The following is a 70,894-nucleotide window of genomic DNA, read 5'->3' as shown; positions in this document are numbered from 1 at the left end:
CCATTTCACGGATGAGAAGATTGAGGCTCACCATCTCAGCTAGTCCACAGCCAGTAAATGGCACCAGGGTACAAACTCACCTCTCTCCAGCTCCAGCGCCCTGTGTCCTCCTGGGAAGAGGCAAGGATAGTGGACCATTCACATGACAGGGTCTCGGCATCTCTGGTCTCAGCCTGGAGCTGCACACCAGCCCGAAGTCCATTTGAAGTTAAGGCCAAGACCCTAGAACTATGCCCCCCTCTCCCCACAGTTGTCTTGGCTGAATTGTGTCCCCCAGCACTAACTCCTGCCCATTTCACTCAAGTCTTCCATTTGAAGATGAGGTATTGAGCAGTGAGGATAAGAAAAGGCAGGGTAGCAGGCTTTGGGGGCTCCAAAGGCAGGTCAGTGGGACCTGTGGTGGGCACACCCCCCACTCCACTCCTGTCCCTCACATCTGCCCCTTAAGAGATTTCCAGTCTCTTATCTCCCACTACCCAGACTACAGGTCAGAGCCCCATCGTCACCCTTGTTTTAAATAACGTTATTAAAATATAACTTACACACCGCCAACTTACACTCGTTGTAAGTGTACAATTCAATGATTTATAATAAACGTATAGAGTTGTACAACCATCACCATGGTCCAGCTTTAGAACATTTCCATCATGAAAAGTTTCCCCCTGGGGCGCCTGGGTGGCGCAGTCGGTTAAGCGTCCGACTTCAGCCAGGTCACGATCTCACGGTCCCTGAGTTCGAGCCCCGCGTCGGGCTCTGGGCTGATGGCTCGGAGCCTGGAGCCTGTTTCCGATTCTGTGTCTCCCTCTCTCTGCCCCTCCCCCGTTCATGCTCTGTCTCTCTCTGTCCCAAAAATAAATAAACGTTGAAAAAAAAAAAAAAAGTTTCCCCCTGCTTGTGTGTTAGACCCCACTGCCACTGTTCTCCGTGGGCAGATGTGTTTTCAGTCTCTCTAGATTTCTAGATTTCTAGTCTCTCACTCATGATGTGCCACGGATCACTAGTTCATTCTTTTTTATTGTTAAATAGTATTCCACTGTGTGGACGTGCGAACTTTATCAGTCTCCTGTTGGTGGACATTTGGGTTATTTTCAGTTTGGGGCACTTATGAATAATGCTGCTGGGAGCAGTAGCCTAGATGGTTTGGGGTGCACTTAGATTGTCCTTTCTTTTGGGTAGATTGCTAAGAGTGCTGGTGACATCATCTCCCCCTTAAATTGCTGTGGAAGTCTTCTAGAACTGTCTCTTCTGACTCCAGTCTCACCTCTCTCCAATCCAAGCCCAACGTCTCTGAAAGGCACACTCAGTTATGTCTTTTCTCAGCATAAAGCCTTGCAAGAGCTCAGAACAAGGTCCAGAGTCCTGACCCTGAAATATATATACAGTGTTCTCCCTGGTGCCACCCCACTGCCCCCTCTCGAGTAGCCCTCTCACAGTGGGGCTCACGCCATCCCGGGGATGTCATTGTATCCACAATATTCAAGCCCACTTAGAAGGCGCCCAGTCAGTATTGTTGGATGAATCCATGGAGCTGGTAGCTGTGTGACCAGAGCTTTTCAAATACTGATACAACACCCAGGTATTGGGCCACCAGACCCTGGGACAGCTGCTAAAGAGGGTCAGATAAAAGCATGGACTAGGACTCAGGAGGCCTGGGTTGCTTTCCAGCATTGATTTTAGAAGTTTAAAGAGCCTTTCTCAAACATTCATGGCCAAATTCGGAAGGATGCTGTAAGATCTCTTTGCCTTTATATACACAGTTCTCCCAGAAACGTATTTTTCTTACTTGGAGCAGACTCCTCATCTGCTTGAAGAACTCCTATTCATCCTTCAAAAACATGGTCTGCCATCACCTCTTCTGTTGATACCTTGCCTGTTCCCTCCCACCCAGGTAGAATTATCATTCCCTTCCTCCTCTGTATGCTGCATTTTGTATACATTTTGATCTGGACATGTTTAAAATTTTTTTAATGTTTATTTATTTTTGAGAGAGAGAGAGAGACAGAGAGAGAGAATGGGGGAGGGGCAGAGAGAAGGAGACACAGCATCTGAAGCAGGCTCCAGGCTGCGAACTGTCAGCACCGAGCCCAACGCGGGGCTCAAACTCATGAACTGTGAGATCGTGACCTGAGCTGAAGTCAGACACTTAACCAACTGAGCCACCCAGGCACCAAGATCATGGCCTGGTTCACAAATTATTTGCTTGCAGGCCTGTATATGACACTAAGCTCCGTGTCACGGGATCTGGGGGAACTACTTCCCATTTGCCTCTTTATCCCAGGGTCTTGGCACACAGGAGCTCAATGCGGTTTATTCTTTAACTGAACACTCTCAAGCTTCTCCTTCCCCCGTTGTCAAAGGGGAATGACAACATTTGCACTCGCTGCCTGAAGGCATTTTTTAAATGAGAGTAAAAGGACCAATAAATAAAAATCCTTTGAAAACGAGCATGAGAGGCTCCATGAAGGCCGAGTCCAATAGATGCTGCTTGGCCAGAGCCTCTGGTTACTCACCTGGACACAAGTTGGCCTCACTTGGCTCAGGAAGTGCCTGGGGCTCTCCTAAGCCTTCAGGACCATCACTGTGACCATGGGTGTGGTTGAAGGGTCAGTTCAGAACTGTGATTAAGAGCTCATGACTGTCTAAAAATCTGTCCTCATCACCCTCCAGCCCCTTCCCCTGTCTTGTTTTTCTTCCTTGTCCTTATCACTCTGGGACATCATCCAATTTAGTGATTTGCTTGATGAATGTTATGCTGTGGCAACAGTGGCTGTTTGCCCACCCAGATCCTCTGGCCCATCCTCTTTGGTCTCTGGCCAGATCCCGCTCCCCAGCCCCTCTTGAGGTTGAATGTGGCCACGGGACTAAGTTTTGTTCACCGAAAAGAAAACAAAAATGACGGTTGCCTCTACCCCCAGACCTAGGCTTTAGCACGCTGGTGGTAGTCCCTCGGTGCTGCCTTCCACATTCCTGCCCACTACGCAGACATGGTAGCAGCCAAGCTCCCTCCAACCAGGTGAAGACAGCGTCCCAGGTGCTGAGCAGAGCAATGGCTTGGAAGGAACCTGGGTTGTCGCCAGTGACCATGAGGGGCAGGGCTGCCCCTCCCACCCCCCCCCCCCAATCTGGGAAACACGCCTTGAATTACTACTTGAGAGAGGAATCCACTTCTTTGTTCCTTGATTTAATGCATCTCCAGATCTCTTTGTTACAGCAACCCAGCCTTCCCCTAACTAATGCACGCTGATGCTCTGGGATAGCTGGGACTTTGTCTTTTTTTGTTGTTCACTGCAGTGTTTCCACTGTCTGGCCCATAGTAGATGTTCGAGCTCAAATTTGCTGTATAAATAAATGAAGCCAGATGTCCAAGTTTGAACCAGGGACAAGCCATGTTACCCTAACCCTGTGGACCTCAGTTTTCTCACCTGTAAAGTAGGGATAGTTATGGGACCCAACATTCGGATTATCAGCAAGATTAAGATAATATAGTTACAGCCCACAGAGCAGTGCTTAACATATAGCAAGCCCTCCATGTTAGATACCGTTATTATTAATTATTATTGTAAAGATGTCATGTTCTCGGCACCCTTTGAGGTCTTCAGTAATATTGAAAATGATTTCATGTCAAATGAGAAGAAATCTCAGGGAAAAAAATGAGCCAAAGCAGCTAGGAGAGCAGATGTGTCTACTTTTGCCAGTGGCTGGCACCAATGAAGTGTATTCACCCATTAATGGCTTGCTTCCTGAACTTGGGGAGTGATGGCTTTGGAAAATACATGCAGATTTATGCAAATCACATACAAATTCCCATAAAAATAGCCTCCGGTGTGCCCCCGCATTTACTAGAAAGAAGTCGGGTGGCTCTACACTATTTGTTCCCATCTGCCCTCTCAGAAATTCCGACACACCTGGAAGGAGAGAGGTGCGCACACGCACGTGGAGGTGTGCACGTGGGGCACGCGCAGGGCTGTGTGCGGTAAGGTGGGGGGAGGGCAGGAGAGGCTAGCGAGGACAGCTCAAATACTGCTGTGCAATCAGAGATGTGTGGCTCGTCCAAAATAAACTTTAAAATGCCAGGCTCCGAGGGCCTGCCTCCAATCAGTGCCTCCACTCTGCAGCCCCGCGCTCGTTACTACAGACCCCGCTTGAGGACACGGGAGCCACAAATGGAGCACAGGAGCCTCGTTCCTGGTTTGAAAGAGCTCGCCAGCTGTGCAAAGCTGAGCCCTCCGAGTCTTGGTTTCCGTTAAACGGACACAATGACCCCTGACCTGGTCACCCAAGTGCCTTAAGGACTATCTGCGATTATGGGTGGAAGGGGCTTTGCAGTCTGACAAGTGGTTCACGAGAGTGCTTGGGACCACCGTGCTTATTACTGTGAAGGAAGATGTAGGCAAGGGGCAGAAGCCACAGGGCCACGGAGCAGTCTGCAGGCCTTGTGGAGTTGAACAAATAATTCTGTGGCATCATTACAGAGACCCATACCTCTTGAACTTTGCTTTGTTTTATATAGATCTTTTTTTTATGCTTATTTATTTTTGAGAGAGACAGACAGACAGAGACAGAGTGTGAGCTGGGTAGGGGCAAAGAGAGAGGGAGACACAGAATCCGAAGCAGGCTCCAGACTCCGAGCGGTCAGCGCAGAGCCCGACGCGGGGCTCGAACTCACGAACCGCTCAAGCTTTGCTTCAAAGCTTTGGAAAGCTTCAAATACTTCCATATAGCAGAATCATTCATTCATACATATGGGCACTCATTGATTCATTCAGCAAAGACACTGGGCACCTGCCCCAGGCAGGGCCCTATGCTGGGTTCCAAGATTCAAAGATGGCAAAGACACGATCTTTGCTCACAAGGACGTTTCTCTGCTGTGTCCTTGCTCCCAAGGACCTCTTTCTTCTCACACCAGAGCTCACTAACCATCCAGCAGGGGAGACAAGTACGTCATCAATAACTGCCATGCCGCATACAAGAAACAATAATAGAAGCCTGGAGAGCAAGAGGTGGAAAATAGAGAAGATTTGGCTGCACCTGGGAAGGTCAAGGCCACCTGGAAAAATGCATGGCGTCTTCCAGGGTGAGCAGGAGTCTGCCAGGTGGGCCGGCAGAGGGAATGCTGTGCGCCAGGGTACAGAAGCATGAAGCTACATGGCCATGTGCTCCAAGATCTGATTTGGGAAATATGGCCAACAGTGTCAAGATGTGCCTTTCCCCACTCACGCCAGCCCGGGCATCCCTGACGCCTCCAAATGCCTGTGACACTTACGAACCCATGAGATTTGTGTGGTGGTTATATTATACAGCGAGTCCTTGAATGGCTTGCTGCCTGCTGCTCCCGTGTGTCCCGTCTCCTCAAGGGGACTGTGAGTCATCTGAGAAGAGAGGTTGTCTATTCCATCTTTGTCCCTCTGGGACCCAGGTCAGTGCCTTTCTTGTGACTATTAGGCAGGCAACAGACGTTTGTTGCGGGAAGTGTCCAAACGGACGACAGTGTCGGGACATTGCTACTTTTGAGATGTTGTGCCACATGCTGACTCGTACATTATCTCATTTAATCCTCCCAATAACCCTACGAAGTGGCTACTACGAGTCCCCATTGTACAGATGTAGCAACTGAGGCTTCGCGAGATTACTTGCAGACGAGATACAGATTCATCCTGGTGAACTAAGATTTGAATGCTGGGTGACTGGCCCAAGGACCAATGCTTTTAGCTCTGACTCTACCCAACTTTACTGCCCTTGTTCAGTGCTCTTAATAAAACAGTATGAATTGGAGTTTTACAGACGGGCATGTAGGTCCTAAGCTCTAACCAAATTGTGGTTATTTTTTCTCATGGCTGCTTCCTAAGCCATGGCTCCTAAAGCATGTGCCTGTTCTGTCTTTGTATCCCCACAACTAGCACGGCACCTATTCTCCCAGGATGGAGAATAAGGGGACCAGGGAATTGTCTGGGGCAATTCTGGAAGGACTCCCCGGAAGAGGCCAAGTTTCTTTGAGCCAAACTGGGAAGCTGGTTAGAGGCAAGACAGAAAGAAGGTGTGTGCGCAGGCTTGAAGGTGGGTGTGATAAAGCCATTTGCGGGTGCTGCGTGCTTTTGATGGAGTGGAGAGGAACTAGAAATGTATTTGGAGGAGCCCCCAAATCCCAGACTACTTTAGGGGTGTCACTGGAGCACTATGTGCTACACACCCAGTTGCCTTTCCCTCCATGAGACCAGAGCTGAGGCCAGTTTTGGAGGGATGACAGTCCTTGCTCCCCAGAAGAGGTGGATGGACATCTTCAGGTGAGACACCACTGGAAGCTATTGATAAACTGGTAGGCTAGTTGAGAAGCATCACCTGCAGGTAGCAATGAACTTGATTAAACATTTCTTCCGGGCCTATTATGCTCTGGGGCTGAGTCTAGGAACTGGGTCTACATAATGGCCCGGTATTCCATTTAGTGGCAGAAGGTAAGTAAAGTAACAAGCAAGCTAGGTAATGTCAGGTGGTAATAAAAGCTTGGAAGTAGGTGAAACAAGATGGTAGCATAGAGAGAAACTGGGGAGAGAGTGAGGCCAGTGAAAGCCAGTCCAAGGAGGTGACAGTTGAGCTGAGGAAGCCTGATGACCAAATGGCACCAGCCATGCTAAAAACCTGGGGTGTACAGATGAATTAGAAGCACAAAGGATCAGAGTGGCTAGAGGGTGGGGAGCCAGAGGGGGAGTGGTCCCCAAATGGCGCGGGAGAGGCATGTGGGGCCAGACTGCACAGGGTCTGGTAGGATTTTATGCCAAGTGCCACAGTGTATTAGCTAGCTATTGCTGTGTAACAAGTTACCCCAAGAAGTAGCACTTTAAAACAAAACACGCTTTATTTTTACCTCCCAGTTCCTGTGGGTCAGGAATCTGGGATGCCCTCACCGTGCCCTCTACTTCAGGGTCTCTTACAGTCAGCCATCAAACTGTTGGCTGGGCTCGTATGGTTGCTGCCCATGTGGTTGTTGGTAAGATTCAGTTCATCACAGGCTGCTGGTCTGGAACCATCCTCACTTCCTTACCATGCAGGCCACTCCAATGTAGCAATTTGCTTCATCAAAGCGCACAAGCCAAAGAGGCAGCAGAGAGAGAGAGTCTGCCAGCAAGACGGAAGTGACCATCTCTTGTAACCTAATCTTAGAAACGGCATCTGTCACCTTGGCCATATCCTACTCATCAGAAGTAAGTCATGGGCCTTGCCCCCAGTCAAAGAATATCAGCAGGGGGCATCACCGGGGAGGTCGTGTTAGAAGTCTGTTGGCCTCGGGGCACCTGGGTGGCTCAGTCGGTTGAGCGGCCGACTTCGGCTCAGGTCATGATCTCACGGTCCGTGAGCTCGAGCCCCGCGTCAGGCTCTGTGCTGACAGCTCAGAGCCTGAAGCCTGTTTCAGATTCTGTGTCTCCCTCTCTCTGACCCTCCCCCGTTCATGCTCTGTCTCTCTCTGTCTCAAAAATAAATAAACGTTAAAAAAAAAAAAAAAAAAGAAGTCTGTTGGCCACACACAGAAGGCCACTGGAGGTGTCTAAACAGGGAGATGACGTGATCTGATGTATATTTTCAAAGGATCACGTTGACTTTCTTGAGTGCGTGCAGTGTGGGCAGGGGTTGGGCAAGAACGGAAGCAGGGAGGCCAGTGGGGGCTTCTGTGTGAGATGATGCTGGTTTGGACTAAGGAGGTAACAGTGGAGAGGCAGAGAAGGACAGCCAAGGATGCCTCACCAACGGATAGGAGGGGCTGGGGACAAGCACAGAGGAACTGAGCATGACTCCTGAGCTTGCAGTCACATGGCAGCATGAGGGTGCCTTTGACTCCTGGGACGCACGCTCTGCGTTTCTTCTCCCCCTGGGAAAGAGAATCCTCATCCTCCTCTGGCCCTCCCCAAGGTCACACGTTCGCTGGACGGTTAGCCAGCATCAGGAGCACCGGCCGGGAGCACAGCACAGATGTCTCCTTGTGCCGGGCTGAGGGACTGACCCCCATGTCCTCGGTCTGATTAGTCCGCCCACGCTCAGACCAACCAAGCCAGCGAAGCGGGGGTGTGGTTGGAGAACCGCTCACCTGGAACTGCGCTGGCAAAGTCATTCAGCGCCCCCTGGTGCGTGCGTGCGTGTGCGTGCGCGTGCGCGTGCATGTGTGTGCGTGCGTGTAGGTCTCAGACGGTCCACGGTTGGAGTGGGGAATACGGTAGAGGCAAGGGAGAGTTCTGAAAACCCAGCGTCAAGTTTTAGGGCATCCCAAACAAATACGTTCCAGAGAGACAAACACATTCTTCACCTGAAGAACACCACCTCTGTCGGTGAAATGAGAGATGATTATGTGGCTGCCATTTGTTGTGATGGCCCCGTGGCCAAGCACTTGACAGATACCTCATTTCATCCCCATAACAACCCAGTGAAGCAGGCACCAGGATTACCCCATTTCACAGATGGGAAACTCGAGGCTTCGGGAAGTTAAGCAACTTGCCCAAGGTGACAGAGCCAATGAGTGGGAGAGCCAGGATTTGATCCAGGTCTGTCCGACTCCAAACCCGCGTTCGAAACCACTACCACCTTACTGCCTCTCATTTAGGCCGATTGAAGATTCGTTTCCTGGGGGCGCCTGGGTGGCGCAGTCGGTTAAGCGTCCGACTTCAGCCAGGTCACGATCTCGCGGTCCGTGAGTTCGAGCCCCGCGTCAGGCTCTGGGCTGATGGCTCAGAGCCTGGAGCCTGTTTCCGATTCTGTGTCTCCCTCTCTCTCTGCCCCTCCCCCGTTCATGCTCTGTCTCTCTCTGTCCCAAAAATAAAAATAAAATAAATAAAAATTAAAAAAAAAATAAAATAAAAGCTAGACTCTTTTATAAAAAAAAAAAAAGATTCGTTCCTGGCTCGAGGGATGAAACTAGGGGCAGGAGATCTTCTTCTAAGCGGGTCCAGGCTCATCAGAGCTCTCAGTCAGCCCTGACCTAGTGGTTAGGAGACGGAGCAGTCACCCCAAGAAAGGGTCCAGCCCTTACCAGCGCAGGCAGCGGATAGCCTGAGAAAGGGTGGCGGGGTGTGTGTGTGGGGGGGGGATATGGAAGAGATCGGTGTTGGCCAGTTAGTTGGGGGGACAGAGTCACAGCAGTGTCCATGGGGCAGGGAGCCGGCTCCATGGAGTCAGGCTGTCCCAGGCACAGGGCCAGGGTGTATCTCCTTTCCTGGGGCCCTTGGGGTGTCCTCACGCCTCCTTCCCAGGTCAGCCAGGCGCTCATCAGAGGCAACACCCACCAGTAACCCAAATGACATCACCAAACACCAGCCACACTCATCATTCAAACCTAGCATCCGCTCCTAAACTCAGACTCCTGCACATACCATACTGGCATCATCTTGCTTACAATTTAGGGCCTGGGATTTTGGCTCATTTAGAGGTCTGTCTGCCAACCAAAGGGAGAAAACCTCATGACTGGATTGTTTCTGTTTACGGGGAGCAGGCCCCCACATAGGAAATTTCCTGGGGGGAGGGCATTGTCCACATAGCTTCCCAAGACCCAACCTCACGGGGAGACAGATATGGGGCACTTATAAAACAAGGCGGGGAGGGCTCCGGGAGCACAGGAGGAGTGGGGAGCTCTGCTTGGCTAGTTGGGGAAGGCATGACATCAGGTTTTGAACACATCAGAATACCTTGGGTATTTGCCACCTCTTGAATAGGAATCACAAAGAAGGAGCTGGCTGACAGTCTCTGAAGGTCTGTCCCTGTCACCTGCAACATTTTCCCTCAGGTTGCAAGAGGCCCCCTTCCTGGGGCAGGAGCAGGGTGAGCAGAGCAGCTGGGGAGTCTGGATGCCTGTGTTCTATTTCCAGCAGCTATCACTGACTCACCGTGTGACCTTGCTGAGGTCACAGCTATGTTTTCTTTGCCTGGGGAAAATCAGAGGTGGCAAAGTTTGCATTTCCCCAAGGCATAGGAGTCCTGGGACATTAGGGGCCCCTCCCTGCTCCCCACAAACCCCAACAGAGTCTTCTCCCACTGACATTAATGAAAAAGGCTTAGATTTAGATTCGAGGGACTTTGGGGGAACACTCAAAGCAAGAAGCAAAGAGTTCCTGCCATAGTGAGACTTACGGCCACTTTTTAATGTAGCGTTCCTCTAAATACGCTTCAGATCACGTCCCCTCCCGGTATTTCCCCACGTGGGCCTTACATAGTCTGTGGAAGAGGAGAGGGAAATTATTTTCTCCCTGGTTTCACGATGAGGAAATCCAGGCCAGGAGGGGGTATTTCTCAACATTTTTCATTACCGGGAGCCCCTTTTGTTAGGTTACCTACCACCCTGCATCTCCGTTTTGCAAGCCCTTGCTAAGTAAATACTCTGCATTTATTAAGTAGGAATGCATCTCTGTTTTCGTTCATCAAAGTCATCCATGAGTGCCAGTTTCTGCTCTGCACAAAAGAACTAGGGCTACCGTCAAGTTCGTCACCAAGAATTCCAGCATTGGCTCCGGGTGACCTCTTCACAGGTAAAGGTCCAGTTCTCACCAGAGTTTTACAAAACTCTGAAAAGAGTTCACCATCAAGGGGCCCAAGGACCCCAGGCGAAGAAGTACTTCCCCAGAGACATCAAGGGGCCCGTGAAAGTTTCTGTGGCTCGTGGTGGGGCCAGGACCGGGGCCAGGAGCCTGACTCCCAGGCCAGGCTTCCAGCAACCACACTACTTTGGTAGGAATGGCTGGCACACACTGAGACACACTCGCAAGCTGGCCGCCACCAAATGCAGGTGTCCCAAAGCAAGGACGCTGAGGGCTCAACCCGGTGACAAACGGGTTCTCCTGGGGACTGCAGTGAGCAGCCGGAACCAAGCCTGAGACTGGAAAGGTGGAGGAGGTAACAGATCGGTGCAGGGTGTTCCCGGAGAGTTGCAACAAGGGGACCTGTCTATTCTGCCACCTGCCTGTGCTTTGTCTGACATTAAAATACTACCTCATTTATGCAGCCTGGGGTACTCTCACCCACTCTAGGAGGATTCGGATTATTTCTCCCTGCACCTGCCTCTTCAAGGGGATGATGCCAGAGCGGGGGCTGAACCCCTGCACCTGGGGATGATAAAGGCAAGCGGGGGACCCTGGAAAAGTAGGGGCACAGAGGATTCGGGAGGTCTGGAATGGTGGCCTGGAGTACAAGCAGAGAAAAGAGCTGCAGGGCCCCAAGAGCTGTTCCCTGGAACTCTTATCCATGACCGCTCCCCACCCCCCACCCCCACCCGCCACCACGCCCTGGTCTTCTGCAAACACTTGTCATCTGTTGAGCTGGTGGCTCAGCCCCAGAGGCTCAGGTTTTTGATCCATCGGAAGGCATCAAGACTGCATGTACCTTTGGAAAAAGGCTGAGGCTTAGCTCTTACGGTTTTAGAATCTGAGCCTCCGCCAGTCTGTGTCGGGCCAGGGACCAGGGCAGGGTCTCCGGGGGCCTGTTGCCCAACAGCTGTTCCCTGGGTTATTTTGGTTCAGTGGGAGCTTATCAATTCCAGCGTATTTGGATCAAGAGAGCCAACAGCAAGACAATCTCCAGGTGGTTCTCTGGGGACCTCTCCAACATTTCTGAAATGAGCGGGGGTGGGGGAAAGAGTTTGCTTGGGGAGTAGTTTCCCCAGGAGGGAAATCTCCTGCCAGTATCATACCTATCACCTTCTCCAATTTTACGCGGGGTCCAGAGAGGCGGAGGCACTGGAACTGAGGCCACACCCCTGGGGAGCCAGGTCTCTGACCCCAGGCCACAGTGCCTCTCCGCTGGGCCTCGGGCAGACCAGCAGCCAGGTCGGATCCTGCCAAGGGGGATTCCTGTTCCCGACAAGCTCCAGCCAGCATGGAAAGCGCTGACTGGCCCTGGCTTCCTTTTGGGCCACAGCGAGGGGGGAGGGGGGTGGGGCAGGCAGCTGCCCGCCTCACTGACCCCGAGTGCCTCCCTGAGATGGGTCGAGTGCGGGTGGGCGGAGTGAGGCAGGAAAACGAGCCACTCTGGAGCCCCGCCCAACCCTAGGTCAGCAGCTCCTGGCTTGGCCCCCCCAGAGCCCGCGGGGACTGCCCCCGGGGCGCAGAGCCAGAGGGGCCCAGGCCGCGTTCCCTCTGGCAACCGGGCTGGCGCCCGGGGAGCGCGCTTAGGCACCAGGCGGGCGCACGCCCCCCACACGCCCTCTGGAAATCGCCGGGGTGGGGGGCGCTCCGTAACCGAACTTAGTCGTCGAGCGCGCTCCTGGCAAGTCCCAGCGACAGGTCTTATTGCCGGGTCTCAGAAAACAAGCGGCCCCGGGTGGGGCCGCTTCGGCGAAGTCCCCTCGGCAACCTCTATCGCTCCCGCCTCTCCCTGGGATTTTCCAGCGGGTTAATTTCCTGTCCGGGTAAGTCCTTCGCGAGTCCTCGCCCCTCCCTCCCCGACTCTCCCCTGTGCGTCCCCGCCGCCCCGGACTCCCCCAGTCCGTCCGCGTCGCGCTCGGTCGCCCCCGCGCGCCCGGGCGCACGCCCTCCCCGCCCCGGCCGCCCTCCAGCTCCCAGCGCCCGGCCGCCCGGGGCCCCGCGCACCGCCCCGCGCCGGGAGGGCTCGCCCCGAGAGCCACGTCCGCGTAGCCGCGGCTCGCGCGGGTCCCCCCCGGCCATGCGCCCCCGCGCCGTCCCCCGCGCCCCCTCCGGCGCCCCCGCCGCCGCCGCCGCGCTCGGCGTCCGCAGCCTCCTCCTGCTGCTACTGCTCCGGCCCGGGCACGCGTGCCCCGCGGGCTGCGCCTGCACCGACCCGCACACCGTGGACTGCCGCGACCGCGGGCTGCCCAGCGTGCCCGACCCTTTCCCCCTGGACGTGCGCAAGCTGCTGGTGGCCGGCAACCGCATCCAGCACATCCCCGAGGACTTCTTCATTTTCTATGGCGACCTGGTCTACCTGGACTTCAGGAACAACTCGCTGCGCTCGCTGGAGGAGGGCACGTTCAGCGGCTCGGCCAAGCTGGCCTTCCTCGACCTCAGCTACAACAACCTGACCCAGCTGGGCGCCGGCGCCTTCCGCTCGGCCGGGAGGCTGGTCAAGCTGAGCCTGGCCAACAACAACCTGACGGGCGTGCACGAGGCCGCCTTCGAGACGCTGGAGTCGCTGCAGGTGCTGGAGCTCAACGACAACAACCTGCGCAGCCTCAACGTGGCCACCCTGGCCGCGCTGCCCGCGCTGCGCACCCTGCGTCTGGACGGCAACCCCTGGCTCTGCGACTGCGACTTCGCCCACCTCTTCTCCTGGATCCAGGAGAACGCGTCCAAGCTGCCCAAAGGTGAGCCTGCAGGGGGGACTGTACCCTGGGCGGGGGTGACGGGGAGGGAGCAGGCGGCCTCGGGTCCGGCCCGGACGAGGGGGGGGGGGGTGACTGGGTGCTTCAGAGCAACTGCCCCAGGAGTGTCGCGCAGGCAGGTTCCCAGCCTGAACGTTGCCCGGAGGTCTGCCGGGGACAGCAGGTGGGCCGTCTCACATCTGGACTCTCTGGGGTTTCTGGGCCCGGATGCCATGCTTCTACACCTGTTTCTCCAACAACTCACTTTCCAAAGTTAGGGACCTACCATCCCTCTGTTACCCACGTCCGAGATGGACTCATCGGGCTTTGGGTCCTAGTCCTGGTGGGTACAGATTATTTAGGGGCCCCTCCTAAGGGCAAAACGCCCTCCCGTGTGGGAAAGAGCTGAGTGCTGTCCTCGCTACGCTGAACGTGGAAGGATCCAGCCAATTCTGAGGGCACTCCGGCAGCCTCCAGAGCCTGAGCAGGTCTGTTTCTCAGCTCTGGTGTCTGAGTGGGATGAGAGGTCTTTCTGGTGAGGAGTGATGGCAGCCTGCTAACAGCCAGTGATGCAGTAAAGATTTGCAGTTCTGGGGCTTTGCAGCCCAGATGTGAAATAGCGGAACAAAAACCTTGCAGGCCGGTGCCCCCTTTCCTTTCCTGGCGTGCTTTTCCAGTGGCGACATGGACATACGGACCCCTCTGGCAGATGGGGACACAGCGGGCACAGAAGTTAAGGGGCCCTGCTAAGGCCAGCGGAAGGAAGCGAGGCAGAGCTGAGAAGAGGGGACCCCGGCATCCACAGAGATGAGCCCCAGGATGGGGAGCAGGCAGAATGTCCCTACCCTCAGTGGATTCCAGTGTTCCACTGGCGAGCATGTAAGCATCAGTCCTAGCAGTGACCTTGCGAAGCCTCCCACCTTGCCCCCAAGGCTTTGGCACAGTGGGACCCAGAGCTGTAAGTCACACGTTAGAATAGGTGACAGAGATGTGGGTTTCGCTTTGGTGTATCTTTTTTCCATGTCTTGCCATTTCAAGGTCGTTGCTCGTCTATGCCCTGAATTCCTGTGATCCCTTATTCACTCCAGACTTTCCTAAGCACAGCCCCCAGGCGTCGGGGGCAATCACTCCCCAGCAGACGCAGGCCCCTGAGCTGGCATTTTCAGCCTAGGCCGGCTCCGCCACGTGAGCAAGTCCTAAGCAGATCTGACCTGCCTTCACTCAGCTGCCTGGTTCTCCCCACCTCCCCACCTCCGGGAGACAGGAATGTCCAGATAAAAACGTCATTGTGGGATGGCGGTACGCCCTGCTTCTCACCGCTCCTGCCTTTGCTTTTGGGTGGAGTTGGCCTCCCTAAGCCCTGTTAGTAGTTGAGTTGGCATAATTGGTTCCACTTGCACGAGGGCAAGGTGTTATAGAGTTGGAGGCTCTAGATTTCAGTCTCACTTCTGCCACGGATGGCTGTGACCTCGCACAGGGCACGTACCCTGTCTGGGTTTCAGACTCCTCATCTCTAAAGGGCTTTGCTTGAGGGCCACCTGGGTGGCTCAGTCGGTTGAGTGTTCGACTTCGGCTCAGGTCATGATCTCGCAGTTTGTGGGTTTGAGCCCCACGTCGGGCTCTGTGCTGACAGCTCGGAGCCTGGAGCCTGCTTCAGATTCTGTGTCTCCCTCTCTCTCTCCTCCCTTCCCCTGCTCATGCTCTCATTCTCTGCGTCTCTCAAAAAATAAGTAAACATTGAAAGAAAGAAAGAAAGAAAGAAAGAAAGAAAGAAAGAAAGAAAGAGCTTTGATTGACCCCTGAGGTGTCTACAGAACTCTGGATGTAGAGTCAGAAGACACAGGTTTGAGTCCCGGTGTAAAAAACCGGGTGAGTCTGGCCAGGTCCCTTAACTTTTTTGAGCCCTGTCTTCCTCCCATGTGAAATTGGGACACGGGTAACGCAGGGTGGCCCATCTGACCGCGTGGTCGTCCGGATCAAAACCAGATAATGTGGGCGAAAGTAGAGAGCAGTGAGACTGCAAGGTGCTATTCCTCCCAGGGTCTGTGATAGAGGGAAGAAAAGGGACACCAGATGGGGATGTGTGGCCGGGGGAAAGGATGGACAGGTTCAGAGCAAGGAGCAGTGTCCGGGCCCTGGTTGACGGTCGGTCTGGTTCAGCGGGGAGAGGACAGAGGCAGCGAGGAGGGAGCGCGTGGTCTCCATGGGGGCTGCCGTGAGCGTGGCCAGAATGGCGTCCTGAGAACCGCGAACCACAGTGGGGTGCATGGCGAGGGAACTAGCCTGGGGCCTCGCCGCAAGAGAGCTGAGTTCCGATTTTGACTCACGTTTCTCTCTGAGCCTCAGTTTCCCTTGCCTCTGCCTTCAGAATGCAGTAAGAGTGTCCCCCGCGTCGTTTGCGGTGAGGTTTGAAGAAGGTCGGTTCTGGCGAGGGCGCGGCGGTGCTTAGCACAGCAAGGGTGCTCTCTGGAAGCCAGCCGCCCCGTCGCTCCTCCTCCCGCCTTGCGTCTTCGCAGAGGCTCAGGGCAGCGTGGCCGAGGAACCAGACTGGGCCCAAATCCTGCCTGGACTTCTTGCTAGTTGGGTGACCTTGGTTTCCTCCTCTGTGAAATGGACATGATGCCTAGCACCCACCTCCTAGGGTTATTGGGAGGATTAAAGAGGTTTGGTTTATGAAACACCAAGAACAGTGCCCGGCACCCAGCAATCCTGTGGAAGTGTTAGTGCTGTTGTTATTATCCTGTTTTAACAGGAAGGCCCGGAGAGGTGAGGACACAGAGAATTAACAACAGCTGGGGGGCACAGGGGCCCTCAAGGCTTCCAGCCCCCTGCCCCGATGTGGCCACCCACTTCCTGCCGAGGAAAATCGGGCTTCGTGGAGTCAGTCCAAGCTGCAGGGTTTTCTAGACAAGTGCCCTGCCTCCCCCAGGGGGAGGGGGTTCAAAGGCAGGAGCAAAGGGATCTTGTCCTCATTGCCTTTTCCTCGCCTCGCTGTCCCCTCCCCCAGAGAAGCAGAAAGGAGCAGAGCAAGTGACCTTGACAGGCTCAGACATTTACAAAAATACATTCATCCGCCAGGCGAACCTCTCGTGCGGCCGCTGTGCTGATGGGAGAGCTTCCCTCACAGACCACACCACAGCCAGGAGGAAGGGACGTGTTGGGGATGACGGGTCCCCTCCATCCAGGCTCCTTTGGGGTTTAGTCAGGGCTGGGGCTGGGACTTTAGGAGGGACTGCCGGGCTGGGGCTGGGCCTGAAGGAAGAGGAGACCGAATGCCTTCTGGAATGCCCATCAGCCAACTTAGCAACAAAACAAACAAAGCTGACAAACCTAAACAAACAACCAAGGGACACCTCCCCCAGGATGCCTAATTGACTCTGAACTTCAGATAAATAATGAATAATATTTTAGTATAAGTATGCCTCACGCAGCCTCCGGGATATACTTACACTCAAAGGTATTTGTTGTTTTCTGAAATTCAGCATAACTGAGCCACCCTGGCTCGACATAACTGGCCTGACCTTGCGGTGTGTGTCACTTTGTAGTTTATGAGTGCCACCCCCTTTAATACAACTGGGCCCCGCAGGAGCCTTTGCCCACAGTTTACCCAACAAGATGCAAGGAGGCGGTTTGTGGTCATGTGGTTAGTGGCTGAGATGAGTTTGTACTCAGGAGTGCCTGACCCTACACCTCATTCTTTCTGGTGGGCAGAGATCAGGGAGGAGGGTGAGAATTTCCCCAACCCCCTCTCCCCGCCCCCCCCCCCCCCCCGCCCCGGTCTCCGATTGCCCTGGGTGGTGACAGCTGGCCGGCCTTCCAGCCCCAGATCCTGCACCTGGTCTGGTGAGACAGTGGGTTCCGGGCAGGTTGGGACAGTGTGTTGCCAAGGGGACAGTGACCATCCCTCTTTAGGTAGAAAGGACTCCAGACCTGGAAGCAAGAGTCCTCGGCAACCACTCAGGCGAGCCGCGTGGTAGAGAGGCAGAGGGTGGGAGTGTCTGGAAAGAGGGGAGCAGCAAGGTAACACCCTTGAGCTTTAAAGCTTCATGCTGGCCCAGCACCTGGTCTCTTTAGCAGCCCAGCGAGATGGATTGGGAATGAAGACACAAGGGAGCTTGGTGGAAAAGGAGATTCTTGGGCCCCCAGGCCTGCTGAGTAGGCCGCTGCAGGTAGGGGCCCAAGGTCTGCATTTTTAACCCCCTGCCCTGGGGCTTTCGGTATACACGGAGGCCCCTGCAGGTGGGAGGAGCCCTGGAGGGCCTCTGCATCTCTAGAAACCCAAGGTCTTGTCTTGGGTCAGTAAGCAGCTCATTAGCTGTGTGCCAGTATCTCAGATTTTTCTTTTGTGAACAAAGGAGTGGATAGGAGGACTTTAAGGCTCCTTCCAACTCTAAAATTCGATGGTTGCAAGGAAGGGGAATCCTGGCCTCATCAAGGATCAGGAAGTTGAGGTGAGGGGAGGCCAGGTCCCTCTAGAGAGTCCTCTGCTGGAATCTAGGGGGCTGTGGTCTCTGTGTAGTAGGGTGGGGGCAGAGGACTCAGGACTCGGGGCTCCCAGGACGCCTCACCTGTCCCCAGCCTAGCTCTGGGAGCCACAGGGAGGAAAGGCTGCTGGGTTTGAGAAACCCTAGGGACAGGCAAGGGGCTGTGTCTGTGCTCCACTTTGGAGGTGCGTGGAGCCCGCGGACTGTCCACAACCCTCACCACGCCCCAGAGTGCGTCAAAGGCACATGCGGGTCCCAGGTGGAGGCCAAATTGCCTAGACACCTTCTTTCACCGTCTCTAACCACGGTGCACGTGGCCGGCAGGTCACAGCCCCCGGTCCCAGCGAAGAGATCTGAGCTTATCTTGTACCCCAAGGCCTTGACACAGGCAGCTATAGGGAGGGAAGGGCTGGGGGTGGGAAGGGGGACAGGGGGGCCACAGGTCACGCTTTGGGTCTGTAACCCTGGTCCCCTGCGTGGGCAGCCTCCTAGAGAAGGTCCACTATAGTGCCTGGAGTATCCAAGCGTTTGGGGGGCTCAGCTCCTGGGGGTCCCCGAGCCCTCTCTAGGAAGGAGTGTTGTGACAGGCAAGGTCCTGGACGAGTGACATGACTCACCCCTCCTTCCAGCCCCGACTCACTGCTCGCTGGGGGAGCTGCCCCCACTTGCCGGTAACCTACTTCCTTTTCTCATGTCAGACATAATGAGGGCCTGGCTTGGTCAGACGAGTGGGGACGTCTTGTCATACTGACAAAGTAAACAATGTTTCAGCGAAAGGGACGAAAACTGACGCTTTGCTGGAGGTAATTCGGGGCTGCAGGTGACTCCAAGGTGACTCTATTTCTTTTTCTTTAGAAATAAAAGCAGTTCTATTTTCCCAATTATAATATAACAGCCTCCTTGTATACGTGGGGAATATAGATGAGTATCGTGAAGGAAATAGAAACCACCCGAAATCCCACCACTACTAAAGTTTTGCTGTATTTTATTCCGGTCGTATTCTTATGCACATACATAGTTTTAAACAAATTGCTGTGGTATTATAGATCTTATTACTGATTTTTTTTTCTCTTATTGGGTTGTGAGAGTTTCCTGTCATTACAGTACTTTGACAATGTAACCTGGGGCACGTGGGTGGCTCGGTTAAGCATCTGAATTCAGCTCAGGTCATGATCTCATGGTTCGTGAGTTCAAGCCCTGCATCCGGCTCTGTGCTGACAGCTCAGAGCCTACCCACTTCAGATCCTCTCTCTCTGCCCCTCCCCTGCTCACGTTCTGCCTCTCAAAACTAAATAAACATGAAAAAAAAAAAAGATTTAGAAGATGTAACTTTTTTTTTAAGTTTACTTATTTTGAGAGAGAAAGAGACAGAGAGAGAGAGAGAGAGAAAGCGCACACAAGCTGGGGAGGGGCAGAGAGAGAGGATCCCAAGCAGGCCCTGCCCTGTCAGCACAGAGCCCGATGCGGGGCTTGAACTCACAAACCGTGAGATCATGACCTGAGCCAAAACCAAGAGTCGGATGTTTATTTATTTATTTTTTCAACGTTTATTTATTTTTGGGACAGAGAGAGACAGAGCATGAACGGGGGAGGGGCAGAGAGAGAGGGAGACACAGAATCGGAAACAGGCTCCAGGCTCTGAGCCATCAGCCCAGAGCCCAATGCGGGGCTCGAACTCACGGACCGCGAGATCGTGACCTGGCTGAAGTCGGACGCTTAACCGACTGCGCCACCCAGGCGCCCCAAGAGTCAAATGTTTAACTGACTGAACCACCCAGGTGCCCCGAAAATGTAACCCTTAATGGCCACGGAATACGTCATTTTATGGATCTATTCATTGAACCTGTCTCCTGTTGTCAGAAATGTGATTTATTTCTTTTTATCTTTTTTTTTTGTTTGTTTGGTATATAAACAGTGCTGATCTAAACATCCCACACATGTAAAGCTTGTGGATGCTTCTTGGTATTTCATTTCTTTGGTGCAAATTCTTTGAAGCAGAAATGCAGGGTGAAAGTCTGTGGTTGTTTTAACCATACGTTTTTTGGTTAAACCATACGTTTTTGGTCTGGATACGTTTTTTGCCTAATGGCACCCTAGGGAGGTGGCACCATTGGCAGGCAAGGAAGACCTGTCTTGCCACATCTTTCCCAGCGTGATGTGTTATTATTTTTAAACCTGTTTCCCAGCAGACAAAACAGGGACATCTTCTTTCTTTAATCTGACCATTCGAGCGGATGTTTTGGGTATGTTTATACACCTGAGAACCACGTTCCTGGCGGAGGTTGACTGAGATCTTCTTCCCTTTGGCAGGTGGTCTCCCTCGTGCCTTTGACGGGTCTGTGCACGTCCTGTGACCAGCGGGTGTATTCTTAACTCATCTCTTATTTAGAGTAGAGTCACGGGGTGACACCTCTCCCGTCACCACCGGCATCCAGGGCCGAGCGTCAGCTTTCACGGGCACCGGGGTCTGCAGTCCCGGTGGAGAGTGAGCCGAAAACGTGACACAAGGCCACCTCGCCCTGTCTTGTTGGCTCCCAGGAGAGCCCGGCCGAGGCCTGCTGCTCTGTCCCAAACACAGGATCTCTCTGGAAATGTCACATTGGTTGTGCCGTTCTGTCAGTTAACTCAAAGGGCAGCCTCATCGCTGGGCAACGTAGGACGGCGGACCTACCTTCTTGTCCAACTAGGGCAGCCCTGGGGGACACAGTTGGGGATTTTTTTCGGAGAGGCCCCGATTGCCGTTAGCTGGCTGCCAGCTGACTCACATACCCAAAGAGTGAGCCTTCCAGCCAGTGGCCCGTCCAGTTTCCGCTATCCCAGAATCTCGTGGTGTTGGATGTGGTGTGGAAGGGGGGGCTTGGCAGGCCTCGTCACCTTCGGGCTGGCTGTGTCAGTGATAGCACAGCAGGACCTCCACGGACCTGTGTGAGTTGTCGTGAGGACCCGGAAGGGACGCAATTTGCAGAATAGCACGTTTGTCCTGAACGTGGGCGTTACAGGCCCACCGCAGGGTGCATGACCCAGGTCCTGGGGAGCTGTCCTGGGCTCCTGCCCTCAGGGCTCTGCCGCAGCGGTCACAGGTCCCCAATCCTACCCTCCCGCCCTCCCTCCCCTCCCCCACCTTTACTTCTTTATGTCTCTGGTTCCTACTTAGCCTCGCAGCCTCCAGCTCTCTGGCCCCCGAGGCTGGGTTGGGAGCCTTTCCTGTGTGACCTCATTGGATCCTGTACTGTCTCTGTGACCACTGCTTGAGACTGCCAGGTCACAGGAGTGGCCTGTTCGGAGGACACGAGATGCGTCTTTTTCCTCCTTGAACCCCCAGAGGCTGGCACGGGATGTGGCATGTTTGGTCGACGGCTTCCCCTGCGCTTAGAACAAGCCAGCTCCCTCCCATGCCCCAGAAGACCTACCCCCACCCGCTCCCCCGTCCCTGCCCACCCCACCCCAGCCACACCGACCCCCAGCTGTCCCTGGAACACGCCAAGTGTCACTGTCCAACCGGGACCCTGAACTTACTGCTGTCTCTCCCGCTAGGACATTTCCTCCTCAGATGGCTGTGTCTCCCTCACCTTCAGGTCCCCAGTCGGACGCCCCCGCCTCCGAGACCTCCCCTGTCCCCCCTGCCTAGGTAGTCCCGCACCACCCCAGCCCAGCTCTGTTGCGTTTATGTCAGAGCACCCACGAGGTCCACGCTACCTTGTCCACGAGATGTCTCGTGTCCCTGCAGACACGCGAGCTCCCAGAGAACAGCATGCTCGCTGCTGTGTCCCCAGCACCTGGGGCCACGCCCAGCGTAGAAGGGGCTCGGTGGGGCCGTGGGCATATGCGAGCAGACGCGCCCAAGGCCTCTGTCACAGAGATCACTGGCCTTGGCTTCTGTCCTCAGCACATAGGCCTCTCCGACTGTGGTCAGCAAAGGCTATCCAGAGCATCTTTCAGCAAAGGCAGAGGCCTGGAAGGGAGGTTCTGCGGGTTCCTGTACCCGATCTGTGTGATCCCGGTCAGACCCCACCGGCCCCTGAGCTTCGGGCTCTCCACTGTGAAGGAGGAGGGGGGTGCAGCTGTGCCCGCCTCTCTGCTGGGGCACCGCTGGCAGGACGAAGGGGCGGCCATCTGGGGGTCCTGGGGCGACTAGTGCCCTGGTATTCTCTGCTGTGCAAGGTGCAGGTGAGCGGCCGGTGGGCAGAGTTTGTGTCACCAAGGCCATTGATCTCAGCTGAACCGGAAGCCGGTTCCATCTGGAGCAAACAGAAGGGGTTCTGGTGAGGATGTGGGGTGTCACCGGCAAGCCTGGGTCCCAGGCCGTCGGGCCCCAGGAAGTGCTGTGGCTGAGACCTGGGAGGCCACAGGGAGCACAGGGCCTCTGTCCCGCTCATCTCTGCCTCCCACACTTCCTTATTCTCCCCTACACGTGCTGACAGGCTCTCTCTACTTCCTCATCCACGTGGCAAAAGCAGACTGCTCCATTCAAGAGGCCAGCGGGGGGCGGGAGAGACTGGGCTCTGTCGGTCCCGATTTCCAGGTCCCCGTAGGAGGCTGTGTCTGGCTCCGTTTGGGAGCTGTCCCTCTCAGTCCAGTCGGCTGGGGGTACAGCCGCGGTGTACCCAGGGGCTGACAGGGCGTGGGGGGCTGGGCAGCCACCGTGAGGCATCTGTGACCGAGGCCGTGCTTCCCCTTAACTGTCTGATGGCAGATAAATCCCCTGATGCTCCTGGGTCCCAGTGTCCCCTCTGTCAAATACAGGTGATGGCATCTGCCCTTTGACCTCGAGTGACGTCATCTGAAGAAGCTCAAAGTGCAGTTTCCTTCACCACCACACATAGGAGCTATTTTTTTTTTTTCTTTATGCAGATCATAGAAATGCTGATGCACAGACCAGGTATGCACACAGCCTTACAAATCCCACTGGGTTTCAGCCTGGCTGGTCAAATCCCAAGTGTCTGGTGACCCACACAGGTGGACAGTGTGTTTTTACAGCACAGCCTCCCGGTGGCTCTCAGCCTGGCCTGTCTGTCCGCTCCAGAGGCTGCTGATCGAAGAGCCCCTGGTGCCCCATGACCCCCATCCTCTGGGCCGGTCGTGGCATAAATGCCAAGGGCAAGGGTCAGGACCTTGAGGGAGCATGAGACCCCTCGGGATTAAAGGGAAGATCCTTAGAGGTGAACCCAAACCAAAGAGGCAGGAATTAGGGTCCCGGTCCTGGCTGCATCTGTAGCTGTCAGTGGGACCCTAGATGGCCTCAGAGGCCCCTCGGGGTAGCAGGTGGGAGTCACTGAAGAAGGTGGGGCGGGAGCAGAACCAGAGAACACGTACATGAGAGATAATTTAGAACACCCGCTGGAACTCCCCAAACAAACTGGTGGCTGCGTTCCTCCGACTGACTTCCGGTCTTTGGCCCCCGGGCTAGATGGCAGTGAGGACTCCTTCTTGCTCTGATTCTGGCTGATTCTGTTCCCTCCTGAGTCAGCCTCCTCCAGGTCACAGGATGAGGGGTCCAAAGAGACCCCAGCTCCTAGCAAGAATCTCTGGGGTGGGTTCCCTTGCCACAGGTCCTACCCGCCAGCAGCTGTCTTTTAAATAAGGAGGTACAAGAGTATTTTCCCCTCTTCTCCCTCTCGATATCAAGAAAAGACCCCCCAAAGTTAGGGGCGCTTCGGTGCTGCGGTCGGTTAAGTGTCTGACTCTTGATTTCGGCTCAGGTCATGATCTCACGGTTTATGAGTTCGAGCCCCGTGTCGGGCTCTGCACTGACCGTGCAAAGCGTGCTTGGGATTCTCTGTCTCTGTCTCTGTCTCTCTCTCTCTCTCTCTGCTCCCCCCCACTTGTGCTCTCTTTCCCAAAAATAAATAAAAATTTTTAAAAAGACCCCCCCCCCAAAGTTATCAGGATAGCGTTGCTTTTTCACAAGATGCCAACGAGACAATATCTGTTTTTAAACACAGCCACCACAAATGATTGTCTGCATCAGAAATGAAAGTTGCCCACGGTCACGCTGAGGGGCTGGGAGCTTAGAGCCGAGGTCAGGACATCCTGCCCCCAGTGCCACCCCCTTGACTTGGGCAGGTCGCTAACTCTTCTGGGCTTTGGTTTCTTCGTCTGTCCTCCCACCCTCCCCCGGGTCATCAGGGAAATACTGACAGGAAAAAGCTTTAGAAGAAAATTGGGGAGCATTTGCGAAAGAGAAGGGCCATTGTCAACCCAGTAAAATGACAAGACAATGCTTTCTAGGTCTTCAGCCCCCTGGACAGAACCACAGAACAGCGACCAGCAGCCAACGCTCTGTACCCCCTTGATGGGACACAGGAGAGAGGGCGGACGTTCCAGGTCACAGAAACTGCTGGATGATGGAAAAGCTCTAATGTTCGTTGGTGGGGACGGGAGCAGAGGGAGGGGGTGGTGCGGAGAGAAAAGATTGCCCAGCCAGTGCAGGAGCGGGGAGGCTGGGGAAGCTTGTGGGGAGCCCCCGGGGAGGCCGGGAGAAAGAACCAGGTCCCACGGGAAAATGAGTGGAAAAGGGAGGCAGCCAAGTGCCACTGGTGATTTTTCTCTGGGTGAAAGAGTTGTTTTATTTTATTTTAAGAAATAATTAATAGACTTTTTTAGAGCAGTTACAGGTTTATGGAAAATAAAGCAGATGATACGGAGAGATCCCATAAACCCCTTCCGGCTCAGTTCCCTATTACTGACACCTTGCATTAGTCTGGCCCATTTGTCACAATAGAGGAACTGATGATACTATTACATTATTATTAACTAAAGTCCACAGCTTACACCAGGTTCACTCTTTGTGATGTACATCCTATGGGTTGGACAAATGGATAATGTCATGTACCCACCATCGTGGTATCACACAGGGAATTTCACTGTCCTAAAAACGTCCTGCGCTGCATGGATTTATTCCTCCCGAAACCCCTGTCTGGGAAACACTTTTTTTTTTTTTTTTTTTTTTTTTTACTGTCTCTATCATCTGGCCTTTTCCAGAATGTCATAGAGTTTTTAATTTATTTCTTTTCCTCTGTGTGCTTTTCCATGTTGGTGCAGTGGGGAAGTATTATGTTCCCCCTCCCCCACCTTACCTTTATTTTTAATACAGCACGTGACAGATAGGTGCACACATCTGCGTTAGCCGCAGCTCTCCCGCCTCGCCAGGTTATCCCTTTATCCTGTCAGGTAAGGCCGCCCCGTCCCCCTGGCAGAGCCCTGGCTACCTCACTGCCCCTTGCTGACTTCTGGAGGCCAGTCCACACCTTTGTAAACAGCCCCTCGGTTAGATTCCCGTCCAATAACCCATGCGGGTGGGCCATGCTCGCCTGCTGGGACCCTGACTTGAGGAGCTCTTGCAGATTCTTCCGCAAGGAATGGAAAGAGAAAGAGAATGCTGTGGGCTAAATTATGTTTCCCCAAAATCAGGTGTGCAAGTCCTGACCCTCCGTAACTCAGACTATGACTTTATTTGGAGATAGGGTCGGAAGCAGGCTCCAAGCTGTCGGCACAGAGCCTGACGCGGGGCTCGAACTCACACACCATGAGATCATGACCTGAGCCGAAGTCGGACGCTTAACCCACGGAGCCACCCAGGTGCCCTGAGATAGGGTTGTTTTAAATGTCGCTGGGATTTGTTTTAATCGGGCCCGGTAAGACCTGCAGACACAGAAATGACCGTCACGAAGGAGGACGCTTAGCACTCACAGATCTCTACAAAGAGGAAGTGTGGATGCCACGCAGGACCGCCCTGGGAGGCACCAGGGATGGTCAAGGGGCAGAGGGGGTAACGGGAAGGTGCAGGCAAGAATCTTTAGTGTGTTTTTTGCAGGAGGAAGGGGCAGGGTAGACGGGCTGGCAGGTTTGGAGTTGGCTTGTTTGAAGAATTGGGGCAGGCTGGGCGCTTTAGGGGTGGTCCCCAGTCATCAGGTCCCTGGCCCTGGTGTCATCCAGGGCGGGAGACGGTGTTCCAGACCGCAAGAGTCTGACAGGAAAAGGTGGGTGGGGGTGTGGACCAGTCAGTTTGCATATCAAAGGTGTGCTGTCGAGCTGGTTGTTGACTTTCTGTCTCTAGGAATTGGCTAACCCTGGGAGGGGCCGTCGCTCCCCAGGCAGCAAGGCCCTAAGATGTCAGAAACGTGATTAATACAAGGGTCGTTGCAGATGTATCTAGTCAGGATAAGGTCAGTAGGGTGGGCCCTAAAGGATGAACACGAATGATGCCCTCATGAAAAGGGGAAATTTGGACACAGGCTGGAAGGGAGAAGGCATGTAATGATGAAGGCAGAGGTCAAGGTCCACAGGCCAAGGATCGCCAAGGATTACCAGCAAACCCCCAGGAGCTGGGGTTGAATAGCCTCCAAAATGGTGTCCGGCCGTCAGATTTTAGGACGATTTTATGACATCGAAGCAAATTGCTTCACTCTGTTTGCATGTTGGGGACATAAGCCCTCAAGGTGCAAATCGGCCTCTTGTTTATTTCACTGGGGGTTGTCCCTGCCCCCTGCCTTGAGCAGGATGCCCCCATGGCTTATTTTGTGTCTTACCGTGTCCCGGCACTGAGCTAAGCACCCTATGGTAGCTCCACCCAGTGAAAAGACAAAGTGAGCCACAAATGAGCGGGTGACATTAATTTTAATATTTCATTTAATCCAGCATATCTGGAATGTTATTTTTTTTCAACTTGGAATCAGTAGAAAAGTCATTCGTGAGATATTTTCCTGTTGCTTTTTTCACACTAAGGCTTCAAAATCTGGGGTGTAGTTCACACCTACAGCACATCTCCTGCAGACTGGCCGTGTATCAACTTCTCGACATGTGGCCAGTGGCTACTGCAGTGGGTGGCATAGCTCCAAGTCTGTTGGTGTCTTCCAGGGAGAATGTTTCCAGGCGGCATCACCCCGTTTTACAGATGAGAAAGCCAAGGCACAGGCAGGTTAATGTAACTTGGCCCAGGACGCCAGCCAGAGTGGAGGTATGGCTCCAGGGTCCTTGTCAGCGGTCACTGCACAGCTTCTCAAATCTCATGTCAGAAACCAGGGTACCTTCTCTACGAGCCCATCCTCTCGGGTCCAGAGCCTCTGTTTTGAGCTCAGAACCCCACTTAGTCAGTGAGCTTTCCAGATTCAGAACCTGGCCTGAATCCAAAGAGGACCTGAATGTCTTAGCAGAAACCAGAGCAGACCAAACATCTGTGAAAACAAATTCAGCGCCAAGTGAAGGACATGGCAGTGACTTTGCTCTCTTGGAGGGAACATTCTAGAAAACTCAACAAGCTTAGATTATAGAGTTTTCTGGTGTATCTTTCTTCATTTTCGGTTAGGAAAACATGGCTCAGAGAGAACAAGTGATGTGCCCAAAGCCACACAGCAAACTAGTGAATAGCAGACAAAGGTCAAGGCCCCCCAGTTCCGGGCTGGTGCTCTGGTCTCATATCGCTCATCACTCACCAGATGGGGATGTGGCACCCTGACTGAGAACTCAGGCTTTGCATCGAGAGCCCCCACCATTTGAACCCCGCTCCTGTATTTATTAGCTGGGTGAGCCTGGGCAGATCACTTCACCTCTCTTGGCTTCAGTTTTCTCATGTATAAAATATGGACAATAATAGTATTCATGACTCTCTCATGAGGGTCAAAGAGAGAACCCTTGTAATGGGCTTAGCACAGTGCCTGATACACTGAAAACCCATTATAAACACCAGCTGTTATCACTATCAGCTGTAAATCAACACCCGTGTGTCGCCTCCCCAGGGACCCAGTTCCGGAGGCTCACACCGAACCACCAATACGCGGTGTCGCTGCAGGTGCTCAGGACTCAGGGTCGGCTCCCAGGCAGGGCTCTGCCACTGACTCACTGTATGATCTTGGGGGCTGTGTTGGTTTTGTGTTCGTTTCCTGTAACAGATTACCACAAAATCAGTGTCTTAGGCTACCACAGATCTATAATCTTACAGTTCTGTAGCACTAAAGTCCAAAACAGGTCTCATGGGGGCACCTGAGGGGCTCTGTCGGTTAAGTGTCGGGCTCTTGGTTTTGGCTCAAGTCATGATCCCACGGTTTGGGAGTTCAAGCCCCATGTTGGGCTCTGTGCTGACAGTGTGGAGCCTGCTTGGGATTCTCTGTCTCCCTCTCTCTCTGCCCTTCTCCAGCTTCCTCTCTCCCTCCCTCCCTCTATCCCTCTCAAAATCAGTAAATAAACATTAAAAAAAAAAACACATCAGGTCTTACAGCCTGAGATGGCTGTGCTTCTTTGGCCTTTCCCAGCTTTAACGGGCTGCCCCACATTCTTGGCTCGTGGGCCACATCACTGTGACCTCTGTCACATCTCCTCCTTGAGGTCGGCCCTCCCACCTCCGTCTTACAAGGAATCTGGTGATGACACTGGGCCCGCCTGGATAATCAGGATTTTCTCCCCATCTCAAGACCTTAATCACACATCTTGAAAGTCCCTTTTGCGTCTGAGGTAACATAGTCACAGACTCCGGGGATTAGGGCATGGGCATTTTGGGGCCATTCTTCTGTCTACCGCAGGGACTTAACTGCACCGCTCTGGGTCTTCCCCACCTGTGAAAGCAGAGGGTCAGTAAAGGTGAGGGCCTCTCTGTCTGCACAGGTTGTTTCTAATGACCCCCCCCCAACCCCAGCCCCTGCCGACCCCTGACCCCGCAGTCACTTCCAAACGCGGCACAACTCTGGCCCCAGTGACACCAGTTGTCACAGTGCTAGGATCTACTGAAAACTACAAGGGGAGGTGTCTGTTTCGGGGACCTCAGGTCTACCCTTGGCCACCTAGCTGCTGGCAGATTCATAAATATAACAAAAAAATCCAATCTGATTCCTGACTTCCCAAGAAAACCAGAATTGCTGTGTTGGTTTCACAGACGGTTGAGGCGTCAATGCCAGCAGGTCGCGGGCAGCTGTCCTGGGGTGACCATCGTAAGCAGCCACCGGGGAGCTCCAGAGAGAGGCAGGTCTCACATGCTGAGAGCGAAGGATGGATGGGGCCTAGACAGAGAGGGAAGGTGGCACCGGTGAACGGAGACGGGGAGACATGAAGGCGAGTTTCGCAACTGGGATGAAATTGTCTGCCCGATAGCGGCCCAGGGAAGTTCCAGAAATGACCACTGTGTGCGTGAGCCCACACGGTCCTGAGGACACCATGGTGTGACGGAGAGAGAACGGGCTTTGGTGACGGCCAGGTCTGCCTTTAAGCCCAGGCCCTCACAGACAAGTTGTGTGACTTTGGGAAAGCCACACAGCTTCTCTGAGCCCTGGTCTCTGCATCTAAAACATACCTCACATTTGTGCATTCAAGTCCATGGCGGTATTATTCACAACAGCCAAAAGGTAGAACCAACCCGAGTGTCCATCGATAGATGAATAGACAAGCAAAATGTGGCTTGTCCTTACAATGGGATATCAATCAGCCTTAAAAGAAGGACATTCTGGCACCTGTTGTGACAGGGATGAACCCTGGGGACACTACACCAAGTGAAATAAGCCAGTCACAAAAGGACAAAATCACTCTAACTTCCACTTATGTGAGGCACTGTACAGGAATTAAATTCATAGAGACAGAAACGGAATGGAGGGTGCTAGGGACTAGGGTCAGGGGAATGCGGAGTTAGTGTTTAATGGGGACAAGGTTTCAGTTTTGCAGGCTGAAATGAGTTCTGCTGATAGAAGGTGGTGATACCTCCAGATATCACCAAATGCCTGCTGAGGGGCAAAATCACCCGCCGTTGTGAGAAGCACTGGTCCAAAGGGCTGTTGAGGAAGAGAATTAAGTGAGTTGATAATGGTGAACCCATCATAGTTCCTGGTAAACAGTAGGAGTTGCAATAAATATGACTTCCCTATCGAATGTCATCTCAACAGTGTAATTGGAAGGGGCCCACTTCCCATGCACGCCCCACATTACCCCCAACACGCTCAACACATCACTGTACCCACCTGGCCAGTGGGCCCACTGTTAGAGATTTCCTTGGGGCAATGAGAACTCCAAAGGACAGGTCCAGGGAGGGAGCCACAGTGGGTGTCCCTGAATACTCCATGGCAACGTGGAACATTGATCATTATAAGTATGGGAGGTACCAGACTCGGGGGCCAGTCTTAGACTTCCCCACACAGAGGAACCTGCCAGAAGGTTCTCTTTAACTAGATCATCGATAATAACTAGACACAGGTGAATATCCCTAGCACTAGCAAATAGTGTTTGCTACTGAGGTGGCAGTGATGAGAGTGGTAGAAATGGTGGAGGTGGTTTCATGGTGGAGATGGTGGACACGGGACAGGTGGTGACATCATCATGGTGGCCATGGGACAGGTGGTGGACATCAGGGTAGAGATGGTGGCCATGGGACGGGTGGTGGACATCATGGTAGAGATGGTGGCCATGGGACGGGTGGTGGACATCATGGTAGAGATGGTGGCCATGGGACGGGTGGTGGACATCATCATGGTGGCCGGGACAGGTGGTGGACATCAGGGTAGAGATGGTGGCCATGGGACGGGTGGTAGACATCATCATGGTGGCCGGGACAGGTGGTGGACATCATGGTAGAGATGGTGGCCATGGGATGGGTGGTGGACATCATCATGGTGGCCGGGACAGGTGGTGGACATCAGGGTAGAGATGGTGGCCATGGGACGGGTGGTGGACATCAGGGTAGAGATGGTGGCCATGGGACGGGTGGTGGACATCATCATGGTGGCCGGGACAGGTGGTGGACATCAGGGTAGAGATGGTGGCCATGGGACGGGTGGTGGACATCATCATGGTGGCCGGGACAGGTGGTGGACATCAGGGTAGAGATGGTGGCCATGGGACGGGTGGGAGACATCATGGTGGGATGGTAGACACGGGTCAGGTGGTAGAAGTAGTAATGGTGATAGTCGAGATGATGGCAGTGATGGTGGTGCGGGTGGTGGCAGTGGAAGTGAGCGCCTGCCTCCCCGGAGAATAAGATTTTCAGCCCTCGGTGATCATCTCTGCTCATTTCTTACCAGGAGGAGGACAGGCTGGGAAAACTGCACTGTGCGTCTGTCGATCTTCTGTGCATGTGCAGTGACCGATGTGGGTGTCCTGAGGTCCAGGGCTGCCAGTCAGGCTGGAGTCACAATCCTGGCACAGGACCGACTGCACTCTGCTGCCCATTCTACGGAACATGCTCCGTGGGGCCAGGACCGAGCAGGAGCCCTTGACCCCATGCTGCCGGTGCATCTTCCCCTGGTAGAAATGAGCTGATTGCTTAATCAGACAGAGTGTCTGCGGCTGAGACAGGGAGGACAGTTGGGAATTTCCCCTGATGCAGCAGCCCATATTTAATGAAAGTTACGGTGGGGAACAAAGGCCAGCACTACGGGAAATTAGAGCTGCCGTTCCCAGCACCCTACTCCCTTGCAGTCCATGCAGGGAGGCCTCGCTGAGAAGTCTTCCTCTGCGACACCAAGAGCCTACAGCAAGGGCCATGGTACCCACAACTTCGGGTGCTCATAGTAAATTAAGAGCTGGGTGCTTGGAAAGAGCACAAAACTAGGAGTTAGGGAACCTGGGCTCCATCCAGCCTCCATGTGACCTTAGGGTGTCTAACTTCATTGGACCTCTCATCTGTTAAATAAAGGGGAGACGTGGGGTGGGGGTAGACTCACAGATGCGTTTGGATCTAACCTTCTATGCTGCTGTGAAATCAGGAAGCCCTGGCTGGAAGTCTGGCTGAGCATGTGAAAGAACACAAGGGTGATTCTGTCTCCTGATCCTTTGGGTTTGGAGTTCCGGGAGGCTGGCAGGCAGGGCCTGGCAGGATTTCGCCAGCCCAGACTGATCCCTCTTACTCCGGAGTGCAGGACAGGAAAGTGATAGGAGGGTGAGCGCTGGCCAAGCGCAGTGGGACGGACGCCCAGGGGTTGGTCCTTCCTCCTGGAGGGTGGGAGCGGAGGCCCCTTCCCTAGGAGTTGGAGCTCTGGCAGTGGGCTGGGTGGAGACAATTAGCTGCACTCTCTCCCCAACCCTCCTTGGCCCCAGGGCCTTCTCACCCCTTGATAAGACTCGTGAAGTTTTTAGTACAGGTCCTGGGCAGGCAGTTCACAAAAGAGCCACTCCAAATGGTCAGTGAGCACGTGATACAACATTTAGCTCTTCTAGTAATCAGAGGAATGTAAATTAAATCAATAATTGTGCTCTGTTACGGCTTATGAGATTGGCCAAGACGAAAAAGTGACAAAATCCCATCACTGGCACAAGTTCAGCGGACAGCCTTCAACCTGTGGGAACGTTATCGCGGGGAGATACTTAAGAATGTGTACATCGATGCCCATAGCAGATTGCTTCCAGGAAGAAGTCACTCTGGAAGAGTGTTCTAGGATTGTGTAAGTAAATTATGACTCGTCTACATAATACAGTGCCCGCAACCGTTACTTATGATGTTTGGTAATTATACTGGTCGAATGGAAAGAGGTTCCCAGTATGTTTATCCAACAGAGTGGCTGAGTAGATTCCTACTTGGACGATTTATGTACACATACGCACAGAAAAAATCTAGAAAGGTATAAGCCAGTGTGTTAAACATGTATTTATGGGTCCTCTTATCTTGCTTCTTTTTGTTTATTTCTCTTCTCTCAGTGTATACACGGGCTTTGCGTGAGTGGAGTTGGGAAAACAAAAAAATATTTTTGATGACAAAAAGTGCTTTGGACAGCCTATCGCTGATCTGGATTAGGCAGTTCCTGGGAGGCCGGATCAGGGGAAGGGCCCCAAGAGATCCTCTGGCCGCAGGCCTGTTTGTTGGCAAGGGGCAAGAGATTAATCTCAATCTATCATCCGCTGTGTCACCATCTATTTTGGGAGAGTGGCAGCTCTTCACCCTCTCCAGCTCCGGTGTCAGCTGCTGGGAGAAGTCATCAGTCAAGGGGACAGAGCAGCAGCGGGAGGGGCGCTGGCCACCCTGCACGAGGAAGGAGGCATGTCCCTTTGGAGTGCGCCCCGTGGAGAAGGAAGAAATGTTTCTAAAGGGAAGGAGTGGTGGGGTCCTTCTGGCCTCGGCCGGAATGCGCTGGACCCCAGTTTGTCTCGGCGGACGGTGGATGTGGATGGGAGGGAACCCCCTAGCAAGACAGAGGTAGGAGCTCAACCTCCCATCAGCGGGGCCCTTCCGCTGTGTCGTCTCCCCAGGAGGGGGCGGGAGCTGCATCGAAACATCTCCACCCCCTCAGGACCCGGCGGCCACGGAGCACATGCTTTTGTAGGACAGCTGCGGAGAGCCAGCTGATTTACAGCCGGGGAAACAGAGGCTGACAGCATGGGCGTTTAGCTCACCCTTGAACTCCATTTTCGTGCAGTCCACTTGTGGGGCCTCTTGACTGTAAGCAGCAGAAGCCAACCTCTGGCTGACATAAGCAAGGAAGGGACTCACTGCAGGGATGTCGGGGAGTTCACACAATGGAAGGGAAGCCCGGGAAGCAAGCTCAGAAAAGAGTGCATTTTAAGAAGCCCCCAGGGGGGTGAGAGGTGATTGCCCAGAATGAAACCTGGGAGCAGCCTCCAAATAAGGAGACACAGAGGAGGAGAAGCCAAAGGGCAGGAGAGGACTGTCTCCCATATAAGACATCTGGAGTGTGTTGCATTGTGTCCCCCCAAAGATATGTCCAAGTCCTAAAGCCTGGAACCTGTGAATGGGACCTTATTTGATGAAAGAGTCTTGGCCAATGTAGTTAAGGATCTCAAGACGAGATCATGCTGGATTTAGGATGGGCCCTAAAATCCAATGACAGGTGTTTCTTTTTTTATTTTTTTTAACGTTTATTCATTTTTTTTGAGAGCGAGTGAGAGAGAACATGTGTGCGGGAGCAGGGGAGGGGCAGAGAGAGAGGAAGACACAGAATCCGAAGCAGGGTCCAGGCTCCGAGCCGTCAGCACAGAGCCCGACGCGGGGCTCGAACTCATGAACTATGATTGTGACCTGAGCCGACGTCAGATGCTTAACCGACTGAGCCAGGCACCCCCCGCCAGGTGTGTTTTTATGAGAGGGAGGTTTGACAGACAGAGGCAGAAGGTGGAGCGATGCCATCGTAAAGCAGGGAAGTTCTGGAGCCAGCAGAACCAGAGAAGGCCAGGACCTCTTCTCCCCTTGTGCCTTCAGAGGGAGCCTGGCCTTGTGGCTTCATTTACAGACTCTGGCCTCCAGAGCTGTGAGGGAGTAAACTTGTTTGAAGACACCCAGTCTGGGGGCACCTGCACGGCTCAGTCAGTTAAGTGTCCAACTCTTGGTTTCAGCTCAGGTCATGATCTCCCGGTTCATGAGTTCAAGCCCCACAGCAGGCTCTGTGCTGACGGCTCAGAGCCTGCTTGGGATTCTGTCTCTCTGCCCCTTCTCTCCATGCTTTCTTTCTCAGAATGAATGGATAAACTTAAAAAAAAAAAAAAAAAGCCACCCAGTTTGTGGTAAGTCGTCAGGGCAGCCCTAGGAGACAAATACAGCACCCAGATCCTTGAGCGTGACCTTGTATGTTCTTTCCACTGAGAACCCTGGGCTGGGGCCGCCTCTGGAGGTGGCATGGATTCCAAATTGGGTTTGCACTTTTACCGAGCAGCCTTGGCGTAATTACATGACCCACTGGGGCTTAGTATCCCCTGCAAGAACTTTGTGGGAGCATTTTGAAGGCAACGGGGGGAGGGTCACAGCTAACCGAACAGACCCTGGAGTCAGACTGCCTGATGCCAAATCCTGGCTCTACCGTTTCTTAGCTGCATGACCTTAAGCAGGTAACACAACTGTTCTGTCTCCTTACCTGCGAACCAGTCGTCACAGTGCTGCCCCAGAGTTTGTTTTGTGGATTAAAGCAGTGTAGACAGTGCAGAGTGCTTAGAAGAGCACCAGGCATTGGGGTTCCTCCAGGGGGTTAGCTGATCTGCCCCCACTATTTGTGGGGGCTCTTTGTTCCCACGCCATCCGTGCCCAAAGAGTGCTGAGAATTTCCAGACTTCGAGAGGGAGAAGCATGGGAGAAACACAGCTTCTCTTTCATCGTAGGGAACGGAGAATTATCTGCTGCTGAATTTGGGGAGAAGGACTTTTGTCCTGCAGGGGAAGGGTCTGTGCTTGTCCAGCACAATCGGACATCAGGTGGGACGGTCTGTCTGTCACAGGAGATGGTTTAGGAAACTCTTCGTGGCTGTAGAGCTAAGCCACATTCTCCAATCCTATCTCTATTCATATATTCATTCAAAAATATGTTTTGAGAGTTCTAGTTACTGGGAATCCAGGAGGGAACAAACCCAAAAGCCTGACCTCACAGAGCTGACATTGGAGTGGGGGAGGGGCAGGGAAGCAGAAAATAAACAAGTATATACATACGTCATAGGTCACGCGGTGCTGAGTGCTATAGAGAAAGCTAAAGCCACGTTGGGGGGCGTCTGGAGAATGATCATGGCAGGGGTGGAGTAGGGGGAGCATCTCTGATAAAGCGCCATCTGAGCAGAGGCCCAAAGAAAGTGAAGGTGTGGGCCAGATGCAGGGAGCAGGTGCAAAGGCCCTGAGGTCACCTGTGCTTGGGGTATTTGAGGGATGGCAGGCAAGGTGCAGTGAGAAGTTTGGGGGTGTGGCAGTAAGGATCGTGGCTTTCACTTTGAGACAAATGAAGAGGCTTGGGAGGGAAATGTGTCGAGCAGAAGAATGATGGGATGTGCGCTTTTCTGCAAAAGACACTTCGGGGCTGCTGAAGGGAGGATTGGGGCAGCCTGTAGAGCAAAAACATCAGGGCAGCTCCGAGGCCCCTGCAGTAACGAGACCGATTGTCTAGTCTCCTTCCTCGGGATCCCACGTCATCCACGCAGTTCTAGACTCAGGGCGGGAAGGGTGTTATCTGCTGAGCCCATCAGCTGTCACGGGTGTTCTTGCAGAGGTAGTATCTGTTACACAGCTAACTACCTGTAATGAGTAGGAAGAGTTCACATCTGGGATGCATGTCATTGAAGAAGGTCGAGGAGTCATAAAAACTGGTAGCTCCCAACAGTTTTGCCACTAAGAACCTGGTGGGTTAATGTTTCCAGAGCCCAGCTTTGAGAGATTTTGTCCACCAAACAAACCCCATATTTGACGGATAGCTCTGTGGCCTTGTCACTAACAAGTGAGTGGCTCCTGATTGGCTTTCTTGAGAGACCAGTCCTCCTTTACCGACCCGCAGCCCACCTTTCAGGACCCTGGCCAGGCATCACACGCTAGGATCCTTCCCACCTAGACATTTCTTTTTCTTTTTTTTTTTTTTTTTTCAACTTTTATTTATTTTTGGGACAGAGAGAGACAGAGCATGAACGGGGGAGGGGCAGAGAGAGAGGGAGACACAGAATCGGAAACAGGCTCCAGGCTCTGAGCCATCAGCCCAGAGCCCGACGCGGGGCTCGAACTCACGGACCGCGAGATCGTGACCTGGCTGAAGTCGGGCGCTTAACCGACTGCGCCACCCAGGCGCCCCTACCTAGACATTTCTGACCTGTTCTGGATTTTCTTGGTTTTTGTGACATTCGTATATTGTGTGCCAGCTCGAAGCTGGGAGCTGTGGGTGCAGACATGGTAAGCACAGCCCCCCTACCCCGTGGAGGAGACATGGGGGCGGGCAGGGAGGAGAGGGGAAGGGGGAACACAGGTAGCATTCACGGCAGGCTTCCCACAGGAGGCGTTTCCTGCACTGAGTTTTGAACAGGAACTGGCAAACCTCCCCTGAAAGGGCCAGATGGTAAATATTTTAGGCCTCGCGAGACATACGGTCTCTTGTTTGTAAGTCCTCAGATTTGCCATTGTAGTGCAAAGCCGCCCTGGATGATGTGTAAACCTGTGGGCCTGGCTGTGCTCCAATACGACTTTACTCACAAACACATATGGGAGGGGCGGAAGAATGGGGGTGTGGCCCTGGGCTGTGGTTTGCGGACCTCTGCTCTCGAAGAATAAGGAAGCGATCGCCCAGCACTTGTCCAGGAGAAATGGAGAGTGTGGAATATGGCCCTGGAGCGTGGTAGATGGTGCTTCCCAAAGGCGGCCCTGGAACCGTGGTCACATGTCCAGGCACGCACAGACCCTTCGCAAAATGAGAACAATGAGGGCGTTGCGGTGAGTTGTTCTTAAGGCTCAACGTATTTACTGCTGTTTCCTTTTATCCCGCCTTTCCTAACTTCAATGGCGTACAAAGGTTTCTCTTATAAAATGTTGATGTAGGGGCGCCTGGGTGGCTCGGTCAGTTAAGCGTCCGACTTCAGCTCGGGTCATGATCTCGCGGTCCATGAGTTCGAGCCCTGCATCGGGCCCTGTGCTGACAGCTCGGAGCCTGGAGCCTGCTTCGGATTCTGTGTCTTCCTCTCTCTGCCCCTCCCCTGCTCGTACTCTGTCTCTCTTTCTGTCAAAAATAAATAAACGTTAAAAATAAAAAATAAAATAAAATGATGACAACGACGATGTTGTTGATGATGATAGTGTGTTTTTCATGACCTCACAGGGCAGAATTATAAGCTGCCGTCCTATGTCAGTCTCTCCGTTTCTTATTATTTTTTCTTTTTACCAGCATATAAAATGCAAAAGCCTGAGCACCACAGCTCTGGACCATAGGCTCTCAAGAGATCTTTGTCATGGGCACACGGTCTTTGCCTCAACCTCTGGTCATGCCTTTCACTCCAGGGCCACCTCTGGGACATGGGACATGGGACAGAAGCCCACTACCCCGGGGGCACTCAGATGCTTGCACGGGGACCAGCCGGGTGACACGAATGAGTGAAGAGGCTCACAGCATGTGTCCTGTCTCATTATGGCAGCCTGACAGTTGTGTCCATATGACTATGCCACTTGGTCTCCTGATTTAAATTGTGGTGTTTTGGTTTTTTTTAGATTCTTTTTTTTTTTTAACATTTTTCTTTTTAACGTTTATTTGTTTTTGAGACAGAGAGAGACAGAGCATGAACAGGGGAGGGGCCGAGAGAGAGGGAGACACAGAATCGGAAGCAGGCTCCAGGCTCTGAGCCATCAGCCCAGAGCCCGACGCGGGGCTCGAACTCATGGACCGCGAGATCGTGACCTGAGCTGAAGTCAGACGCTTCACCGACGGAGCCCCCCAGGAGCCCCCCTTTTTTTTTAGCTTCTTAAAAAACCACCACCATTGCATTGACAAGAAAAAAAAAATGCAGCCTGAATGGGGCTCATGGTTGCCATTAAAAAAATTTTTTTTGTAATGTTTATTTATTTTTTGAGAGAGACAGAGCATGAGCAGGAGAGGGGCAGAGAGAGAAGGAGACACAGAAGCCGAAGCAGGTTCCAGACTCTGGCTGTCAGCACAGAGCCCGACGCAGGGCTTGAACTCACGGACTGTGAGATCATGACCTGAGCCGTCAGTCAGATGGTTAACTGACTGAGCCACCCAGGCGCCCTTCATAGGCTGCCATTTTTAATCTCTTGATCCAAATTCTCAATTCCTGGCAGTGAGTCTGCGGTGACTGCACACACAGCCCGACGTCCGCCAAGAGACAGTCCTTTGGGAAGATACCTCCATCCTCGTCCTGAGGTGCATCTAACACCCACCCACACTTCCAGATTCCACCCGCGCCTCTTGTGTGCAAGGCCTTTCGCGTTCCGCTCTAATAATCCCTCAAACTCAAAGGTATTCGCTCGTTCCGTAAATATTGATGAGAACACACAGACCTTCCAGACACCCTGTCTCTTCATTCTTCAATTTGTGAAGCCCTGCAGATTCTCCAACTGTATATTATCTTCCTTTCCGGTGGCTTCGTGTTTTTTTTAGTTCTGGTTCCTTTGTTGGATTATTAATGTCCTGGGGCCCGGGAACTCACTTTCTTCAGGACTACAGACAATGTAGGCAGACGGAAAAAAACACGGGCTTCGGAATAAGACCGAGTGTAGCTCGAATTCTGGCTCCATCAGTTAATAGGAGAATTGCCGACGATTTCTGAGCCCCGTTTCCTCGGCTATGGCCTGGGCATATTCCCGCTCACCTCCCAGAGGGAAGTTAGCGATGAATGACGTGTGTTAAGGGGTATGCTCTGTATCACACAGTAGGTGCCCAACACATGATACCCCCACACGGGCACACATGTCCTTCCGATTGAGGGCATGGGTGAGAGCTCAGGAAGGTGTAGGTGAATTATACTGAATGGGAGGTTATGCATATTTTCTCTTTTCAGAAATCGGCCCAGTGGGTCTCCCCTGGGCTCTCCCAGCCCTACCCTCCACTCAGTGTTGACTCCCTTGGGACTAGCCCTTTGCACTATGGCTGCTAATCCCTGATGAAATATCACATAGAGTCTCTTTAGGAGACTATGGCCTTCATTTAAAAAGAAGGAGCAACCCAATAAGTACCTGAAAGGATGCTCAATGTCACTAGTCGTTAGAGGAATGCAGAACACAATCACACCCACAAAAAATGAGATAAGACTTTACACCCACTAGGATGGCCATTATTATTATTTTAATGTCACATAACAAGTGTGGGCAAGGACGTGGAGAAATGGGAACCTCCGTGCACCGCTGGTGGGAATGTAACATAATGCCACCATTGTGGAACACAGCATGGTGGTTCCTGAAGAGTTAAACATAGAATCACCATATGATCGAGCCATTCTACTTCTGAGTATATATCCCAAAGAACAGAGCAGAGACTCCCAACAGCTTTTTATATGCCGATGTTCACAGCAGAAGTATTTACAGTAGCCACAAGGTGGAAACAACCCAGTGTCCATCAACAGATGGATGGACAAACAAGTGTGGTGTATCCTTGCAATGGAAGACCATTCCGCTTAAAAAATAAGGAAATTCTGATACGTGCTACCACATGGAGGGACCTTAAAAACCTTATGTTTGGTGAAAGAAGCCAGTCACACAAGGACAAATATCGTTATGATTTCGTGTATATCAGTAGGCAAGTTCATAGAGACAGAGAGTAGGATGAGGGAGATAGGGGGAAGGGGAGAGTTATTGTTTCTTGGACACGGAGTTTGGGGGATGAGAAAGTTCTGGAAACAGAGTAGTGATGATTGTACAACATCGTGGGTATACGTAATGGCACTGAATTGTGTACTTATAAACAAAATGGTAAGCTTTGTGTCGTGTCGAGTTGGCCACAATGAAAAGTGCAAAGAGGAAGAAGGAGGAGGAGAGAGGGAGGAGGAGGAGGAGAAGGTTGGAGCGAAGATGAAGGAGGAGAAGCCGCCACCCCCTCTGTAGACGGAGAATGATTCTGGGCGTGCAGATCGTCCGTTCTCCTCACTGCTAAACCCCGAGCCGTTTCCACCTCTTGGCAGCTATTCCAAGCAAGTAGAGGACAGAAGACAATTTCGTTTTAATTTCCACCTCAGACTAATATGATGAGAAAAGTGTCTTCTCTCTTGTTGCTGAGGAAAAGCACAGAGAGCACTGTGATGGGCCCAGATATTTGGGCAGACATTACTGGGTGTGCCCAGGAGCATGTTTTTGGATGAAATGAACATTTGAACCAGGAAAGTGGGTACAGCAGAGGGTCCTCCCCAAGGCGGGTGGGCCTCATCTAATCAGTTGATTAGAACAAAACCACTGGCCCTCCCCTCCTGTGAATAAGGGGGAGCTCCTCCTGCCTGATGGCCTCAAGCTGGGGCATCAGTTCTTTCTTTCTTGCCTTCTGACTTGAACTGAAACATCGTCTCTTCCTGAATGTTGAGCCAGTATTCAGACTAGAAGTACACCCTCGGTTCTCCTGGGTCTCCAGCTTCCTGGCTGTGGATTTGGGAATTTGTCACCTTCCGTAATCATGGGGGCCAGTTCCTTATAATAAATCCCTTTACACACACACACACACACACACACACACCCTATTAACTGTCTCTGGAGAACCCTGACTAGTGCAAGCACCCTCCTCAGATATCTGGAGTCAGGTGTGGGCACAATTTGAAACCTTGAAAATCTGAACAAAACTAACACTTTTTTTCAAGCACAGATCGTGGCCAAGCACCATGTTAAGAGCTTTTCAGATATCCCTTTATTTCATGCTCATGACCATGAGCCGGGGGTCTGTTCTAAGACTCACTAGAGGCTGTCCCTCCACGTCTGCATTTCAGAACCCATCTCCTGACAAGGGAGACTTCTCCAGTCTGTCTAGGTCAGGGCGTGGGAACAGGAGGGTTGCTGGAGAGTTCTAGAGAGTCTCTTTAAGAGACAACCTGCCCAAAGGGACCTTGTTCTGAGTTGCTGGGTGGGGCTGTGCAGCCCCGGGAGAGTGGGTGTGGCAGGGTAGTGGTCAGAGTGTGGACTTGAGCCAGACTGGCTGGGGTCACTCTCAGCTCTGTCGTTCCCTGGCTGTGTGGCCTTGGGCAAGTCACTTGATGTCTCTGTGCCTCAGTTTCATCATCTGTAAAATGAGGATAATTACAGTAGGTCGCTCATTGGGTTGGCATGAGGATTAACCAAGCTGACAGGTGTAAAACCCCAGTTGCAGCATCTAGCATACTCAAAGTGCTATATCTGTGCTGGCTTTTATTTGCTGTTCTTAACTCAGTCAGCTGAAGAGATGCGGGTCAGGAAAGGAGGGAGAACATTCCAAATCAAGTAGGGACATCCCAGCGACTCCTTCCCTTCCCTCACGTGCCCATGCCCACCCGCCTTTCCACTCACCCTGTCCTGGTGACCCTCCTGTTAGACCTAAAGTCCTTGAGGCCTGAACTGTGTCTTTGTCTTCTTCCTTCTTTCCCTCCCACCTTCCCTCCTTTCCTTCCTTCCTCTTTTCCTTTCTTTCTTCTTCTTCTTCTTCTTCTTCTTCTTCTTCTTCTTCTCCTTCTTCTTCTTCTTTTTTGGTGTGTGCTTCACAGCCTCTAGCATAAAGCTTCGCTTGTTTTGTTTCATGCCCAAATCAAAGAAAGCCATTTAATAACTAAGCTCAGCAATGAATAATAGCCCTGCCTTAGAAGGTAACTTACTTTTCCAGGCACTTCCACCTGAAGTTCTCAACCAGAGGGACTTTAGTCCCCCCAACCAGGGGACATGTGGCACTGTTGGCAGACATTTGTGATTGTCATCCTGGGTGGGGTGCTACCAGCATCTAGTGGGTAGAGGGCAGGAGTGCTCACATGGTTCTGTACCATGTGGAATAGCTCTCCTGCAACAAGTGTATGTATATATATATTTTTTTAATTTTTTAATGTTTCTTTTTGAGAGAAAGAGACAGAGACAGAGCATGAGCAGGGGAGGGGCAGAGAGACAGGGAGGCACGGAATCTGAAACAGGCCTCCAGGCTCTGAGCTGTCAGCATGGAGCATTGCGGGGCTCGAACTCACAAACCACAAGATCGTGACCTAGGCCGAAGTCCGACGCTTAACCGACGGAGCCACCCAGGTGCCCCCCAACAACAATGATCTGATGCAACATATAAATAGTGTCAAAGGTGAGAAGCTCTGCTCTAGAGTAAGATCCTGCAGGGGAGAAGAGGGGACGGGACCCCCAAAATCAGATTACCTTGACTCCTGAGTTCTGCAGCCTGCCTAGAACGCATCTCCAGAATGCTCTCTCTGGCAGCAATGCCCTGCCCCCTCTCCTGGGCCTTGTCTGCCCAGCTAACGCTCTTTGTCTGACTTTTTTTATTCCTCTGTCTTTCCTGAGCTACGAAAATCCATGAAGACAATGTATCTTATCGCGCTAGCTCCATCAATTGTGGTTCCAGAGTCCCTCACCCCTGGTGGGTTTGCATGTGACGTTTGGCAAACAAGCCTGTTTCTTCCAGCCGCAGAGAAATGTGAGATGACATTTTCTAAAAGGGTCACTTTGTAAAAATGCCAAGCTTAATCTCAAGGCACAAAAAACATCGTAGAAATCAGAATTGACTCAAGGAGTCTTGGCAGGCCAAGGTTGGGCTTAAACAGCAGGTGCTGTGGGCTGGTATTGTTCTGTTGTGGTTGTTTTCCAGTGAATACAGCTTATTGAAGACAGGGACTGCTGGAAAGTTTCTCTAGATAACAGTGACCCGTTGCGGGTTTGAAGATTACAAATATGGTAAAACCTCGATTTGCGAGCAGAATTCGTTCTGGAAACACGCTTGTAATCCAAAGCACTTGCATATCAAAACGAATTTCAAGAACCATTGGTTCAGTTGTGATCATGTGACATGATGATCATGTCCCATACGACTTGTATTGCAAGACATCGCTCGTTTATGAGGTTAAAATTTACTAGGAATGTTGCTCGTCTTGCGGAACACTCGAACAAGTTACTCGCAATCCAGGGTTTTACTGTATTATCTTAGAGTTAGAAACTGTCTGTGTTTCATGGAGTCCATTCGTGTCTACCTTGTTTATGTTCATAACATCTTTGGCTCAGGGGAAGGGGTGTTTAGAAGAGGCAGGTCAGTGGATTTTTCCCACTTTTCCATTGAAGAAAACTGTCTACAAGGGAACCCCAATATAATTCTGTCTTCAAGTTCTCCTATTCTGTTCAAATGCATTTAAAATGCTCATAAGAAGTAAACAAAACTTTGGCTTCTGCCAAAGCATGAGAGACTCTTAAAAACTGAGAACAAACTGAGGGTTGATGGGGGGTGGGAGGGAGGGGCGGGTGGGTGGGTGATGGGTATTGAGGAGGGCACCTTTTGGGATGAGCACTGGGTGTTGTATGGAAACCAATTTGACAATAAATTTCATATGTTAAAAAAAAAAACCACTTTGGCTTCTTTCAGAAAAAGAAAGTCAAAAACTAGTCAAGCATACCTGGAGAAAGACACAGAGTTTTGTCCAGCTAATCCCTTGGGGATATAAGGTCGGCATTGAATCAGGGAGAGGAGGTGCTGTAAGGCTGGTTGCCAGGCAACGGCTCCCATGGGGAGGAGAGCATCAGCCCCAGTGGGTTGGCTGTACATTACAGAAAAGGTGGGCCAAGACCCAAGGAGGGAGGAAGCCTCTGTTTCTGAGCTGGGGAAGGAAAGATATGCAAATAAAGACCCAAAGGGTGGTCACTGGGTTGCCGTGCAATTAGCAAGCTGCTCTTTGCAGTACAGAAGCCAGTTAATTAGTGAGATGTGAAGAGATCGTTCTGACTTTCAGATAATTCGGGAGATGGGTTGAGGGCCAGCTTTCTGAAACCTGGAGGCACTGAAAAAGAAAGGAGTTGAAGGTTTTCCTGAAAGTTGAAAGGAAGCCAAAGGTAAGTGTCCTGCAGCGTCCTCACTGCAGTGGTGTCCTCACATTTCCGGGAAGGTGTGTTGCTAAAAGCAAGCTGTGAAAACTCTTGATGCTTCAGTTTTTTTCATCCATAGAACAGGCATAGTGGTACCACCTACCTCATGAAGTTGTTGCAAGAATTAGAAGTCAGTATGTACGTAGCAGTTAGAAGAGTGTTTGCACGTAGTAAGTGCGGTATGAGTCCTAGTTTCTACTGCTTTATTTTTCTCCCCTCTTCCAGATCAGCAGCAGATGATCTGATCTCTTTATGAATTTTAATATTAAGCATTTTCTTGTACCTGAAGTTTGTGAAATCATGGTAGTAACTCGACTTTGTATATAGTTCATATTGTGTATCAGTCAGGATGTGTAGATTACACTTGGTAACAAACAGTCTTTGCTGGCTGACTACTCACACGAGTCTTTATCTTTTGTTCATGCCCAGTGAGAGTTTGTAGTAGTTGTCTAGGGCTGCCACAAGAGAATACCCCAGACTGGGTGACTTAAATGACAGAAATGTATTTTCTCACAGTTCTGGAGTCTGGAAGTCCCAGATCAAGGTGCTGGCATGGTCAGTTTCTGGTGAAGCCTCTCTTCCTGACATGTAGATGGCCACCTTTTTGCAGAGTTCTCACATGGCCTTACCTCCGTGCACATGCAGAGAGAGAGAGTGAGTGAGATCTGTGAGAGAGGGAGATCTCTTCCTCTACTTTTTTTTTAATTTGTAAAAAGTATTTATTTTAGAGAGAGAGCACACATGCACAAGCATGGGAGTGGGGGCAGAGGGAGAAAGAGAGAATCTTAAGCAGGCTCCACACTCAGTGCAGAGCCTGATGTGGGGCTTGATTCCACAACCTTGAGATCATGACCTGAGCCAAAATCAAGAGTTGAACATTCAACTGACTGAGCCACCCAGGTGACCCATGCCTCTTCCTCTTCTCTTTTTCTTTAAAATTTTTAATGTTTATTTATTTTTGAGAGAGAGAAACAGAGCACAAGCAATGGAGGGGCAGAGAGAGAGGGAGACACAGAATCTGAAGCACAGAGCCCAATGTGGAGCTTGAACTCATGTACTGTGAGATCATGACCTGAGCTGAAGTCGGACACTTAACTGACTGAGCCACCCACGCGCCCCCTGTCTCTTCCCCTTCTTATGAGGACACCAGTCCTATGAGATTAGGGCCACGCCCTTCTGATCTCATTTAACCTGAATTATCTCCCATTATTATCTCTAATTACAGACACATTGAGGGTTAGGTCTTCAACATAAATTTCAGGGGGATACAGTTCGGTCCAGGTTGGTGGTAGAGGTGGGACCTCTGTTCGTGATACTCATTTGGAGACCCTGGTAAGCTGGGGGCTTCATCTCCAGCTGTGCTCACCTCTCCCACCTCAGCTCATACTAAATGCCCCTTTGCTCACTCTTCTGCCCCTGGCTACGTGGTGTTCCCCAAACACCAAACCCTTTGCCAACTTCCTGTCTCCTCTGCCTAGACTGGTCTTTCATGACTGGTTCCATCTCATTCTTTAGATCTTCACTAAAATAGTACCCTGTGAACACCCATCTAAAGACGGTCCTCTGTCCCAGACACTCATCCTTTCATGCTAGTGTGTCATCTTAACATTTATGTGTTTCTTGATCTACTCACTAACTGTCTAAACCTAAGCTGCATTAGGTTTTGTCCACTGCTGTATCCCCAGGGCCAAGTATATAGTAGATAGTGAATAAATGTTTGTTGAATGCATGCATGAGTGTCTGTCTTCTAGAATTGATACTCTTTGAGTGTAGGGGCCTTTTTTTGGGGGGGGGGGCCTTGTTTATCACCAATCCCTTGGCACAGGATAAAATGCTCAATAAATGTGGGTTGAATGAATAAACGAGTATCTGGAGACCCATCCTTATGGTGCTCAGATTATCATGCCTTGGGCAAGTTTTCCTTTGGGCTTACTGAGTCAACAGAGGGTGTAGAATTCACCCACCTGCAATCCTCATAGCTGTCTCTCCCTCTTCCCCTGATGGCATGATGAGGATTCTTATTGTATGTGAAGTGCTTAGAACAGCGTCTGGCCCATGGTAAGTTCTAGTTAGCATTTTTGGTTATTGTGTTTTTTTAATTAATTTATTTGAGAGAGAGAGAGAAGGCATGCGAGTGAGGGAGATGGGCAGAGGGAGAGAGAGAGAGAGAGAGAGAGAGAGAGAGAGAGAATCTTAAGCAGGTTCCATGCTCAGCACAGAGCCTGACGTGGGGCTTGATCCCTGGGATCATGACCTAAGCTGAAATCCAAAGTCGGACGCTTAACTGACTGAGCCACCCAGGCGCCCCATTCATGGTTATTGTTTTAAAGCACTTTCTCACACGTACTCAGATGCCTTGTTTTTCTGGACTGGAGGGTATGAAACTCCTTTTTAAATGAGCCAAACACTCTTCCAGTGAAATCTTAAGGGGACCCTCAATATATAACACAGAGGTTAACAAGGGCTCCTCTGGGCACAGCTGGAGTGGATGTCCGGGAAGCTCTCAAACTCCCCGGGGGAACTCACATCTTAAAGCACTCTTCAGGTGGTTGTGAAAAACACGGAGGCTTCGCAGAAGCTTTAGTACCTGCTGTTTGAAGGCCTCCTTTACATATAGCCTATTTTCCCCACTCCTGTCGCAGGAAAACCCTTCTAGGGTAGTGCTGTGCTAACCCTGTTTGTGCCCTGAGGACAATGACGGAGAAGATTGGGGCAGTGACGTTGCCCACTGGAACGTATTGTATGGATGGGCACTGTCACCCCCCCTTCCCCTCCCCCTGCACTGGCCCCTCCACCACCCGCCACCCCCAAGGCCACATAGTACCCAGGTCTGGATGAAGGTCTACAGAGGCCCTGACCTTGAATCTCCCCGTCTATCACCATCTGAGTGGTTCAAAGCCTAGAGTTCCACACCTTAAGAGCAGAGCAGGGGAGACCAAGGCGTTCGGATTTTCTCATGGTGGTTACTCTGGGACTTTAAAAAACAAAAAAAAAAGCTTATACAATCAATCCCCTCCCCTCTTCCGTTCTGGGGGAACACTCCTGCACTCAGTAAGCACTCGCCTTGCCAACTTCTAGGCAACCCTGCAGACCTCTCTCTCACCCCTCCCCCTGCCTCTTTCACAGGCCGTGAGGAAATCCAGTGCTCTCTGCCCCTGGGGAACAGGAGGATATTCCTGCACGAGCTGTCCGAGGCCAGCTTCAGCGAGTGTAGGTTCAGCCTGTCGCTCACAGACCTGTTCATCATCATCTTCTCGGGCGTGGCGGTGTCCATCGCTGCCATCATCTCCAGCTTCTTCCTGGCCACCGTGGTGCAGTGCTTCCAGAGATGTGCCCCCAACAAGGACACCGAAGACGAGGAGGACGAGGATGAGGACGACTGAGCCGCCCCCTCCCTTCCTGGATTGCCAGAGCCCAGGCGGGGCTCCCCTCCGAGCCTAGCGGGAAGAGGGGAAGCTGGAAGTGGGAAGCAGTCAACCCACGGTGCCCAGAGCAGCACCTGCCCCCGGCCGTGCACCTGGCCGTGCACCTGGCCGCGCACATGGCCACACACCCCGGGTGCCCGCTGGGACCTCCCATCTCAGAGTTTAAGACCTTAGGGGTGGACGAGCCCAGGAAGGATTCTGGAGGGACCTGCCTCTTGGCTTGAGGTTCGAGAATGGGGTAGAGAGAGGCTTCCCCGCTGACCCTGAACCCCAAGCCGGGGGGAGCAGACGCTTGCAGCTCTGACCACCGAGCTGGCTTGTGCATCTGTTCTCTGGCCTGGCTTGGGACACTGAGCAGCAGCCTCTTCGTCCCGGGATGCAGCCGCTCAGACAGGGACTCACGTCCAGGGCCCTGTCCCTGGAGTGGACTTCTGCCGTACAGGGCTTCGGCAGCCTCTAGAGGTCCACAGGACAGATCCCCATTTGGCTAAAGTGGCACCGAGGGAAAAGCTAAGATCTGGCCAAAGGGTGTTTGTCGCTGTAATTTGGTGAGCAGGTGAGGAAGGCTTTTCCTGACAGAGCTCTCACCCTGTCCTCAGCCTGAGAGGAAGCAACTTGTAGAGGAAGAAGGGTCCGTCTTGTATACAGTCTCCATGGCCTCTGTGCCCCATCACTCCTTCCCCTGAAACACAGCCACTTGTCTCCCTTCCCTGGCCCCTTCCCCAGCCCCCCCACCACTGGAATCCCTCCTCAGCCAGCTAATGCCTGGCGGGTCTCTGTGCTGGCACGGGTCCAGACTTGTCACCTCCAGAACTTGTGGTAAACTTTCCCCCGAGGCCAGGATTCCAAAAAGCAGGTTGTGCTGGACCAAGAAAATGCTAAAAAAACAAAACAAACAAACAAAAAAAAAAAACCCCCAGAGATTTGGCCTCTGAGAAACCTCCATCAGTGGCCTTAGGGTGTGTGTTACATTTCCTTGGAGCAGAGTTTGTGACAGGCAGTGTTTTCCTGGATGTGGAAGACAGCGCTGGGTTCAGAGATAATATGAAGCCACGTCATGTGCCTGGCGGGTTAATGTAGGGCGACGGTGTCAGCAACATTGGACTCTGCTGGGGACTGAGACTTTGAGGGAGCCTGAGAGAAGCCCTGGGTGTTTCTGGGAACCACCTCTCCACTGTTTCTCCTAATATATTCCTTATGTGCTCTTCCTCCATTGCTCCCTCCCATCTCTGCCTCCACAAAGACCCACTGTCGCTTGCTAAGGGCCAGGCACTGGTCTGGGCAGCGTGGGTGTGTGCTGAATAAGAAGACAGGGCCCCTGCTCGCTTGGCCTCTTTGTTTTTAAGTTCATTTATTTATTTTGAGAGAGAGAGATGAGGAGGGGCAGAGAGAGAGGGAGAGAGAGAATCCCAAGTAGGCTCTGTGCTCTCAGGGCAGAGCCCGATTCAGGGCTCGATCCTGCAAACTGCCAGATCACGACCTGAGCCAAAACCGAGAGTTGGATGCTCAACTGACTGAGCCACCCAGGCGCCCCTCTCTTGGCCTCTGTTCTTGCGGGGGACACATGAAACAAGCAGGTAGACAGAACTGTAATTAAGGTGGTGATAGGCACCGTGAAAGAAAGAAATGAGGTCCTGCGACAGAGTAATGGTAGAAGCTATACAAGAATGGGTAAATGGGTATATTAGCCAGGGCTCTCCAGAGAAACAGAACCCACAGGGGATATGTATTCTATATATCTATTACTGTTTGTCCATCCACTCATCCATCCATTCAACCATCCATCCATCCATCCATCCATCCATCTAGATTATAAGGAATTGACTCACATTATATGGAAGTTGCAAAGTCCCAGTATCTACTGCTGGCCAGCTGGAGACCCAAGGGAAAACGGTGGTGTAGTTCCAGTCTGAGTCCAAAGGCCTGAGAACCGACAGAGCCACTGGTCTCCATTCTAGTCCAAGGTCAGGAGAGGACTCAGCTCAAGCAGTCAGGCAGACAGAGAAAGCTGGGGCTTGGGGCGGGGAGTGGGGGATAATTCTCCCTTCCTTCACCTTTTTGTTCTGTTCAGACCCCCAATGGATTGGATGCTGCCCGCCCACACTGGGGATGACATTGTGCTTTACAGTGTCTACAGATACAATGCTATTCTCATCCAGAGACATCCTTAAGGTCATACCCTTAATAATGTTTCACCACATATCCAGGCACCCCGGACCCAGGCAAGTTGATGCATGAAACTAACCCTCACATCAGGGAAGGTCTCATTGGGTAGCTTCAAGCTGAATCCTGCCTCCTTCCCTCCCTCTCTCCTCTTCTACTCTCTCTACTCCTCTTCCCCCTTCCTCCTGGAGGAGACTCGGGCCCCTGTCTGGCCCCCAGCATTGTTGGCCCCAGGGGAGACCACTACCTCAGGAGCTGTCTTGTCACAGAGTCACTGGGCAAGCGGGCAGCATCTTTCACACGCTCCATTGCACCCCAGCGCCAGAAGGAGCCACCTCTGCGGGCTCCCCCTCAGCTCAGGTACCACTTCCCCGGAGAAAACGGTATGAGCAGCCTGAAGGCGGTCGTCATGAACGTTAGGTGCTGCGTGAATTCCAGGTTCCAGCCATCACGTGCACCTTCCTGTGAGTGAAGGCTCATGGAGAAGGTGCTCAGTCAGGGGAGGGGACTCTGCTGACACCGGGCTACCTGAGAACAGGGAAAAGACCATGGCAGAGGTGTGTGTCACAGGCTCGGAGGCTGAGAGTGTGAGGCACAAAACAGTGTAACGTCAGCACCTCCCCAGCCTGGCCGCAGACTCACTGAGTTTTAGGTGGGGTCAGAATTGCTGTCTGTTGTCACAGGGTCCGGTCCCCACCCCCGCGAGCACCCTACCAGGGACACCGCTAAAGGCCCTGGATCCAACTGGGCCCCTGCCAAAGTTACAACTTGTTTCTCCCAGAATCCTGGGGAATTGGTGCCCCGGGCTGTGAAATTAGTACCACGGCCTTGGTCTGATGGGTTCCAGTGGGACTTAATGAGTCTTAATGAGACTTAATGAGTCTATTTCACCCCTCGTGGCCAACAGAGTCAGCTGTTTCCTTAGAAGGCACGAGCCCTGCATGGCACAGGGGCCCGTGGTTATTTCCTGAATGAACGAGTGAGTGGGGGAGGGACAGCCAGGGACAGTTGGGCACAGATCAACCCCCACTTCTGCTGGCTGCACCCCAGAGTTTTGGAAGGAACATGACTCTGGGGAAGAAGGGCTTTAAAATATTACCAGCTGAAACCATCACTGCCTGGACATAAAGCCTGTGAAACGCTCAGGACGTTGAGGACGGGAGGGACATCCAAGCCCAAGAAAATATATACTGACCGGGAGCCCCGGCTCCACTGGGAAAATGCCTTTCAAGAAGTGACAGTGGCACCAGCAAGAGGCAGTGACTCAGTGATCTCTGGCTGGCTGTGGGGTTTCAGGTTATAACTAACAGCAACAAGGACAAGGCTACATACCGACTGAGGGCCTCCTGCACCAGAAATACCCCCTGTCAGATCACCACCAGTGTCATCGTGTCTCAGATGTCACCTCCTCAGAGTAGCACAGTACCTCGTGCTACTTTCTGCACAGCACGTACCCATGACGTGACATTGTTCCACCTGTTTACGTGGCTATAGTCTACCTCTCTGGACTGGAACAGGAGCTCCCCAAGAGCCGGGATTCGGGCTGTCCGTGTCCCCAGAGCCGTGCCTGGCACACAGCGGTGGCACAACCAATACGCATGTTGATTAAAAGACCAAACAAAAGAATTCCATGCACCATACCAGGAACACCACAAACATAAGCTCTTTTCAAACCTCTTTTTAACTCCGGGGGAGAGCTGCTACTATCCCAAGTTTATAGATGAGGGAAACTGAGGCTCAGAGAAGGTGGGTAGGTGACAGGACCTGGCAGAGCTAGACCAGATTCACATTTGGGCTTGAAGGCCTGTGCTCCTGGTTACGATCATAGTTTGTGTGCATTGAGGACACTCTATGCTAGATGCTGGACGAGGCCCATTAGGCGACTCACAACCCCTGTAAGGCAGTGTATTCATCCGGGTTTCCCCAAGAAATAGAACCAATAGGATGCGTATAGACAGAGAAAGAGATTTATTCTAAGGAATTGGTCCGTGTGATGGTGGAGGCTCACCAGTGCAAATTCTATGGAGCAGACTGGCAGGCTGGAGACCCAGGGAAGAGCCAGTCTTGCAGTTCAAGTCTGGACCCCGTCCCCTGTATAATCCCCTTTTAGTTCCACTTAATGGAACTGAGTCCACGAGGCCACATCATGACTGGGCGATTTGCTTTCCCCAGAGTCTACCGGTTTAAATAATCTCAGCTGAAAACACCCTTGTAGAAACATCCAGCGTAACGCTTGACCGCACATCTGAGCACCAGCCAACTTGACCCAGGAAGCAAACCATCACACACAGGTACCATTATCACTTCCCCTTTTACAGACCCATCGCCTCTGCATGGCCGTTGAGAGAACTGGCTTGGGCCTGGGAGTAACCAGCCTGGCAGGACACAGCCCGTGAGGGAGTGGAGTTTGGCCACAGGTGCGCCGACCACCGCTCACTCTCTCTCCACCCAACTGCATGCCCTCTCAGGCCAGTGGGAGCGGGCTTGACGGGGACAGCCCGGGGTGGCGCTCTTCTCGGAGCGGTGTGCTGGGCTCCAGGAAGAGTAGCTGCCCTTGCTGGGTGCAGCCAGGATGAATTTATTTGCAGTCTCGAATCTAATGTCTCAGACCCCTTCCGGAGAGTCAAAACCACCAAGACATCTTGTCTCATTGTCTTGCTCTCCTTGATGTCTGATGACCAGGATTCTGGCAGGCATCACAGATGAATTGACCTTATGATGATGACAGCGGGTACCCCCAGTACAGCCCTTGACCCCAGGCCTGGGGCCCCAGCGCTTTAGAGGGTCCTATCCCCGCCTTACTCTGAGCTCTTCCCCCTGGAGTGAAGGATCTGTAAGGGACAGGGTACATACTCACTCAAAACCAGTGCCCTCTTCTAGAACATTCTCTGGGAACACAGGACCCCAGAATTCCCCGCACAAACGATGTCAAATGATCTGCACCCACCATCCCTCTGCCAGGATGGACCGAGTGGCCAGGCAGTAGAGGTTGGCAGGGTGTGTGAACAGAGGTTGGCTGTGCTAGCTGGAGTGTCCATGTAAGTGTGCACAAGACCCCCGGAGGCACAGGATAGAAGAGAACGGGGGAGGTCTTAGATAGCTCAGCTCTCCCCACATGCCACATTCTGGTGCAGATTTCTAGGAATGCAAGAATCATTTGAAGCCGGTTTTCCAAGCATTAAGAAGGTAATTCTGCCAAGGTAGCTGGGTGGAATACTTCTCTATCAGTTCATCTTCATTTATGACGTACAACGGTTCCGATGTGGGTATGTGAAGGGTATTTTTACTCTTGTCCTGGCTTCATGGATTCTTACAGGGGGGCCTGGGTACCACAGCAGCAGCCAAAGGGCAGCCACAAGCCCCGGTTGTGGCCCTAGGGGCCAACACTGCTTCTGCTCTGTAGAGCTGACCCACACCAGCCTTTGTACAGAAAGCATGAAAAATGCACGCACACCAGTTGTGTTCACCACCCACAGAGAAGGTTTGCATTGAACGTCCATGCTTCAGCCACCCCCTTCTCCCCCTCCTCCACTTCCTTCCCCCCACTCCCCGCCATGTCCCTACAGGCTCAGATGGCCAAAGTTACACACACGAATTCTAGGTTCCAACAGCGGCTGGGGGCGGGTGTTTTTTCCTAACGCTATTAAATTTAACTGGACCCCCGAGCATATCAAGTCTCTAAGTCTCCTTAACATCCCGCCACCACCAGCTGAGCCAGCCACCAGCCCTGGGCCTTGGCCATAAACTCCTTTTTAGTGGCTCCCAGTAGCCTTGAGGGTTAAGTAATTTATTATTTGCAAAAATGGTCTATTGAACCCTGTATGGTAAAACCACCCCAAAGCAGACCCCTGTGGGTTTCATGTGCCTGCAGTCAACAAGGTAGCTTTGTTCTTTAAGACTCCAGGCTAATGAACACACATCCAAACTTGAAATTGTTTTTCCACGGAAAAGACTTTTTAAAAATGAAAAAGAACACTTTTCTGCTATTTGCAAATGTGATCCATTTTCGGAAAACACACCTTCCCAGGGTGCGAGTTGTTATATTTTGGCCTTGGCAAAAAATACGACGTGCTTTTTGGTAAAACCTCATGCCTGTGTTTGGGACCGTTCATTAAGAACTCATTTGCTCTCTGGAGTTTTGTTGGTATCTAAGCTAAGGATTGGTTTTCCAAGAATCATTCTTCTAGGGTGTGCTACTCAGTATGATACCACCATCCCCATCCAAGCCTCTAACTGAATAATCAGAGTGAAGTAACCATAGGTCTACCAGTCTCCAAAAGAGCCCTTGGGTGTGGAAGGTTAGCTCTCCAATGGAGTGCCTCTCTGCTCTGTCCTTGTAGCCAAGTGCCCTTGGCCATGCCATGGACCCTCTTGAGCCACAACAATGAAACAATGGGAGGGACGTCCCACCCAGCACCTGGCACACAGGTCCGCCCCCACTCCTTCAGAATCCCAGTGGTGTCTCCTTGGGCGCTCACAGGGGCACAGTAGAGGGGACCGTCTCAAGAGAACCGGAGAATCATAGCCAGGATCCCAGCATCAGATAACAGGAGCCAAAGGCGAGCAATCTGAAGACCTCTGACACATAATGAAGGAGCTCAGTTGTCCTTGTCACCATTTTATAATCAGTCCCCAGCCCCACTGTTAGTGGCGTGGCTGTCCTCGATGCGTTTTGGTGCTCACAGAGTCTGCATAAATGTCAGAGGCGGCTCTTACGTGCGAAACCTGAGCATCCCCGGGGGTCCACTTGCCAGAATACAAATGGCGCCACGTGAAGATTCGTTCAAATTGTGTTGTCGTGCTGGATCCCTGCCTGACTGCAAGTCCGTGAAAGTATTGCCCTGCCCACTCCCCACCCCACAGACTCTAAGTATTTCCAGGGATGGAGAGTCTCTCTCAGGCTTAAAACCCATCCTGAACTGGCGTCCACCGAGCATCCATCGTGTCTGCTGAAGGTTTACCTTTGTCCTGGACAGTGTGGCCTCCATGAGCCCTGTTGGGGCTCCTTGGGGGACCCTTACTCCATGATCGGTGCCCTGCCCACGTGTTTAGTCCCACACCACCATCCCTAGAGGTGCTGTCATGGGCCACCTTCCTTTCAACCCTCACTCACCCCACAGAGCCTCAGTGTGTTTCTCATGGAAATGGGGACAATGCCCCCTCCATGGGGTCAGACTAGTCTTTAGGCTAGGCTTAGAAGCAGACCTTCTAAGATCCTTCTAATTTCTCCATTTCTTGGGCTTCCTCCCTGAACACCAAAACCTCCCTCTCATCAGGCCCTCCTCCACTCAGGTTTATGGACACGAACAAATAGATTTCCCAGGCAGGGACACCACCATCCATAGCCATGGCAACAAGCCAGCTTCGGTGGCAACAAGCCAGATGAGGCTCAGGTGGGACAGAAAGGGATACGGACATTGGTGGCATTCAGCACCTCCATTCCTTCCTGATTGGTAGGGGAGGTTGCAGGGATCTGCTGAGACGGGGAAAGCCATGGGCTCTCCACACCCTTGCAAAGCTGCCTGGGAACACAAGAAATGCAGGGCAAGATGTTCCCACCACAGGGCTCCAAGCTGGCACCATGGACGTCTCCCCCAGCCCCATGGAGCCCTCTGCCCCCAAAGATGCCCGTGGTAGTGTAAACTCTATGAGGTCAGACGCAACAGGTCCCCATCACTAAACACCTTGAGCAGGCCTGGCAGAAAGGAGCCCTCCACTGTCACATGAATGAGGAACACACACTCTTCTCCATCTGAAGAAGCCACACTAGGGACTTCCCTTAAGGAAGTACAAGGGGGTAAGGAGGCAGAGCAGAGTCCCAGTTGGAGTCCAATGCAGCCTATTACACTTGACCCACAGCCACCGAGATGGCTCCAACAGAGTATTTGGGAGTGGTAATACTGGAGCGTCGAAACAGAGTAATAAAATATTCTGGTATGTGAATTGTACTCACATTCCACCTGACTCTTTGCAGGGTGACTGAGCTGGGCCTCTGTTCGTGCAGCTGACCCTCGGTCTGTGTGATACTGCTGTGAGTGGTCCCAGCCTTTGCCAGCCTGCTCCTGTCCCCAGTGCTCAAGCCTGCAGCCCTAGGGCATGTAAGCCTTGCTTGCTCCAGCCTGAGAGCCCTTGCAACTGGCTGTCCCCTCCACTTGGGATGCTCTTCCTCCACATCTTTGCTCCTTCCTTCTGGTCACAGCCCAAAGATCACCTTCTCAGTGAGGCCTTCCCTGTCCTTCTCAGCTAAAGAACCGTCCCCTGCCCACCTCTAATGCACCTCACTCTGTTTCCTTCTCTCCAGAGCGCTCATCGCTGTGTGGGCGTCTTGGGTTTTGTTTCCTTGTTTGTTTGCTCTGTCTCCTCCTCTCTTGATGGTAAACTGCAAGAGCAAGGTCCATCGTTGTCTTGTTTATCCTGTAGGACCAGAGCCCGGATCTGTCATGGGCTCCACAGAGCCTCAGTGGTAACTATTTGTGAAGTGGTTGGATGGGTGGGTGGATGGGTAGATAGATGGACGGATAGATGGATGAATTGGTGGATGGACGGGTAGGCAGGTGGATGGATGGATGGATAGATGGGTGGATGGATACCTGGATGGATGGATGGATGGATGGATGGATGGATGGATGGATAAATGGGTAGATGGATGGTTGGGCATGTAGATGAATGGATGGGTGGATAGAAAAGTTTCTATCCTTTCCAAGGACTTGAAAGCCACACATAATGTGCGAGGAATACAATCAAGAAAGGATTGACAAGACATATTGAGTGTGTTAAAGAAGAATGCCTCTTCACCTTGAGGGGGGCAGAGTTCTGAGCCCAGGGCTATAACCACATTGGGGACCACTTGTGTTTCCCTCCTTAGCAGTTGCCCACCTTTGCTGTAGCTCAGGAGCCTTCCCCTCTGCCCCAGTGCGGGCTGCTGATTACAGATACAACCCCCAGACTTTGCACCTTGCCTTTTGTCTGAGCCCCAGGAAAACAAGCCCTGGTCAGACTGTCAGATTGCCGAGTCCTGTTAGGCTGTGGGGCCACCTCCTCCCCCCTCCTCTCCTCCTCGAGCCCTCCTCCCCCTTACTCTCCTCTCCTTGGCCCTGCCAGCCTTGGCATCAGCGGCGGGGTACTGAGTGATCTCCATCCGTGACCATCTGACCCCTAATTACTCCCGTTAATTACTTGGACAGGCTTTCCCTGCAAGAAAGGCTTAAAACCCAGCGATGGCAAGAGGGGGATGTTCTTCACCTGTCCTTGTCCGCCACCTGCCTCTAGAGGGAGGAGACTGTGCACCAGTCAGGTTATTCGATTTTTCCAACCATTTGCTCACAGTGGAGGTCAGTCTGTCCCTTTAACGGGCTCCCTCTAAAAGCTTATTCTCTTGCTAATCCTGAATCTTCTAAAGTGCCTGATTGCTTGCTGGGAGAAATCAGTGTGAGGGCAAGAGAGAGGTGGGGGGAGAGCTCTCTTCAGCGTGGGATTAAGTGCCGGGATGATTTCTGGTCCTCACTCTGACTCCCTCGCCCGGAGTCCCCCAGCCCGCACAGCACAGAAGCCCAGGCAAGGTGTAGATGCCCCTCAAACCGGTTCTGGGAGGTTGTGTGGGTCCACACTTCCTCCTCATTCTCCCCCACCCTGCCTCAATCCTCCTCGTCCTAGATGCTTCTCACTTGGGACTGGCTCATTCACTCATTCATGCATTCACTCAGTATCTGAGTGTTGACGTGGATCCAGCCACCGTCCTCTATCAGCAAACAGAACAAACACGCTCTCTGACTTCAAGCACTGTCGTAGCAGAGAAAACAAGTAAAGCAACGATCACGATAGAGGTAACGCGTTACCCTGCCAGGAAGTGCAGGTACCCGAAGAGCCCAGGGCAGGGGCCAGCCCAGGGTGAGGGACCGGGAGAAGGGTCCGCGGCTAGAGCTAAGGACTGTGCCCAAACTCCTGCTCTAGGACATGAGCGACTTCCAGCTGGCCTTCTAACAGCGTATGGCTGTGTCCCTAGGAGGACCCCAGCCCCCTATCAAGTGCCTGCCTGAGGAAGCTTGTCAGAATTCACTGTGCTAGCCAACACAAGACAATGCGCCCAACTTCCCTCTCTTAGAGCATTTACTCAAAAGGGCTTTCAGTTAAGGGTGCTTCCTCTGTCCCTTTGAGATTATGCATCTGTCCTATAACTCAGGAGTTTTTCTCTGGGGCCTGGGAGCCATTCCTTTGAAAGGTAACCATTAGGAAGGGAGGGCCCCCGGCTCCCAGTCCCTGTGCGGGGAGCACAGGACCCTCACTTCTGTAACTGCCAAGCTGGCAAAAGCAGCTGGCCTCATCTCAGGTGCACTGACCACCCTTTGTAGTTTTTCTGAGCAGCCCCCACCCCGCTCACCTCCTTCCTCACTGTCCCTTTAAAATGCACAGTCAACTCTGGCAGGTCAGAAGAAAAGTCCACCCTCCCCTACCATCAGGCCTCACCGAATAAAACGTTTTCACCCCTTTAACTAGGGTCCCGCTGTATTTATCTTTGACACCGTGGAGGGGAGGTTTAATCTGAAACTAGAAAGCTGAGCAGTAGTTAGCCAAGCTGAGGGGGTGGGTCTAGGTCAAGGAGGTGGGGGAGAATGTTCTAGGCAGAGAAAAAGGGAGAAATCAGAAGAGGCTTAGGGGGCTGGAGATGGGAGGGGTGAGGTCTTTGGTGCCTGGCCTGGCCCTGGGAGAGCCTGGGGGCACCCTGGGAGAGCCTGGGAGAGCCTGGGAGAGCCTGGGAGAGCCTGAGGCTGCACACACCCCACCTCCTTCCCTCTCCCAGTGAGCTTTGCCCAGCCCGCCCTGCCCAGCCCTCCCTGCTGCAGCCCCAATGGCTTCCTTCTTATTAAAAACAAAACCTGAGGGGTGCCTGGGTGGCTCAGTCCGTTAAACCTCCGACTCTTGATATCAGCTCAAGTCGTGATCACAGGGTCGTGGGATCGAGCCCTGATTTGGGCTCTGAGCTGACAGTACAGACCCTACTTGGGATTCTCTCCCTCTCTCTCTCTCTCTCTGTCTCTCTCTCTCTGCTTCTTCTCTGCTCATGCATGTTCTATCTCTGTATTTCAAAATAAATAAACTTGTAAAAACTAAAGTAAATAAAATAAAATAAATTTTAAAAATATTTAAAAACCCGAGGCACCTGGGTGGCTCAGTGGGCTAAGCGTCTGACTTCAGCTTGGGTCCTGATCTCATAGTTGGTGAGTTCAAGCCTTGTGTCGAGCTCTGTGCTGACAGCTCAGAGCCTGAGGATTCTGTGTCTTCCTCTCTTTCTGCCCGTCTCCTGTTCGCATACGTCTTTCGCTCTCTCTCAAAAATAAATAAACATTAACTAACTAACTAAATAAATACATTTAAAAAAACACAAAAATCGAGATAGGACATACCACCCAGTTCCCCTTTGAAGTGGACAGTCAGTGGTTTGAGTGCACTTGCAATGTGGTACAGGGGTTACTACTCTCTAATTCTGGAACATTCCATCACACAGAAAGAAGCCCCATACCTATGAGCAGCCACTCCCATTCGCCCTCCCTCACCCCTGGAACCACTCATCTACTTCCCGTGTCTGTGGATTAGCCCATTCTGGACATTTCATGTAATGGAATCACGCAAACGTGGCCTCTGGTATCTGGCTTCTGTCGCTCAGCATCCTGTTTTCGAGGGTCACCCCTGTTGTGGCATGGGTTCGTATCAGTGCTCCCTTTTCTTTCTTTCTTTTTTTTTTTTTTTTAATTTTTTGATGTTTATTTATTTTGAAGGAGAGAGAGACAGAGTGTGAGTGGGGAGGGGCAGAGAGAGAGAGAGGGAGACACAGAATCCAAAGCAGGCTCCAGGCTCCGAGCTGTCAGCACAGAGCCCAACACGGGGCTTGAACTCATGAACCGTGAGATCATGACCTGAGCTGAAGTCAGATGCTTGACCGACTGAGCCACACAGGCACCCCTGGGTGCTCCCTTTTCGTGGCTGGATAATATTCCACTGGGGGGCTACTTGGCCCTTGGCTCATCCATTCATCGGGGGACAGACGTTGGGATTGCTTCCCTCTTTGGGTACCGTGGATAATGCTGCTGTGAACACTCATGCACAGGTGGGGTTTAGGGTTTTTTTAGCGAACAAATGTTTTCGATTCTTTGGGGTGTATACATGGGGGTGCAACGGCGGGGTCACATGGTAACTCTTTAACTTTTTGAGGACCTGCCTGTTCTCCGAAGTGACTGCACCACTTCCCATCCCCCCGGCGACGTACCAGGGTTCCAATTTCTCCACGTCCTTGACAATGCTTGTTACTGCCTGTCTTTTTGCGTATAGCCATCCCCAGGGGCATGAAGTGGCACACAGCTTCTCTTCCCATCCCTCCGGTCCCCGCTGTCTACATCTGGCTTTGCGTGCAGAGCGGCACTGTGTGCTGCTGAGAGACCCTCACGAGTCGGTGAGAACACGGCAAACCCAGGGGCTCTGACGTTTCTACCCTTCACCCTGCTCTTTTCTGCATCGCCAGGGAGAAACCCCTTCACCGGGGCAGGTAGCTGACGGCGGCTCATGTCCCAGGTTCCTCCCCACAAAAAGTGCTCAAAGAGGCTGAGCTGGAGAACCTTCCAGCCACAGCATTTTCTGTCCTCATCATCACAGCCCGTCTTTGGGTGCAGAGCGTGGTCCTAAACTGCGCTCTGAACTGAACCACACTCTGAAAGGGAGGTCAGCGCCCTGGGGAGAGGAAGAAATGCTCTCAGAACACTTGCTCTGACTCAAGCCGGGTGCAGGTGGACTGTGTCCAGGAGGGCAGGGCCGGGGGCAAGGAGCAGGCTGGTGCGGCCAAGGGTCCTGTGAAAGGGAGGCTGTCCAGACTCTGAAGGGCTCTTCCTTCCCTGCGGCTCTCTGCTCTCGGCAGATGGCATCACCTTTTGCTGGGATGCAGCTCCACTGCGGGAGCGGGAGCCAACGTTCGCTCAAAATCACAATCCCTGACTTCGAAAGATGTACATCTGCCTCCCAACAGGGCAGCTGAGTCACTTGATAAAGGCAGATTGGCCTTCACTGAAACGTCTGGGGCAGGGGTGTGGGGTGTGCGTGCGTGTCTCTGGAAGCCCAAGCAGCTGGGATGCAGTTTCCGGTTAGGCTTTGCCCCTCCTGACACTCCCGCAGGGACTGCGCCTGACAGAAGGTTAGGAACCTTCTGTTCCTTCTGGAACCTTCTGGAACCTTCTCTGGCATTTGGCCTTGGGTGGTTGAAGTCACCACCCGGAAGTTGCCCCGCCCTCCCCGAAGTGGTGTGCTGGGACAACGGCTCACAGAAAAACGTTCCAGAGTGGAGCATTGGCCGATTCCTGGGGTGTAAATATAACCGCCCCCCTGGGTGGATTTCGAGCCACCAAGGTGATGTCACTGAACTCGGAGCTGGGAAGAGATGCATAGAGTTGGTCTCAACCACTGATGGGAGCAGGCAACAACACACCACTGGCCCTGCCCAGAGTCCCCCAGTCCCCCAGTGACTGATGGGGGAGGTATCAGGGATTCCAAATCGCTCTCCTTTGTCCCAAGGTGGGACAGGCCCTGGGAGACCAGTCATGCTCTGGGGGTCCCTGCAGGACCAGCCAAAGCCAGCCTTCTGAAACCAGCCTCATACCGTTTCTTCCCCTGGTTTCTTCTGTTTCCTTCACTCCTTAGTGGCGTCTTCCAAGGACCCTCACTCACTCAATCACACGTGCCGCAGATCCTTGGTCTCGGCCTCGGCTTCCGGCAGACACGACCCAGGACAGGCCTCTCTGCCAAGTGGTGCACATGGGTTTTCTGACAGTGGCGGGAGGGAGGGCGTGACCATCCCCCTGACTTTCGCAGGTAGTCAGAATAGCCTGCACCAGGAAGCAGGAGATTGGCCCCCAACTCCGCCACCCATCGGGGCCAAGGCCCTTCTGCTTGGTCTACCCCCACGTCGGACAAGGAGAAGCGTGGGTGTGGACCCCATCACCTCTGGAAGATGTGGAAACTTTGGTCAGGCCCCATTCCTGGAATCTCTGGTTCATTGTGTCCAGGTTGGGATGCTTCTTATTTAAAAATGCCTCAGGGACATCTGTTGACCAGGTGAGCATGGAAATCATGGTTCCAGGGCAAATTTCTCAGCCTCTGCGCTATTGACATTGTCTGTCAAGGGGGCCGTCCTATGCATTAGGCCGCTGAGTGACAGCCCTGGTCTCCACCCCCAGATGCCTGTAAACCCTTCCCCGGTTGGGACAATCAGAAGTATCTCCAGACTCTGCCAAATGTCTCCTGGTAGGCAACATCACCCCCTCCCCGCTCCCTGGTTCAAGATCTATGCCCATGAACCTTGAAATGTCACGACCATCCATCAAACCATGAATTGGACTCCACACAAACCCTTTTATACTTTAAAAAAGCCTTTTGCATGATATTTTCCAGTTATATTTGCATACAGTGTCTAAATATACTTCCTTTTTTTTTAAACTTTATTGTTATTATTACCATTATTCTGATTTTAAGTGAGGGGAAGGAAAACTACTCCCAATTCTAATTCTATCTCTGCGGACACATTCATTTTGCTTTGCCCCACCCCCCTTCGTAACCGTGTCCCCTCTCCACCACTATCTTTTTTTTTTTTTTAGTTTATTTTTTTATTTTGAGAGAGGGGGGGACATAGAGAAAGGGAGAGAGAATCCCAAACAGGATCCGTGCTGTCAGTGCAGACCCTGACATGGGGCTCGAACCCACACATTGTAAGATCTTGACCTGAGCAGAAACCAAGACTCGGATGCTAAACTCACTAAGCCACCCAGGCAGCAACCCCCCCCCCCCCCCCCAGCTATCTTTAAATAGAAGCAGTCCCTTCTGAGTCCCTCTGTCGCTGCTGCTGTCAACAGAAGCTCCTGGAAGATCTAGGGAGATTCTGGGACCTAGGAGGGACTGAAGGGCTTGGGAAACCAGCAGAAAGTAGGAATGTTGGCCGGGGGCGGGGATGGGGAGGCAAGCCACTGCCCCTGGGAGAGGGGTTCATAACCAAACCACGTCAGGGGCACAGCATTTTCCTTAGCTCCCAGCTGAGTGATGGGGTCCAGAGGGTCCTTCTAAAGGAGAGCAGAGCGGGTGAAACCCCAGAGATAGGAATATTCAGCAGCTCTCAAAAGATGGTCCTTTGTAAGCAGTCACTTTACATCCCAATAGAGCCCTTGACAGCCAGACAGAGGAGTTTGGGCCCACCATGTTGTGACCTAGGGAGCCACTGAAAGTTCTTGAGCAAGGGCGTGGTGGCACCGGTAATATTCCACAACACAGGAAAGATCCTGACAATTGCTAAGCCTCCAGGCTTTCTGATGTCTCTCCAGCTTACAGCAAGCCATCCGACAATAATGGGGCGGGTGGGGGGATGCTCTTGGCAATGGGGGTGCTGAGGGAGCAGGCGGTTCGTCTAGCAGACGAGTACTACTAGCACTAATGGGCCCTCATGGTCAGGGCCTGTCTGGACTATGGCGGGCTGGCCGGCCATCGCTGTAAGCCGCACCAGCTTTGCAAGCCAGGCTCCGCCATTGAACCAGCAGCTTCCAAGCGCTCTGATATATGGGGCCCAGGGATTTTCTCTTGTGCAAGAGGAGGATTTTCTCAGATTAACCAAAAGGAGACAGGCATACATAAGGCTCTGGATGAGGCTTCGGGAAGGAAATCTCAGCCTTTCTCTAGGCATATTCTTAATTTTACTGAATCCTCGTGAGTGACGGCGATGCCTCTTCAAACCATCTTGGGATGAAAGACGGAACAAAGAATATGATCATAAGTCCTTCCCGTTGCTCTCTCTTTTCTTTTCTCATAACCTGGGTCTCTAAATCCAAGTAAATATGATCCTCCCAGGAGGGGTTTACACAAGTCCACAGGCCTTTGGCTGGCAGATTGCTTTTTTAAAATCAGTTACTCAGGGGCGCCTGGGTGGCGCAGTCGGTTGAGCGTCCGACTTCAGCCAGGTCACGATCTCGCGGTCCGTGAGTTCGAGCCCCGCGTCGGGCTCTGGGCTGATGGCTCAGAGCCTGGAGCCTGTTTCCGATTCTGTGTCTCCCTCTCTCGCTGCCCCTCCCCCGTTCATGCTCTGTCTCTCTCTGTCCCAAAAATAAATAAACGTTGAAAAAAAAAGAAATTTTTAAAATCAGTTACTCAAAAAGGTAGTTGAAACTGTCATTTTCAGACCCTGAGGTGACATCCAATTCGAAAGTGTTATGCGGACTGCGCCTTCCCCATCGCTGGGGGAGTGGACCCACATCCTTTAGTTTGGGCAGATTCCCACCCTGTCCCAGCATGACACAGCAGCCCAAGAATGCATACGGGGGTGATAAAAATGTTTGGGGACTTGAAAGAAGTGATGGTCGTGCAGACTGTGAATGTACTAAATGCCACTGGATTATGTACTCTTTTTTTTTTAATGTTTATTCACTTTTTGAGAGATGGAGACAGAGACAGAGTGTGAGCAGGGCAGGGGCAGAGAGAGAAGGAGACACAGAATCCTAAGCAGGCTTCAGGCTCTGAGCTGTCAGCACAGAGCCCGAAGCAGGGCTCGAACTCATGAACCGTGAGACCATGACCTGAGTTGAAGTTGGACGCTTAACCAACTGAGCCACCCAGGCGCCCCTGGATTATACACTTTATTTTATTTTTTTTTTTAATTTTTTTTTTCAACGTTTATCTATTTTTGGGACAGAGAGAGAGCATGAACGGGGGAGGGGCAGAGAGAGAGGGAGACACAGAATTGGAAACAGGCTCCAGGCTCCGAGCCATCGCCCAGAGCCCGACGTGGGGCTCGAACTCACGGACCGCGAGATCGTGACCTGGCTGAAGTCGGACGCTTAACCGACTGCGCCACCCAGGCGCCCCGTGGATTATACACTTTAAAAGATTAGTTTTATGTTATGTGGATTTCAACGACATTGAAACTAGGGCAGGGTAAGCTATATTTTATTGAGGTCAGCATGTAGCCCCTGCCCACTCCTATTCTCCACCTGTTTGACCCCAAACAGAGCTCCTTGATCTTATATCCCTCTGGCTCCAAACACAAGGCTCCTTATTTTATTTTATTTTTTTTAATGAAATTTATGTCAAATTGGTTTCCATACAACACCCAGTGTTCATCCCAGCAGGTGCCCTCCTCAATGCCCATCACCCACCCCCCCCTCCCTCCCACTCCCCATCAACCCTCAGTTTATTCTCAGTTTTTAAGAGTCTCTTACGGTTTGGATCTCTCCTTTTCTAACTTTTTCCCCCCTTCCCCTCCCCCATAGTCTTCTGTTAAGTTTCTCAGGATCCACATAAGAGTGAAAACATATGGTATCTGTCTTTCTCTGTATGACTTATTTCACTTAGCATAATAACCTCCAGTTCCATCCACGTTGCTACAAAAGGCCATATTTCATTCTTTCTCATTGCCAAGTAGTATTCCATTGTGTATATAAACCACAATTTCTTTATCCATTCATCAGTTGATGGACATTTATGCTCTTTCCATAATTTGGCTATTGTTGAAAGTGCTGCTATAAACATTGGGGTACAAGTGCCCCTATGCATCAGCACTCCTGAATCCCTTGGGTAAATTCCTAGCAGTGCTATTGCTGGGTCACAGGGTAGATCTATTTTTAATTTTTTGAGGAACCTCCACACTGTTTTCCAGAGCGGCTGCACCAGTTTGCATTCCCACCAACAATGCAAGAGGGTTCCTGTTTCTCCACATCCTCTCCAGCATCTATAGTCTCCTGATATCAAAGGGCTAGTATCCAAAATCTGTAAAGAACTCACCAAACTCCACACTGAGAAACAAATAATCCAGTGAAGAAATGGGCAGAAAACACGAATAGATACTTCTCTAAAGAAGACATCCAGATGGCCAACAGGCACATGAAAAGATGCTCAACGTCACTCCTCATCAGGGAAATACAAATCAAAACCACACTCAGATACCAACTCACACCAGTCAGAGTGGCTAAAAAGTCTCCTTATTTTAAAGCCCCAGCCACATCCCTGGCTTCCTCAAAATTTGACATTTATATCCGTTGTTCCCAGAATTATGATCTCCAGTGCTGTTCCAGCTCTGACCTGCTCACCTGGGCTTCTTATCTCCTGTCTAAATGGGAGTTCCAAGGGCTACTCCAAGCCAGCTGTGGGCAGTGGGGCCCCCAAATGATGGGGGTGTTCTTTAATACAATAGCTCATGAAAACACTGAACCAAGAAGGAAGTAGGAAACAAGCAGGGGGTTGAGGGGGCCACTAGATCACGACTCCAAGCTGCTCTGCCCTTCCCTCCGAAGCCTGTCTGTACATCTTATTTACTGGTTTTCTTGTGCATTGCTGGACAGAGATATTACAGGGAGGCAGGGCTCTCAGATGGCCCCCAAGATTCCTACCCCCTCGCGTGCAGACCCTTGTCCATCCCCTCCCTTTGAGTGTGGGTGGAACCAAAAAAATGATGGTATTTCAGTCCTGCCATTAGGTGGCATCTCAAGACTAAAGGTGATGGGATTTTGCAGATGTTGACTTTGGGTTGATCACATGGGAGAGTGCCCTGGGCGTGCCTTTAAATGAGCATCTTGAAGAGAGAGACTCTCCCGCTGGCCTGGAGGAAGCATGGGAATGAATTCTGCCACAGGAGCTTGGATTAGGACTCTGAGCCTCACCTGAGACCCCAGCCTTGGACGCCCCTCGACTGCAGCCTCGAGAGAACCCCTGAGCAGAGGACCCGGCTGAACCATGCGCGGACTCCTAGAAACCCAGAGATGATAAATGGGTATTTTATGCTGTTTTAAGCCATTAAATTTTGTGGTAATTGCCATTCTTTGTGGCACATGAATATATAGTGACTTAAGAAGAGAAAGACATCCTGGCCAGAAAGCCCTAAGTGTCAAGAGATTGGATAAATCAAATTTTAGATCTGCCATCCGAATGTGATTTTGGGGGGTTGGGGGCAGAGTTTTTTGTAAGCAGCTTTATTCAAGTATGATTGACATGTAATAAACTGCACATTTAAAGAATATAATTAGACGGGTGCCTGAGTGGCTCAGTCGGTTGAGTGTCCAACTCTTGATTTTGGCTCAGGTCATGATCTCATGGTTCTTGAGTTCAAGCCCCACATCAGGCTCTGTGCTGACAGTGCAGAGCCTGCTTGGGATTCTCTTTCCCTCTCTCTCTCTCTCTCTGGCCTTCCCCTGCTTGTGGGCACACATGCACGTTCTTTCTCTCTCTAATAAATAAATAAACATGAAACAAACTTAAGAATATAATTTCAGGAGTGCCTGGGTGGCTCAGTCGGTTGAGTGTCTGACTTCGGCTCAGGTCATGATCTCACTGTTCATGGCTTCGAGCCCCGCGTCGGGCTCTGCACTGACAGCTCAGAGCCTGGAGCCTGCTTCGGATTCTGTTTCCCTCTCTGTCTCTGCCCCTCCCCTGCTCATGCTCTGTCTCTCTCTCTCTCTCCCAAATATAAAATAAAAACACTAAACATTATTTTAAACATTAAACATTATTTAATTTTTTTAATTAAAAAAGAATATAATTTCAAAAGTTCTTATCCATCCCCATGAAAGCATCACCATGATCAAGATCGTGAACGTGGCCTTCTTCCCTCTCACCGCCCCTCCCCATGCCCAGACAACCGTGATCTGCTTTGTCCCCAGAGACTAATTTGCATTTTCTAAAGTTGTAATAAATAGAACCGTTACCAATCCATCGATCACAGCCTCTAACTCAGGAAATGGGCAGGTAAGTCCTGGCGCACTGCGGCGGCCATCCCGAAGGGGCTGGACGAATCGAGGGCACAGCTCCTGGCTGGCTTTGCCAACACTAGTGCTGGAAAGACATCACAAAAGAAGCCAGTAACTCAAGAGGCGAGAAAGGGAGACATTTACTTCAGGTGCAGGCAGCTGGGGGTGGTGGCAGGCTCGAGCCTTAACAAGCAACCTCTCTGCCTGCAAGAGGGACATTTAGCATTTTCTAGGCAGAGGTTCAGGGGGGTACATGCGAGAGAGGAGGAAGAGAGGGCGTGATCACGGGCGGGGGCACCGGATGGTGGGCAGGGAAGGGGGCGTGTGGGGTGTGATCTTCCAGGCATTCTGTTGCTATCAGGGCTTTTCTGGCATCTGGACTAGAATATTCCCATCATTGCAAAACACGTCAACGCCTTAAGAAAGTGTGATAAGAGATAAGAACAACGGACTTTAGTTAGAGCGTGAGTAAAGCGATCTCGGCTATTTCTGGTTTTAAGTATTGGGGTCTACGGTTGAGCAAGACAGCTCTCTGACAGACCCAGAGCCTAGGAATTCTTTTTGGTTGGGTTTCCCCTTCGCCCAGCATGTCCATTTGGAGACTGATTCGTGTTGTTGCATGTACCAGAGGTCATGCCTTTGGTTGATGAGTTGTCCTGAACACCTTTGATCTTAAGCAGGACGCTCAATGTCTCTGGCCTCAGTTTCTTTAGTGGGTGAACAGACACCAGGGGCGCCTGGGTGGCTCAGTCCGTTAAGCGTCCGACTTTGGCTCAGGTCATAATCCTGCGGTTCATGGGTTCAAGCTCCACACCAGGCTCTATGCTGACAGCTCAGACCCTGGAGCCTGCTTCGGATTCTGTGACTCCTCTCTCTGTCTCTCCCCCACTCATGCTCTGTCTCTGTCTCTCAAAAAACAAATAAACATTAAAAAAAAAAAAACAGACACCAGATCCCTTGGGAACTATTACCTGGCTAACTTCCACGTCTTCTTTCCTGGGCTTTGGGACCCAGCACACTCTTCTAGTACTTTTTTGCCTGTGTACTAGATGCCTGGGTTTTTTTTCCATGGGTGGTAACTGCCTCTAAGTCTGAAAAATCTGTCTTAGTTTTTAATTTATAGAAAGAGAGAACTTTTGGGGCGCCTGGGTGGCTCAGTCGGTTGAGCGTCTGCTTTCGGCTCAGGTCATGACCTCACTGTTCATGAGTTTGAGTCCCACATCGGGCTCTGTGCTAACAGCACAGAGCCTGCTTTGGATCCTCTGTCCCCCCTCTCTCTCTGCCCCTTCCCTGCTTGTGTGCACTCTCTCTCCCTTAAAAATAAATAAATAAGCTATAAAAAAAAAAGAAGAAGAGAGAGAAATTTGAGACTCCAGTATTCCAGAAACCCTCCACGACGCTGAGTGACCTCCCCAACAGCAGACCCTGCTCAGGGAGCGGCCAGCATGCCCATCGCCCTGAGCACCCGAGGGTTCTGAAAACAGGATCCCACCTCAGTGTTGCAAACTCAGAAAGAATCAATCGAAATCTCAGGGTCGATCTGTTGTCAGGCTGCCCTCCTTTCTGCTAGGATTCTGGGTGAGGAGTATAAATAGTACAGTGGGTAATCAGAGAGACAGCAGGGTACAGCCCCTGTCCTAGAAAAGAAACAAAATATGTTTGAAAAAAGAAGAAAGAAAGAAAAAGACAGAAACAAACAAAAACAAGGAGCACTTTTGTATCTCCTAGGCAGAGCGACCCTCAAACCCCGTTCCTGATGGTCCCACGGTCCCCCGCAGAAATAGCAGCCAGCTTACCTCTCCAAAACGTGTGCACCAAGTCTTGAAAGAACACTGTCTCTCTCTCTTTCTCTCTCTCAAAAAAAAAAAATTAAAAAAAATGAGCAATAGTGGCTTCCTTTGGCCATGACAAGGCTCCCACTCTTCTGACTGATTGGAAAGCCTATTAGGGACTTTGCAACCACAAGCTGGCACTCCCTCCCGGAACAGCGTCTGGTCATTTGTTCATCAAACGCTCACTAAGCATCTTCTCCATTGCTGACTGGCACTGGGCAGCATTGCTGGGGCGTCTCCATGAGAACCCCGTCTCCACGTCTACCTACCTTAGGAAAATGACCCCATGCGTGCATATATTTCAGACTGATTAGAATTGGAGAGTTTTAAAATGAGAAATTTGCTTCATTTCTACCAATTTCTTCCCCTGCCATTTTGCGGACGTACTGAGGCACAAAGAGGAGAAGGGACCACAGTAAAGTTACAGAGCTGGCCAATGGTGAGGCAGGATGACAACTTTCCTGTGTCACTTAGGATTAGGTTCGGGACTGGGTTGGGCTGTATATGACAACAAACAGGCAAACAGCAACAACAAACAGGAAACAGGAGCTTGAACAAGAGAGTGGCTTATTTCTGTGTCAGATCAGGTGGCCGGTCAGTTGAGCATCGTCTGGCCATTCCACAATCCCAGGAATCCCAGCTCCTTCCCGGCCAGCCGCGGCACCTGACTTCCACCTCATGGTCCAAGATGCCTGCTTGAGCTCCAGCCATCACTTGAGCATCCTAGCCAACAAGAAGGAGGAACAGAAGGAGGGAAGAACACACCACTGCCTCCTAAGGGGACTTGCCAGAAGTTCCACACACTTCTGCTTAATTCTTACTGGTTTGAACCTGGTCACTGGGCCATAACTATTTTAAGGGAGGCTGGGAAATGAGAGGTGGGGGGATTGGGGGGAGTGTCACATGACCAGCTAAAATGTTGTCTTATTCCCCAGGGACGAAAGGCAACTGGAAAGTTGCCTCCCTGCCCCCACCCCCCACCAACTTCTGCCTCAGGTGTCATCTGGGACCGCAGTTCTAAGCAGGGAATGCGCAGGTTCAGTTGATCTGTATTTCCAAGTTTTCTGCTTGGTAAAATTTATTTGAAACCCCCGAATCAGGGCTTACAGCACTTTTGTAGTCACTCACAGACCTGCCTGTGCCCAGAGTGGCCAAAAGTTTGAGTCACCCGACGCACGGGTTCCCAGCCGACGTCGGATGGGGGGACGCTCTGCCCTCTCGTTTCAAGCTCTCACACCTCAACCTTTGCACGGTCTACTGACTGCCACATTTTTTGCATTTTTGCACATTTTGTTGGTGATTTTGCGTTTAAAATGGCTCTCAAGTGTATGTTGAAGTGCCATCCGGTGTTCCTAAATGCAAGGGTTTGGGATGAACCTCACAGAAAATATGTATGTTGGATACACTTCGTTCTGGCCTGGGTAGGCCATGAGGTCAATGTTATGGATCTACAATATCTATCAACTAAGATGTCTTTGGAAAGCGACAGATGTAAAACAAGGTTTTGTACTGATAAGTTGGCGAAAAAGTTGTGGCCAGAAGTCTCAAGGAACCTAACCCTGTATTTCCCCTCGAGGCAATGATTCAGTATTTACCAGTTCAACATTTTGTGGACTTTATGGAACATAGCTGCCAGAAATAATAAGAATTGACCACACACACTCTCACTGAATCCTCAGGGACCATTAAGCTCATTGGAAAGATGGGGAAAAACTGCTTCAGAGAGGTTAAGTGACTTCCCCAAAGTGGCACAGCCAGAAAGTGGACTTGAACTCACTTCTGTCCAGCCTGA

At 52.0% G+C, this 70,894-nt stretch overlaps 1 protein-coding gene across 1 annotated transcript; it reads left to right on the top strand.

Annotated features, from left to right (window-relative positions):
• Positions 1 to 11,334: 11,334 nt before the first annotated feature.
• LRRC38 (leucine rich repeat containing 38) lies at positions 11,335 to 48,562 on the top strand. The gene is made up of 2 exons (XM_045475696.1): positions 11,335 to 13,285; positions 47,056 to 48,562. Exons 1-2 carry the CDS (start codon positions 12,628 to 12,630, stop codon positions 47,310 to 47,312), a joined length of 915 nt encoding a protein of 304 aa, XP_045331652.1. The 5' UTR covers positions 11,335 to 12,627; the 3' UTR covers positions 47,313 to 48,562.
• The last annotated feature ends 22,332 nt before the right edge of the window (positions 48,563 to 70,894 follow it).

This window comes from Leopardus geoffroyi, chromosome C1, assembly GCF_018350155.1.
Source record: "Leopardus geoffroyi isolate Oge1 chromosome C1, O.geoffroyi_Oge1_pat1.0, whole genome shotgun sequence".
Taxonomy (NCBI): Eukaryota; Metazoa; Chordata; class Mammalia; order Carnivora; family Felidae; genus Leopardus; species Leopardus geoffroyi.
Note: the sequence above shows the minus strand (reverse complement) of the source record. Positions and strands in the feature narration are given on the sequence as shown.

Bases quoted from the DNA above. Each gene is read 5' to 3' on its own strand.
- LRRC38 (XM_045475696.1), top strand. From the start codon at position 12,628: ATGCGCCCCCGCGCCGTCCCCCGCGCCCCCTCCGGCGCCCCCGCCGCC. The intron at 13,286-47,055 runs GTGAGCCTGCAG...CCTCTTTCACAG, and splicing joins CGCGTCCAAGCTGCCCAAAG to GCCGTGAGGAAATCCAGTGC.